A 72,089-nucleotide genomic window follows, 5' to 3' on the forward strand; every position below is an offset into this window, starting at 1 on the left:
GAAGGAAACACTTCACGGCATTCTCTTCAGAACTGCTACAAATTCGTCGGGCAACAGACCGCGCCGCTCGAATTGTCAACGCAGCTGGCACTGCTAAGAGTATCCTACGACTTCCACATCGCTGGCAACGGGTTATACACAATGCTAGTGACTACTTTGAAGGTCAGTAAAACTTTGAGATTCGTATCTATTTTGTACGAGCTGTAAATAAATAGTTGACACTATTAAAGTTCCAACCCTCGTATTTTTATGTTTACAGGTTCGCCTAACCAAGATGAGTTATAGTGTAATACTTTGGTTCTGAGAATCATATCAAGTCTGAGTTTAATAAGTCATTTTTTTTACTCTAATGTCTCGAGACAGCACATTAAAATGACAGAGAATACGTTCCCAACGAAATGAACCTGGCTGAGAAATTGCTCGAGCACAATGGTCAGACCGTTACCTACAATAATGAAACACAAAGCTCTCTAGAAGCTCAGTTTTATCAAGAATGCCCCACTAACACTGTGGAAAGGTAGCTCGTTTACGTGGCAGAACGCCTAAGAAACGCTACAAACCATTCAAGTCTGTGCAGCTCCCAAATGCAACGTAAATGAGAACAGGATCCACCAAAAAATACAATTAAACAGGCAAAAGAAGTTACGTAGCAAATCCTGAGCCGCTCAGAAAGTGGATAGCGTTAATGTGAAATTCGACACTTGCTCCAAGCTCAGTAAAAGGGAGCCAGACCGCGCCAAACGCCACAATGCAAAGATCGGCCCAATCGGCATCAGCCAGTGTGCACCCCAACTGGCACCAGAATCAGAAGTCTCTCTCCCTCCGCGGTAGGATCACATGTGTCCAAAGCACAACTCAGCACCACAGGCAACGTGAGCACCAAAATTTTGGATTATTTACGTGGACGCCGGTGCACCTTACAGAAATTTACCATTCTTGGCTTACTGAAGGCACTTTAACATGGAGGACGTTAGTATTGGCTGCTAGCCATGTTCCACTCATTGCTCGACCCCTTTAAGCCGAGGCACATGGTGGGTGAGGCCTAATTGACTAAACGAAAACTGTGAAGGGAAAGGTGTCCTAATAGAGCTGCTGCGGCCAATTCTTATATCTGCATACAGAGAGGTGAAATCGTAACACTCAATGATACACTGGGGAGTTCCAGTGGCTTAGCGAGAGACTGCCTTCAAAGAAGAAAACAACATTTGCCGACGAAGCGCGGAGCGGGGGCTTTAGCACCAAACTTCCGCAAACTGCAGTGCTCTGGGGAACCCCGTTTCTTCTTAGGAGCCTCTGTATCTGACCTCTTGTGATCAGGCAAGACCACAGGACGAACAACTGGGCCTACTCATTTCTAACAAGAAAATGCGAAGCCGTCTACCTGAGTTAATAAGTCATGTGTTCTCCTCAAAAAGAGCAAAGAAATAAGCAGAAAAATAATCAAATATCGCACAGTGATATGTCGTGTCTATTGTACGTTTCCGCGGCTTGAATGAAGCAAGACATAAGCTGAGGGAAATGTCGGGGTATAATTTGTTGTCAAGATACTGCGAAAATGCCGCTTTTCTAAAAAACAGATAGCTTATAAAACGTTTGAACTTCATACCATTCTAATTTGTGGGTTCCATATGAGATGTGTATTGGTGTACGTTGAAAGGCACGTCCGCGGGAAAAGCGTAATTTACGTACGGAATATTTGAAACGTAATAAATAAATAAAGTACGAGGGTGAATCAAATGAAAACCTTAAATATTTTCTTAAATATTATTTATTGTGCAGAATGGGTAAAAAGCTGTTTCAATTTTCAAATAATCTCCCCCGCGCTCCATGCAAGTCCTCCAGCGCTTACAAAGTGCATAAATTTCTTCAGAGAAAAATTCTTCTCGTAGTCCGCGCAACCACTCATGCACCGCGTGGCGTACCTCTTCATCAGAACGGAACTTCTTTCGCCCCATTGCGTCTTCGAGTGGCCCAAACATATGGAAATCACTTGGGGCAAGGTCTGGTGAGTATGATGGATGAGGAAGACACTCAAAATGAAGATCTGTGACTGTTGCAACTGTTTCGTCCCCAGTAACAATTCTTGTAAGGAAGCCATCACCTTTTCGTTCAAAGCGCCGAAGAAGTTCTTCACAAGCATCAACACGTCGTTCTCTCATTTCAGGAGTCTGCTGCCGTGGCACCTATCTTGCAGACACTTTGTGAAACTGGAGCACATCATGCACAATGTGGTGTGCTGACCCATGACTAATCTGTAAACATGCTGCAGTGTCATTCTATGGTACTCGGCGGTTTTCCTTTCACTATGGCTTCAACTGCTGCAATGTTCTGTGGAGTCACACTGACCTGGACGAGGAGCATCTTCCACTGAAATCACACCATTTGCGAACTTCCTCCTCCACTCGTAGACTTGCTGCTGTGACAGACATGCATCACCGTACTGAACCTTCATTCGTCGATGAATTTCAATAGGTTTCACACCTTCACTACGCAAAAACCGAATAACAGAACGCTGTTCGACCCTGGAGCAAGTCGCAAGTGGAGCGGCCATCTTAATAATGGTACTGCGACGGTATGTGTGCTATGCTGACACCTACAGGCCATTCTGCACGCTGTTTGTAGCACGGTTACCAACTTACAGGATAACGACGTGAAATTTCGATTTTTTTATTACAAACTCACCCTCATATTAAGGTCAAAATGGTCCGAGGAGAGAGAAAGGATACACAGTGAAAAGATGAAAGAATACTGCAGGAAAAAGAAAGAACAACAAAGAAGGAAGCATTGAAATTGGTACGTGGTCCTTAGATGACCCAAATGAAGAAAGAAGAAGAAGAAGAAGTACTATGAATGGTTGTATCGAACACAGCCGCAGAAACAGATACAGAATTACGTCTCTCAGTTTTTTGTGAAGGGCACCTTTTTGTTTTAGAAGCGAGCCAAGACGGACGCTTTTCTGCGATTACGACAGATTTATACGGCACACCGTCATTGTCATTTATATTTTGTAGAGGTGCAATCGTACTTAGTCGCACTCGCATACTGTTGCATGCAGCAACTGATTTAATATAAGCCTCATTATAAATTTATTATTTATGCGTGATAACTTAATATAGTGACAGTTCTTAATATTTGTTTCATTTTGTGTTAAAACTCATGATCAGCTATACTGTCTTGTCATGGCGAAAGGTTCCGTGCTCATTAAATGCACACCAAATTGTTCAACACGAACCATTTGTTCGGTGAGTAAATGTTTTCGAAGTCCGCTAAAATAAGTTTTCATTTGAAGAGACATCCACGGTCCAGTAAAGAATCCGAATAGACCTAACACAGAAAGCCATTGTCACGCGCCTAACGAAAGTAATGAACTTACAGACATTATTTATTTAGGAAATTACTTAATTGTTTTAATAAGTTGGCTCACTCCCTAGCATTTATCCTTGAACGATCCCGTCAGAATTAATAATAAAAGAAATTTTAAATACGGTACGGGATCCCTCGAGTACAGGATTGACAGAGAACATCGAGGAAGTTCCTAGAAGGGCGGCTCTTTTTGTACTAACACGTATCAGCATTATCAACCTTTCTTATAGTTTTGTTTCAACAGAAATGTCTCTTACATTTTAATTACATTACCTTCAGGGAATCAGTTAAGTTTCCTTTAGTTGGGTCTCTTCTCCAGAAGTAGTGTACCAAAGATGGTTTTGAATGTCTGAACGAATAGGAAGTAGCCACATTTGTGTTCGAGTGTTTGCAATGCTCGGGCCCTGACGAAATCTATTCGCCGTTAGCCCCGTCCACGCTGCATGAGAAATAGTTTTGCGGACAGTCTCCTCTGGGGACATGTGGCGCGTGATTAATGGAAAGTAATTCGGCCATCAGGTGGACGAGGAAGCAGAATTGCGGCGCTCTTTTCGTCGGTCGCGCCAGCTGTCACCGCGAAGACGAATGTCCCAGGAGAGCCAGGGTGGACTTAATGAGCTGGCCGAGGTGGTGACAGCGCCTGTAATGCACGCAGCTGCCGGCTCCGCTACTCGCGAAGACACCGCGGGGCCGGCCGGCTAACTGTACAGTACGGGGTGGCGGTCGTCCGTGCCCAAAGGACACGCACGTGCGCCACCTAACGATGCAGCGCCTCCATTCGCTCGAGTATTCTATAGGCCACAAATAAGTAAGTGGTGGAATACTCGCGCTGGCTTTCAGGTCTGCGCAGTGCAGGACATGCTGTTATTAACGGCACAGTTTTCTATGCGCTGAGAAGGACGGAATTTGTCATCACTGAGCATTTGGGCTCGGATTGCAAAGGCTGAACGGTCCGGTCGGGGCATTAATACTGTTCTGCGTGCCATCTTCCACTGAAATAAACATTGAAAATGTACTGGAACAGGTCACAAGACAGTGTATCTCACAGACTAACTCTTGACTGGTGTCTCTTGAGGGAAAGAGCCCAAAAACTTGTTGTGTGCTTTGTGAATAAGTACGTACTGTTCTCTTTCTTTTTGTTCACATCAGTGAGTGTTTCTGGTCGACATGTTACACTACTAGCCATTAAAAGTGCTACACCACGAAGAGGAAGTGCTACAGACGCGAAATTTAACCGACAAGAAGAGGATGCTGTGATATGCAAATGATTAGCTTTTCAGAGAATTCACACAAGGTTGGCGCCGGTGGCGAAACCTACAACGTGCAGACATGAGGAAAGTTTCCAACCGATTTCTCATACACAAACAGCAGTTGACCGGCGTTACTTCGTGTAAGGAGGAGAAATGCGTAGCATCACGTTTCCGACTTCGATAAAGGTCGGACTGTAGCCTATCGCAATCGCGGTTTATCGTATTGCGACATTGCTGCTCGCGTTGGTCGAGACCCAATGACTATTAGCAGAATATGGAATCCGTGGGTTCAGGAGGGTAATACGGAACGCCGTGCTGGATCTCAACGGCCTCGTATCACTAGCAGTCGAGATGACAGGCATCTTATCCGCATGGCTGTAACGGATCGTGCAGACAAGTCTCGATCCCTGAGTCAACAGATGCGGACGTTTGCAAGACAACAACCATCTGCAAGAACAGTTCGACGACGTTTGCAGCATCATGGACTATCAGCTCGGAGACCATGGCTGCGGTTACCCTTGACGCTGCATCACAGGCAGGAGCGCCTGCGATGGTGTACTCAACGTCGAACCTGGGTGCACGAATGGCTAAACGTCATTTTTTCAGATAAATCCAGGTTCTGTTTATAGCATCATCATGGTCACATCCGTGTTTGGCGACATCGCGGTGAACGCACATTGGAAGCGTGTATTCGTCATCGCCATACTGGCGTATCACCCGGCGTGATGGTATGGGGTGCCATTGGTTACACGTCTCGGTCACCTCTTGTTCGCATTGACGGCACTTTGAACAGTGGACGTTACATTTCAGATGTGTTACGACCCGTGGCTCTACCCTTCATTCGATCCCTGCGAAACCCTACATTTCAGCAGGATAATGCACGACCGCATGTTGCAGGTCCTGTACGGTGCTTTCTGGATACAGAAAATCTTCGATTGCTGCCCTGGCCAGCACATTCTCCAGATCTCTCACCGACTGAAAACGTCTGGTCAATGGTGGCCGAGCAGCTGGCTCATCAGAATACGCCAGTCGCTACTCCTCTTGATGAAGTGTGGCATCATGTTGAAGCTGCATGGGCAGCTGTACCTGTACACGCCATCCAAGCTCTGTTTGACTCAATGCCCAGGCGTATCAAGGCCGTTATTACGGCCAGAGGTGGTTGTTTTGGGTACTGATTTCTCAGGATCTATGTACCCAAATTGCGTGAAAATGTAATCACATTTCAGTTCTAGTATAATACATTTGTCCAACGAATACCAGTTTATCGTCTGTATTTCTTCTTGGTGTAGCAATTTTAATGGCCAGTAGCGTATTTTACATTGTAAAAGCACAGTCTGTGATGCGAGGCCGTGTCCTGGCCATTCGCCTGATTGTAGCTACAGTAGGGCCTGCGCGGCTCTAGGAGTGGAAGGGTGGCCGGCACAGCACATCGTCCACTTTTCGCCCCAGAGAAAGTTCCCCGGTACTCATTTGACAGCAGGCTGAGTGGACCTGGAGCCATCCTGGAGGGACTGGAACGAGGACAGAGGCCCACCTCCATACAGGATTGAACCCCAGACCTCCACGGCTGGACTACAGTGCTCTACGCCCTAGGTCACCACGGCCACTATTCTATTCAAATGCGTGACAGTGCAAAACTTTCTACGTAATGCCTACGCGTTATGAATACTGAAGAACACGTGACTGCGTGTTAATGAAATGTAAATACAGTAACTGCGACCAATCGCTTATTACATACGGGTCTACTTCCATAAACTAGTTTTCGGGCCTTTTAGGCAAATATTCAGGTGAGGCACGTCGAGGTTAATTTCCCTAGCGTGATGCTGGCTACTGAATCTGCGACATGGCGTTAGAGAGCACTTCAGTGAAACGCTGTGACTAACAGTCAAGTCTCGAAAAATAAATTTCTTAACTTACTGCGGTACTGTTGTTAATATGCAGTTGCCAGCTTAAGTGTTCACAGATTCTTCATCATAGAATGGATCACTATTCACTATAAATACTGTCATAAAACATCGGCCAACTTCTTGAATGTGCTGCTCACCTGATGTGTACTATAAATATTTTTGATGAGATCTATATATTTTTCGCCTGGAGACTATTTTTTGGTTTTTCTGTACCTACGATAATCGTTGAGTGGGGAAATACATTGATCTAGACTGGTCTTCACATAAATGTTGCAAAACAGCCTTACGATTGTTACATGTTCAAAAAATTTCAGCTGTTTATAAATGTGAACATGAAAAAAAATACTCGAGAAAACTTTTGTCTCTATTCATACATTAGAGTATCCTTGGGCTATTGGTCTGTGGTAAACACAGATTCTGTTTATTGCAATTTTTATGGTTATAGGTATTACATTAGTGAATAACGTTACGTGTTAAAGTATTCTAACATCGTTAGCGCGTAATTTTCTTTTTTTCGTTAAGTGGATATCTCCTTCGTGGATATTGTGGCACTTAATTACGTCCTTGTCCTCCATTGACACCGATGCGCTGAACAACGTACCTGAGTGTAGGAATGGCAAAACGTCATTTTTTCGGATGAGTCGAGGCTCTGTTTACAGCATCATGATGGTCGCATCCGTGTTTGGCGACACCGCGGAGAACGCACATTGGAAGCGTGTATTCGTCATCGCCATACTGGCGTATCACCCGGCGTGATGGTATGGGGTGCCATTGGTTACACGTCTCGGTCACCTCTTGTTCGCATTGACGGCACTTTGAACAGTGGACGTTACATTTCAGATGTGTTACGACCCGTGGCTCTACCCTTCATTCGATCCCTGCGAAACCCTACATTTCAGCAGGATAATTCACGACCACATGTTGCAGGTCCTGTGCGGGCCTTTTTGGATACAGAAAATGTTCGACTGCTTCCCTGGCCAGCACATTCTCCAGATCTCTCACCAATTGAAAACGGTCGCAGGTTCGAATCCTGCCTCGGGCATGGATTTGTGTGATGTCCTTAGGTTAGTTAGGTTTAAGTAGTTCTAAGTTCTAGGGGACTGATGACCACAGATGTTAAGTCCTATAGTGCTCCGAGCCATTTGAACCAATTGAAAACGTCTGGTCAATGTTGGACGAGCAACTCGCTCGTCACAATACGACAGTCACTACTCTTGATGACCTGTGGTATCGAGTTGAAGCTGCATGGGCAGCTGTGCCTGTACACGCCATCCAAGCTCTGTTTGACTCAATGCCCAAGCATATCAAGGCCGTTATTATGGCCAGAGGTGGTTATTCTGGGTGTTGATTTCTCAGGATCTATGCACCCAGATTGCGTGAAAATGTAATCACATATCAGTTCTAGTATAATAGATTTGTCCAATGAATACCCGTTGATCATCTGCATTTCTTCTTGGTGTAGCAATTTTAATGGCCAGTAGTGTATGTAACAAATATGACTAATACATTACGAAAACCAACTTCGAAAATTCCGTGAACCTGTTTTCTGACAGGAATTAGCTACTATTCTATAGTTTCGTATTTATTTCTCCTGCAAAGTCTGTGAAGAAAATATTGGCTTTTCAGTAGCTCGCAGAGATGAACTAGTGTATAGGCCGCTTCACTGCGAATGGAACAATAAGAAATCTTAACATGTGATGTAATATGAAACACCTGAAATGATCCCATTTCCAAAATTACATGAAAAACAACTCTTGCAGTTTTGCGGTACTCTTCTAGAATCACAAATGGCTAATGTAGCGTATTTTCAAATTCCAAGAAAAAGAAATCATTCACTAACAAGTTAGATGAGTAATACTATAAAGAAAGATGTACTCTTCTTTTGTTAATCTTTAATACAGTTCTCGTCGTCTTGCTATGTGATAATCTCGGGACTAAGGTTTTTTGCTAACACAGTGAAGACACTTTTTCACGATATCACTTCACATATTTTATTTCACAATTTAACTCTGTCACAACACTAAAAGTACTCCATTCTGCTTTTTAGCACTACAGAGCGCTTTTTACTCACGCTTTTTTGAGACATCCTTTAAGCGCGCTGAAACAAAGACTAATGCACATACTGACTGCTAATTTCTGATTGATAATTAATTTGGCACGTATTCAATTCCATATATTAAAACATGAACTTGCAGTATGTTTCTAGAAGCTGTACTGTTCAGATTATAGAGACAAGGTTTATGCAGAATTATTAGTTTTAAGTAAACTTATTTTTTTCACTCTTGCAAAATTCAAAAGAAATTAGTGGTAAATGTTGTTTTAAAAAGTTGCAGAATAGAAATTTTAGAATTCTAAAATATACACCGTGTAAAGGACAGTATAAATTTAGCTTCTACGAAATACTGAATTATTTACAAAAAGTTAAGTGTATTTTTAGTACATAAAAATATTTTTCGGTTAGTCAACAATAAATTTGCATGAAATATTACGTAAATTACATTTGGAAAAACATTCAAACGACAAGGCATTTCATATATAACTCATGTAAATTACAATCTGTTTTATGACTTTTGTGACCAAAAACTTTTACTTTGAAAGATGCAAATAATGCTTCAATATCTTGAGAAATAATTGGGAAAACATAGAATTTTCGTAAATTTTTTATTTATAATGTAAGAGTCTAACAGATATTAATCCTATACTCTACAACTGCAATAAGAATTAACATTGCTGAAGAAAGATATAAGATCGCAATTTTCGGTAAACTGACGATGGCAGTGCCAGCTGTCTCACATAGTAATCTCATAATGCTGATTTGTTATACACACTACGCAATTTAACGATATTCATATGCTGCAAATAGAGATGACGATTACTATTGGTCATATGCAAGAGAGTGAAGAGGAAGGGAGAAGTTTTTCCAGAAGGACGCGTTCCCACTAATGCACTGGTGGTACATTTGTAATTAAATTTCCAAGTAGGTAGAGACGGAGCGATTATTCGATCTGCGTTTTAATCCGAAGAGTAAATTTACTTGCGTTAGTTTCACTTGAGAAAGCGTATGAATCACTGAGACAGTCGCGAGCATCAGCGTAATTTGTGGGACATGTTCCGAATCGCATCTGGGGATATGGATTCTACTCTGTCGGTGGTCTTAGGGGTTGGAGGAAATTTCGCCAAATCTGAGCTCTGAGTGCACGGTTGGCATTGGCGCATTATTCAGAGGGTTACCTATGACACTACTCGACCTTTCTGTCATTAGTTCTCAAATCTGTGATACGAGATGGTACTGCCAGGCAGCACCACCGAAAAAGAGAGAGGAAGAAGTGACTGAACTAACGAGAATGATCGATGGCGACAACCAAGTCAATCATTCTCCAACTGCAAAACGATGGGGTAAAATAATTCAAATGTTCACATATTTTGAGAGCTTCTCCTAACTTGTAAGAGTGGATGAAGTCTCTCATCTACATTTACATCTACATAAACACATAATCCGCAAGTCATCGTGTGGTGAGTGGCGGAGGGTATCCTGTGCCACTGGTAGTCACCTGTTTTCCTGTTGCATTAGCAATTAGAGCGAGGGGAAAACAATCGTCTATATGCCTCAGTACAAACGCTAACCCGTCTAATCTTATCTTCGTGGCTCTTACGCGAAATGAACGTTGGCGGCAATAGAGCCGTTCCGCAGTTAGCCTCAGATACCGGTTCTCTGAATTTTCTCAATAGTGCATCTCTCTAAAAGTACGTCGCCTTCAGTCCAGTGATACCCATTTTAGTGTCTGAAGCATCTCCGTAATACTTGCGTGTTGTTAGAATATACGGTGAGTGAACGGTGTGGCATTATATTATTTAATAAGTTCTTTGTAAAACAACTATTGTATAACAGGAGTGAATCTAATGATTATGTCTAACTAGAAGTCTGTAAATATATGTGTATACGAATTAGCCTATTTTAAATTGGTCTAAACTTGTAAATACTTTGACATGTCTTATAGCCTTGAATAAAGCTAGTACTGCTACTACTACTACTACAATTACTACTACTACTACCAGTAACAAATCTATCAGCCAGCCTCTGAATTACTTCGATGTCCTTCTTTAATCTGACCAGGTGTGGATTCCAAACACTTGAAAATTACTCAACAGTGGGTCGCACTAGTGTTGTATATGCTGTCTCTTTTACACATGAACCATACTTCCCCGAAATTCTCCCAATTAACTGAAGTCGATCTCTCATCTTTCCTATTACAAGCCTTATAAGCTCATTCCATTTCATATCACTTTGCAACGTTACACCTACATATTTAATCGATGTGACTGCGTCAAGCAACACACTATTTAAATGATGTACTCGAACATTATAGGTTTGTTTTTCCTACTCATATGCATTAACTTACATTTTTCTACGTTTAGAGCTAGCTGACATTCATCGCACCAACTAGAAATTTTGTCTACGTTGTCTTGTACAAAATGGTTCAAATGTCTCTGAGCACTATGCGACTTAACATCTGAGGGCATCAGTCCGCTAGACTTAGAACTGCTTAAACCTAACTAACATAAGGACATCACACACATCCATGCCCGAGGCAGGGTTCGAACCTGCGACCGTAGCAGTAGCGCGGTTCCGGATGAAGCGCCTAGAACCGCTCGGCAACAGCGGCCGGCAGTTATCTTGTATCCTTCTGCAGTCACTCAACGACGACACCTTCCCATACACCATGGCTTCATCAGTAAACGGCCACAGACTAGTGCTTACCCCGTCCGCCAAATCATTTATGTATACAGAAAATAACAGCCATCCTATCATACCTCCCTTGGGTACTCCTGACAATACCTTTGTACCTGATGAACACGCGCCGTCGAGAACAACCCATACTGGGTTTTGTTAATTAAGATGTCTTCGAGACGCTCACATATCTGTCAATCTGTTCCGAATGCCTGTACCTTCGTTTACAGTCGTCACTGTGGCACCGTGTGAAACGCTTTACGGAAATCTAGGAATATGGAATCCGCCTGTTGCCCTTCATCGGTAGTTCGCTGGAAATCTACTCTCGTAGAGGTAACAAACACTCCCGGTTGGGCCATGATCCGTAATGCTATCAGCATATTCCACTTTCGTACACGAAGTTTTTCTTTTTAGAGCGGGCACGCATGGTTTTGCTACAAGAGCTTTGCAGTATTGATGTTTGAGTGGCAATTGCGACTTGAAAGTCACGTGTACGGAGCATGAATCTCACGGGTATATTATTTGGTTCAGGTTGGTTATTAATACTTACAGAGTGACTATTCAGTAATAAAGCAGTCTAGAAAATTTGTTGTAGTACGCCGATTAACAGTTTCTTGGTCGACTATTGGATAATTACGTCGTACAGTCTTGGAGCGTATGCCTGGGGTAGAAATACCTTTTCGCGACTTCGGAAAAATTAGGTTTACACTGAATGGGATGCTGATGTCCGAAGTGAACACTGTATGTTGTGGTACATGATGGCCCAATGTAATGACATTTCACAACAACTCATCTCCAGGACAAACACAGCAGTAACAACAGTAGTCCAACACAACTGCATATAGGCTTCCCTAGCCGAACGATAGTGTTTGAACCCGTGATAATGACGGTCCTATGAAAGAAGACATATGATTTAGTTCGTCAGTATTGGATATGGCTTTCCTTGGACTGGCGAAGATTGCTCTACAACAGCCTGTCATGTTCAGATGAGCGAAGACGTATCCTATGAGAAATTTGGAGAAGAAAAATTGAAATCATTGCTGCACAAACAAAATAATGCATGGAACGAGATGAGCGTTAGTATTTTGGAGGAGATTTCCATTGCAATCCGTAGCACGAGGTAGCCAATCTTCAATCGTTTGACCACTAACACAGCCTAGAACAATTTTTCACTTTCCTATTGATTACCTTCCTGATAACAATGTGCACTTTCCGGTGGCTAAAGGTGTCCACAAACGATTGGAAGACTCCACTGAACTTCCATGGACCTTTAAGCCTAGTAGTAGACAGTGTAGTTTCTAGGATAAACTGGTATCCACAGAAAACTCTTTGCCAAGTCAACATCCAACCACTAAACTGTGCTTAGACTGTTTCTTTGTTTATCGATGCCAACAAGGCTTTAAAATGAAGTAAAAGGCACACGTTTCAATAATTTTTTTGTATGGTACATAACGTCGTAGAAATATAGTCCAATGTCAAATTGGTTGTAACAATAAAGCGAATTCTGTTTCATTGCCAGTCAGTGCAAAGCTATAACAAATACAATAACAAACGCATCCCCGTCTAGCTCAAGGCAGTTATTTCAAAGTTGTTGCTAAACACAACACATTCTGAATCTCCTCAAGCTTTCCTTTCATATGCCTCCGTCCCATTTCAGTTTAAAGCCCTTCAGTCATTTCTCTACATCTTCTTCTTCTACTTCTCTTCATCTTCTTGTCCCTACAACTACAGTCGTTCTTTCCTCTTTTGTCTTGCTCTTCCTCATTTTTTTTCTCCTGTTGCTAAAAGTCATCCTCCTCCCATTCAGTGGTGGCTGTTGATCGTGTGCTGATGTGCTACAGCATGCTGTAAATATCACACTAAAATTACGCCATTTCTGTTCTAATTCGACCCAGAAACTGCACAAAAATTTCACTAGTTCTCTTCGAATGCGTGCTGGTATGCAAAACTTCGTAATAATTAGAAACCAGTGTCGAGTGCACAATGAATTTCTTTGTCATTCATTGTAACGCGCGCACACACACACACACACACACACACACAAACTACATCTCATTCATCTTTCATCATTTAAAAAGTAAAAGTTTTATAAGAAAAGTTCTTCATTCTACAGATAGTTAGGTGGTAAATTTGGTCATAATGTGGGGTAGTGGGAGGGGGGAGGGTACTAGGTAATGTCTAATTGCACGCAGGAGTAATGCTCTAAGAGAGGTTAGGAACTACTGCTGCATATGTCACTATGGATGTTGGCAGCAGGTAGTGATAATGTGACAGGCCACTGACTGCACTCGCAGAGCTACTGCTACCAGTGGAGACGTCCCTCATACGCAATTCCGCGGCGCGCAGCACTCTGGCGGGCGCACGAGGGGATCCCCGCAGGGCTAATCCGCCGGCTGCCGGGAAGAAAGAGTGTCGCAATGAGTGAGGTCGGGGGTCGGCGTCCGCGCCGCTGCCTCCTGCCCTGGTCTCCCTCCACAAAAGCAGACACCGGGCAGCACCGGCCGCAAATTGCGCAGCAGACTCCCTCATCCCCTCCAGAGCGGACGCTGGAGGACAGAAAGGCAGCGTCCTCCACACTGCCTACCACTGCTGCCGGTCCAACACAGCACTGCGCTGCCCATTTGTTTTGCTTCTTCTTCAGCTGCTCGCGTTCTGAAGATTAGATGTGTAGATCATAGAACTAATGAAGAGGTACTGAGTCGAGTTGTGGAAGAACGAGATTTATGACAGCCTGAGTAAATGAGTTTCATTGATATGACACATTGCGAAGTCTTGCGGAGCGGGGGGCGGGGGGGGGGGGGGGCAGGGGGGGAGACCAAGGCTCCTCGAATACATTAAGCATGAAGCATGTTCAAATGGTGGAATGGTGGATGTAGTTTGCTGTAATTATGCTCGGATTAAGCGAGTTGCATAGGCTAGATTATCATGGAGAGCTGATCAAACCATTCTTTGGACCAAAGACCACAACAGCGAGACAGGTTAAAATATGCAATTATTATTCATAAGAAAGGTGATAGATAGACTTAAACAGTTATCGTCCAGTTTTCTTACATCTTTTCCAGAAATATTAAAAAAAGTAGTGTACTCAAGAGTAGTCGCATACTTAAGTGTAAAAAATTTACTTAGCATAACACAGTACGGACTCCACAAGGGTTGCTCGACTAAAAATGCTATTTATACTCATCAAATAGTACAAAATTTAAATGATAATATATCACCAGTTGGTATTTTTCTGGTCTTTCTAAAGCGTTCAATTGTGTAGATCACGTAACTCTCTTATAAAAACTCAAATTTGAACTGATGGATTTACATACAGATGGTTTGAATCATATTGCAAACACAATGCAAAAGGTTGTGCTGACTAATTCAGACAATGTCGGAAAGGTAGAAAATTTTAGACACTGGGGAAAAAAAAATCACAAAGGGAAGGCCACAGGGTTCAATTCTGAGTCCACTCCTATTATTTGGATATGTGAATGGCCTCGATTTAACATTCAACTAGCAAAACTGGCACTTCCTGCAGAAGAGACTAGAGTTGTAATAAATTCCATTAGAAACAAAGAAACAGGAGAATTCCGAAATGACATTTTCCAAAGAATAATTAGGTGGTCCTCTGAAAACTGACATCCCCAAATTTTGAAAAAATACACTACATTCAGTCCTGTACAAAAATTAATCTTACCAACAACAGATGCACCATATAAACAGGAGTCAGTAAGGGGGTAGAAAGCTTCGAATATTGGGTGTACATATTGATGGGCTGGAAGAAACACTTTATTGTTCTTCACAAACAATTAAGTTCAGATACTTTTGCTCTTCATATAAATGCTAATTTTGGAAACGAACGGATCATCATCTTGACATAGGCTGGATAGTTCCATTCAATAATGTCTTATGGAATAATTTTCTGAGGTAACTCATCACTTGGAAACACAGTATTGATTGCACAAAGGCGAGCAGTAAGGATAATACGTGGCGTTCACCTACATACGTGTGTACGTACCTCTTCAAGGATTTGGGCATTTGAACTGTGCCATCACAATTTGAGAAGAGAGCACTCATGTCCATACCTGCAGCTGTAGAGTGAAACATGACCTTTATTATCCATTATTAAAGCCGTCAGTGGCTCAGAAAAGAGTTCAATTTGTAGCAACAAAAAGTTTTAAACTTATTACCGAAAACGTAATATGTCTGATAGTTAGCTTAAGTGTAGCTGCATGGCTAGGACTAAAAATAATTGTGCATATATTAGCGTTAACTCTAATCCTGTATACACACCCTGTAATCTGACTCGTTCCACATCATTTCAGTAAAAGAATCTTTCAAATGACCAATAGGACTTAAACTAGCTAACTTACAACACCACAAGTAATGCATTCTTTTTTCTGTTTATACTGAATTTCCTAGCAGAATTGTGTTGCTTTAGAACTCTTCTTGAATCTTCCGTCTAACTTCGTTTTGGTTTCGTTGTCCAGTGACAGCAGAAGAAGCAGGGGAGCGTTCCAAGATAGCGTCTAACATCGAGGTGTGTGTGAAACAGACAAACGCACTGAGTTTCTCACTGGTGAACAAGTTGTGCCAGTCGATATCTATCGATGCTTCCTAAAGGTTTATGGAGACCATAAAATAGACAAGAGTAATGTAAGGTGATGAGTACTGCCTGAAAGTAGTGGTGAAAAGGCTGCATGGACGACCCTGCTCAACTGACATCCCTCGTAATGAACAGTATTTCGATCAGCTCATCTGTGCTGATCGGCGGTTTTGTGACCAACGAACTGTGTGCTCATCAGAATGTCATTCGTTGTATCTTGGACAGGATGTGTGTCAGATGAATTCTGCAGATACTTATATGGGGCAAAAAAATCAATGTGTGTAAATTTGTCAAAGGTATTTTACACTACTGCTCTAAAGAATCGCTGTTCCAATTACTACCAACACATTGGAACTTAAATTAATTTTCTAGTATTGTCCCTAGACGTTCGTTAAGGGAACGCCTCCATGTTAATTTTAGTAAATAGAAGGAACGTTTTTTCTAAAACCATTAAACATATTGCTCTGAAGCTTGGACTACATGTGCAGTGAATATTTTTCTACAAAGTTATAATGCCATCTTAAGAAATATTTATTGGTTTTTGTTTTTCAATTTTTTAAACAGATGCTTATTTTTTCTCTAAAATATTGCACTTTTTTGCACTCTTTAATTATTTAATATTTTTTTACAATTTGTTATATAAATTAAGTAAAAGAAGTAAACAATATTGTGTATAAATTTAATTGATATACTGTTAGCAGTTTTTGAGAAAATGTTCCTCAAAGATGAAAATTTTAAAGTTACGAGAAATGGCTTCCAAAGTTTTTTAATACATTCCTGCCCCATATGATGGATTATCAGTATCCTCTTCTTTTTCCAGTGTTAGTTTCCTTTTCACTGCTCTTTTCTTCCCTTCTGCTGCATATTGCACGCTTTTATCTCTTCTTCCTGCACCTCTTAAGGCGCATTGTGGGAATAATGTTGTGTCCTGGTTGGAAACCTAAACGTTTCAGCACATCACGTTTGATAATGTTTCCTTCATTGTATGTTGCCACTGCATCATACACTCCAAAATCAATGTTTTTAACTGTACAAACACTCTTTTGGGAATCCTAATCCAAATTAAATTATTTACACTTTCATTTGGATTTTGTTTTTCCCATGTAAACACTTTTCCAATAAACTTGGCTGTGATAAATCTCTGAATATAGGCTTAATTACGTCAATTACAGCATTTGGCAAACTGTTTTATGGGCATATTCCTTTCCTGATTGGTACTTACACCATGAGTCATCACCTGTGCATGTTGTGGGTGCTCATTTGTTGATGAAGTATGAAAAAATAATGCCCATACTGCTCTCCTAGTATGCTCAATGCTTCTTTTATTTTGCCTAACTGCACACCCATAACACCTCTGGAATCTATCAATTGCTTCATCTGTCAATCTTCCTCTTCCTCCAAGGGTCATACCATCACTAAACTTCTGGGATCCTAATGTTATCTTTAGTTTGCGCAAGCGAGCCCCCATGCGCCATAACACCTCTGGAATCTATCAATTGCTTCATCTGTCAATCTTCCTCTTCCTCCAAGGGTCATACCATCACTAAACTTCTGGGATCCTAATGTTATCTTTAGTTTGCGCAAGCGAGCCCCCATGCGCTTCTGCACTCCTGTTTTTTAATGTGAATTTCGTTGACATAAGGTTTCAGTTCCTCTAGAGCTTTATATCCCCTAGATAGTTAGTGTATCGTACATTATACCACTCCTGTGATCTGTAAAAAATTGCTGTCACTCCCTCTACTTCCATCACTCCACTCGTACCGTGAAAATTTGCTTCACAACTTTCACGATCCTCGTCCTTGGTATTGCTCTTACATTTACAATGTTTTGAGAGAATAGCAACATCAATTATTTTGCAACTGTCTCCACTGGTACCAGTAACAACTCCATTTAGAGATCTATGACCTCTACGTTTCCATGATCCATCTAAAGCAACAGTTAAATCTATACAATTCCCATTACCTGTCACAGCTTCTACAACTGCTTTCTTCACTGCTGCTTGAGTAATATCTTCAGCAGAAGAACCCACGAATTCATTATTAAATCCAAACTTGGTTGGAGGTTTTGGCAAGTTCATAATTCCACATAACATTGCCCCTGCAGCACTGCCTTTGCCAATGCAATGCAAGCCATACATTAGCCTAACATTTATATCATACACCTTCTTTCTACTATTACCACTACGAGGAATACTGTTAGAATTAGAAAACGAAACTTATGCAGCACATTTGTTACACTTCAATAACATTTTACATGCCAAACCAATGTGTGAAGTTATTTTCAATTCCAGTCCTCTTTCTTTGCGAACTTGGCATAATACGTTATATTTCAAAATATGAGAGAGCAAGGAAATGTTAGTTATTTCATTCACATCATTAATGTCACTTTCATAGCTTTTAAATTTTTCTTTGATGTCATAAAGTTTCTTGCTGGAAGAAGTTCTATCACATTCATTTGGAGTAGTCGATGAAGCAGTCTGATCAGCATCTCCTTTCGAAACAACAAAAGATTTCTTCTTCCATTCATTGTGCCTTTTCTTAAACACTCGACTGCTGAAACGGGGCATATTGGTACCCACAAACCAAATACGTAAAACAGGTAAGAGCAAAATTCGTCAAATACGCAAAATTGAACAGCTAAACAACACAAAGCAAACTCCACAAGTCAACACACATGGTATAGCGTTTATGTTTACCTATATGAACAGTCACTTGTCACAGAGATAAAGCCATACAACGTTGCAATTCAAAACACTGTCTAATTCCGCAAAGATTGGCTTGCAGCCAGCGAGTGGCGCCATCATAGGTGACAAACCAAGTCGCTACGATCGTTTACGCGGCGCGTCAACTTTGCAGCGATAAGAAACACACTTAGAATTCACTTAGAACGGTGAAACTTGATTTGCTTAATTCAGAAAACTCCGAATATTTTTATAATGAAGAAAAAAAACCGTTAATTTTGTCATTTTCATCGTTCCGGCTCCCCTTAACATTCAATTATGTCGACTTTTGAAATGTATATAAAACCAATTTCGCAAATTTTCAATCTTAAGACATTCTGCGAAATTAAAACTACGCGCTAGACCAGGAATCTTGTCCTTTGTGGGGAACACTCTTACCTACTGAGCTATCCAGGCGCTACTCACAACGCCCCCAGAGCTTTTCTGCTGCCAGTGCCTTTTTCCTATGTTCAGTACTTCACGGGAACTCTCAAGCCTGCTTTTTTTCGTCTGAGAACCTGCCAGAAGTTCCAAAACAGTGCACAAACCGCTGAAGAGAAAAATGTTGATTCCAGAGATTCTCATCTTCAAAGACGATTTCTTCAGTTGGAAGAAGTGGTTAAGAGGATGGACTCTAGTTGAGGAGCATTAAACTTCATACCTCTATTTGATGATGAAGGTTTATCTGTTTAATGGTTCAAATGGCTCTGAGCACTATGGGACTCAACTGCTGAGGTCATTAGTCCCCTAGAACTTAGAACTAGTTAAACCTAACTAACCTAAGGACATCACAAACATCCATGCCCGAGGCAGGATTCGAACCTGCGACCGTAGCGGTCTTGCGGTTCCAGACTGCAGCGCCTTTAACCGCACGGCCACTACGGCCGGCTTTATCTGTTTAGTCTTTGTCCTAAATCCCTGGGTGGTTATTTTGAAAATGACATGGTCGATTTTCACCGAAATCATTCTCTTATCTTGTGACCCGATAGGACAGTTCACAGTACTGAATAAAAAAAACAACTGTTTTGCAAGCTAGGTGTTTCCTTAACTCATAATCAGCAACACTTTGGAAACCGGGAAAACATGGTTCAGATTTACTTCTCGAGATGAAATAAAAGTCGTCTCATTTGGCACCGGAGTATACCCATTTTCAGTTTCAGTTTGGCGCCAAGCATGAAGTTCTCCATCCATGCCTTATCCAAAATAATAAATCATCGCAAAATATAAGTTTGATACTTTTAAATAAAGATTTAAACAGTCTCCTCGCACTTATTACTGTTCAGAATTCAATAAATACAGCAAACATCTTGCGCAAACCAACATCGCAGATAATTCTTGATACTCTACACAGCGTTTCCGTCCTTGTGGTGCGCCTGTGAAGTGAGTTATTTCAAGCAGCTTTAATCGCCGCTCATCTTGTATCATACTGTGCTTGCTTTCGATGCTTTCTTCTGAGGTTGCAGTTTTGTGAAGTACTCAGCTTGGATCATCTTAAAGAGCAACACGGCCACTGAATTCAGCTGCTCATTTCGAAACTGCTGTAAATGAAGAATCGGAATTTTCACAAACTTTCATCAGTTTTGCACTGAAAGTTATCTAATACACAGATGAACCAAAACATTATTGCCACCGGTTTGGCAGATATTAGTCCTCCTTTGAGAAGCAACACGGCAGTCGCTCTGTGTGGCATGGATTCCACAAGTCCTCGGTAGGTTTCAGAAGGTACGTGGTACCGAATGTCTACGCTCAAGTCACGCAATTCCCGAAAATGATTTGCGGGACTGAGCCTACACGATAGCGTCCCAGATTTGTCGCATCTGGATGAAACCGGGCGAATTTGATGGCCTTCGCATCAAAGTGAATTCACTGTCGCGCTCGTCGAGTCACTGTAGCACGATTCTGTCCTTGACAGAGACAGCTCTTCTGCTGGGAGATGCCATCGCCGTCGGGTAAGAAATCAAGTGTAAGAGGATTCAGGTGGTCCACCATAATGACCGCGTGTCTTCAGCTGTGATGGTGCCTTCAGTTATCACCACAGGTCCCGTGAATGCCCAGCTGAGTGTGCCCTGTAGCTCAATATTCCCTCCACCGGCCTGCATCCTTGTTGGCGCCGTGCATGTTTCAAGTAGCCGTTTACCCAGATGACGGCGTATCCGGGCACGTCCATCCACTAGATGTAACAAGAAAAATATATCATCCGACTAAGGAACACTTTTCCTTTGATCCATATTCCAATCTCGATGATCCCGTGCCCATTGCAATGGTAACTGTGACGAAGACGCGTCAGCGTGGGAGCACTTGCTTGTGACAGTAGCACGCGAGCCAACGATAAGCTTCGTCGTATCGATATGCTCGTTCCAAGGCGCCGTGCCGTAACAATCTGCCCTTCGTTAAGGTCACTTACGTCAGTGACTTTCCCCATTGATCGCTAGAGTGAGTCCCCATCCGTCTCTGTTGCGACTGTATACAGAGTGGATACTATCAAACTTGCAATAGTTGAAAGGCCTCCATGAAAAATGACGGCTCGTAGGACTATGACACTTCGTGGAAACTTTTATAAGAGCACGAGGAAAGGAAACAACGAATAAACCACTGAAAGAAACACATTTTAATTTCCACGTGAGACGGTAACATTTGTTAATTGCGTACCACGTTTAAGTTCCAGGTTATTGTTCAATGTACCGTGCTAGGTACCGCCGTGGTTAGCACAGTGGACCCACATTCGAGAGGACGACGGTTCAAAAACCGTGTAACCTCCCCCTCAATTATCGACCTTAATGACAGTGAAAAATTAAACCACGTGTACCTAACGGAAATTTGGGAAAAGCAATCGTCACCGAAGGTAATCTGTCGGTAAAGAGGGAGGAAAGGGTTACATCTAAATGAAAGGAAAATGCAAATGAAACTGGTGGATATTAATTTTGAAAAGGGGTAAAGTTAATAAAGAAAGTAAATGTGCGGCCGTTACGTTAACAATTAACTAGCGGTAATTAGATATTTGAGATTTGGGGAAAATTATGGTCGCCAGTCCAATGGACAATTACTATAATAACTGAAAAACAAAGGTTATTGCACATATAATTAGCACTAAAAGCGTGGCAACTGAAGGTTGACACGTGTTGTGTGAAAACTGAATGTTTGTCTGAAGTAATAAATTTCGCTACACCCTGACTTAATTTAGCAAAAGAATTAATAAAACTGGAAAATTCAAAGTTAATTTAGTGACTCAAATTAATAGTGAACTTTGTTTCTGAAGCATATCGAAATTCAGTAAAATACAGTTAGTCTTGGGCTACCTCAACAATCATTTCAAAAGCTACTTGAAGCTACGCAATTTAGAAATAAGAGATTAACTTCGAACTTGAATTAAATGATTCTGAACAATTAACAATAGTAAAATTTAGTACGTACCAAGCTGAGCTGCAGTCAGGTAAGCTAAAATATGCTAACAAAACTCCCACTCTTAATTTGTGCTCGTGTAATCTAAATAATGTAGCCAGCTATGAATACTTTAACTGAACTTTGAAATTAAAGCAGAGAAATTTAATTATATTATTTTAATGCTGGCGTTTGAATTTCAACGACACTCGGGTTCATTTCGGAAAAGCAAGGGACCCTGCTTGGCAATGCAATTGGGACAATGAGCAACAAAGGTTCATGTTAAGTTGCTGTAATTTTGTGATGCAACAATCTTAGAAGCTGAGGTCTGCCATACAGTTCTAAAACTTTACGTGCTTCCAGTCTTCCTTGTTGGTTGATTGAAGGTTTGAAGCCGTCGATCGAGGAGGTGGCGACAGTCACTCATTGTCGCCCGTCGCTGTTGCAGAAGCTGGATGTTGGCGCGCCTTCTTCTCGACACGGTCTCCAGCCGAAACGGGCTCTTGGTGTGCGCCAGCTAACGCTTCCCGTCTGCGACACCGTGTCAGAAACTATCATAGCGAGTCGAGCGCAATTACATGCCGCCAAACCCCGAAAGCACGGCAACTCGCGGGAGCGTCACACAACACACCTGCTCCAGTGCACTACTCCAGCCAGACTCCCCTCTGCCCGCGCTCCACGCGGCAGAGTTAACACTACCAATGATCCTAAACACTTTCGTTCTCCACACGACCTATCGATGTATTCGTTCGATAGCATAGTTTTCCCTAGGCCAGACCCAGCGTATAAATACAAATAATATTCACAAAACAAACCGATTATACATCGACATAAATGCATATATATACAAATAGTAAAACAATTACAATATACAAAGGCACAGAAATGTTATATCTTCAGGTAACAAAATAAGGAAAAAAATTTGCAGTGCAATAGATGGAAATAGGAGGATATACATTTCCGGCGTTACAACCGATTCCGGCCATCCAAGTTTAGGTTTCCCGAGATTTCCCTAAATCAATCCGGCCAACGCCGGTATGGTTTCCTTGAACGGACAAAGACGATTTCCTTCCCGATCCTTGAAACAATCAGAGCTTCTGCACCATCTCTAATAACCTCTGTGTGTAATCTCCCTTCCTTTCTCAATGTGACGACCATCTGCACCCAGAACAACCTGGAGACTCGCTAGAGTTTGTCCGCAGCACTTTTCTAACAGTGGAGCACTGAACAGTCAGGTGTCGTCACACAGCTCGTGCACAGCCTGAAGATCGCAGATCGCGTACAACATTCTCACCTGTGGTAACAGTAACTTCCTCCACAATTTTTAGCGCAATTGACCTCTCCCAGGAGCAATTCACAAATCGCCAGTTAATTCGAACTTTCGAATTCTCTTCTTCCACCGCAGTGTGGAATGAGAAGCTCTCCGTATTCCTTTGACATGTCGATACCCGCGAAGAGCAGCAACACCATTGTTGTTGTCTTGATAAAACAGCTTTGGGAGTGAAGCCCTGCTCGCCTCCTCTACACTCACGTTGACTGTCAGCAACAGGGTCCCGTATTTCAACCCTACGTCGACGTACCAGTACCAGAGCCTAACGGCAAGTCATGGCACTAAAACTACTAACAAAGCACATTCTGCAGCGCACAGTCTGAACACCGTTCCGATAAAGTTGGGTACCGACACGGTAAATATTTTTCTGTCAACACTGACTCAAGTAGCGAAAGTCCAATTACAACCACCCTGTACTTCCTTTGCCACATCCCTTGCCAAGCGTCACAATGGGCCATTCACTCTCGACGTTGGCAGTTGGCTCGTCAGTGTTTTATGTGTATCATGTGAATTACATCTTGAAAAATCCAAACTACGAGGGTTATTCGGAAAGTAAGGAACGATCGGTCGAGAAATGGAAAATGCAATGAATATCTGATGAAGCTTTGCACAGAGTGTAATGGTACTTGAATTACGTGACCATTACGACACCTCACCTCAACTTCTCGATACCAGAAATATTCTGTGTTTCTGCAGAATAGTTAACATATTTCTGTGACAACATTCAGATTTGATTTTGTTAATGTAGAGGTACCTTGATACATCGATATGTTTATATTGCAACGATATTATTCTTATGTGTATTCTTCCTTTTGTCACTATGATCTTTGTCGTACTTGTAACTCTGATTTTTGGGCGCGTAAGCGGTTATTAGAGGGTCAAGTCTTGGTCGCCATGTTGAAAAGACGCAAATTGTAGTCAGTTTATGAAATGTGAACTTTAACAGTGAGGAAGATATTTTCAAGTATGTTTTATATTGTGAAGTGATGTTGCAACAAAAGTAATAAAAAAGAAGTGTAACTTAAATTCGGAGTGCTGATTACTTTTTTACATCACCATTGTTCTAACTTGTAAAAGTTTAATCTCCAAGAATGGTTTATGAAACACATCTATAAAACTTTTGAATATCGCAGAATATCACCTAGGCTTCTTTGCATCCGAGCTTGGAATCATCACTACCTAGATTTTCGACTATTGAGCCATGAGCTCACAACGAGACCAGCGTGGGAACCACGAAAAGATGAGTGCCTAGTTTATCCATTATTTTAAGAAATGACTTTATTAACTCTGCTCTAATGACACCTGCCACATAATAACTTTGTTGCTGGCCGAAAATGCAATATTTAGCAGCGTGAACAACACTACAGTCATAATTAATTTTTGACCTCTGTTGTGGTAGGGTTATTAGAAGATGCATTGTGCACTGTCTCTAATAAGCCTGTCGATCGCATCATGTCGCTCTTTGCAGTTCTGAGCTCACAGTGAGGACGAAAAGATGGCTAGAAATTAGTGTCTCCCGCTAAGTATGAGGGCCTGGTGAAAGATATCGTCTGAAGCTATGCAATCTACATAACATAACTATCATGCGGTTCGCTCTACACGACAATTCTCGGCCGCAATGTGCAGGGCCAATGAAGACGCTCTTGCGGCGTTTACGATGGGAAGTTTTTGATCACCCACAATGCAGCCCGTATTTAGCTACCCCTGAGGTTCATCTCTGCTCAAATGAACAGCTGGCTATGAAGACAATATTTTGACACAGACAACGAGCTGCAGTCAGGAGTAGAAAATTGTCAAAAAGCACTGGCGACTGTCTTCTATAACGAGGGAATTGAAAAGTTGGTACAACGCAGCGACAGAAGTGTAAGTCTGAGCGGCGACTGTGTAGACAAGTAGCTGGAAGGTGTAACTAACTGTTGCAAATAAAACAGTTTTGATTTTCACTGTGGTTTTCATTTCGCGACCTATTGTTCCTTACTTTACGAATAGCCCTCGTATACCATGTAAGAAATAAACGTATGAAGGTTATCTACCTGTTTGAATTGTAATAGCAGTTATCGAATGCAATGAAGTTATCACTTAAAAGCACAGAGCTGAAAAAGAATGTAGTCTGTGAATGTTATCCACAGGAAATGCTGAACTTTAATAAGAAATATGATCTATGGAACTATAAATATCCTGAACTATACCAAAATCGTTAATGACTTTATGTTATGTCCTGAAATTATTCTTACTGTAATCTGAAGTCAGGCTCGTCAGTTCTAAGGCAAGTTTTGCGTAACGGAATCTCAGCTCCCCTCTCTGAGCAGCTCATAGTCTCGTTCTGCGATTAACTTACCTTTTTAACAGAAAGAAGCACTATTCCCATTGCTGCTAGCGCTGGGCGCAGCTCAATGTTATCAGTGAGCTTGACTGCGAGCATGAGGAACAAGTAGAGGAAATGCAGAAGATTCTGACGTCGGTGGACAAACTGCCAACACCCAAACCTCCAGATGTGTCAGATCAGTACGAAACATGACGTGCCGATAGATTATCAACCAAAACACGGATTTAGTTCGTGATATGTGCTGCCGTCCAGTAGAACACGCGTAAACGGCAATTAAAAGTAACACCAGAACTACGAGGCACGGAAAAGCTTAGCTGTGAGAGACTGCTTTGTAGGTTTCGTGTGGGTGAGTTGGGAGAGCGTGTGGTTGTCATATCAGAGGTCCTGCATTCAAGCCCTACTAATGAAACTTCTTTTAACTGTTTACACTTGAAACTGTTGTATGGGAGAACATTTTCCTGACACGTAAAAGGACGTATTGGAGTTTGTAGCAATGTTCTTTGGCAGTCTGCTTTCACTTCGTTAGTTGAAAGTAGCAAACCTATTGAGTACAGGCGACAGAACACCACACCTATATATACAAATGTACTCTATTGGTTCGCTACTTTTAACTAACTAAGCGAAAACAGACTGCCAAAGAACATTGCTACAAACTCCCAAAATTTCTTTTACAAGTCAGGAAAATATTCTCCCATGTAACAGTTTCACGAGTAAACAGGTGAGAAACGTTTGTGAACAGTGAGATTCGAACGCGGGACCTTTGGACGACAGACATATGCTCTCCCAACTCACCCACACGAAACCTACAAAACAATGTTTCACAGATATGCTTTTCCGTGTTCCGTAGTTTTGGTGTTGCTTTTAATTACCCTTTTACGCATTTTATACTGGAAGACAGCACATATCACGAACTAAATCCGTGTTTTGTTGATACTCTATCGACACGCAATGTTTCGTACCGATCTGAGGGTCTGACATATGGAGGTTCGAGTGTAAGCAACCTTGTTTCTGTTACCACACTGGGAATCAAATTAGTAAGATTAACAGGATTACAAAACACAACTTCTTAACGTACATTGTCAAAGGCTAAAAGTTCGTAAATAAGTGACCACATGATATACAAACACAATCCGCTCGAAACTGAAGTTATTAAAAATACCTGGGAAAATTAGGAATGATGGAAATATCAAAATAACACCGAAAAGAAAGACGATGAACAGGAACGTCTGCATAGTGCTGCTTTCAGATTGAATTGCACGTCAGTCGTTTTGTACGTTTTAATACAGGTTCGTGTTGCGTGACCACTAACGAGCCACACGTCTTGACGGATAACATATCACTTTGGAGGAAGTTACTTGTTTCCAGAATGAGGTTTTCACTCTGCAGCGGAGTATACAATGATATTAAACTTTCTGACACATTAAAACCGTGTGCTGGACCGAGGTGCGAACTCGGGAACTTTGCCTTGGCGGGCAAGTGCTCTAACTTGCCCGCGAAAGGCAAACGCCCCGAGTTCGCGTTTCGGTCCGGCACACGGTTTTAATCTGACAGGAAGTTCCAAGTTACTTGTTATTCCCTCTGTCCCTCTGACCAATGATGGACTGCCGAGACCATGAGGAACCATTTTGTTATTTTAGTAAGCAAGTGTTTGTTTTGTGACAGCATATTGTGAGGGATATTTTCTGTTTATGTGGCGTGCGTCATTAGAGCTAAAGTGCACGCAGCGTATCTGCAACACAGGGTCGATGGCACCTGGATTTCTGCGCGTGGAGACGCCTGCTCATCGGCAAAGTTATTCCATGAAAACGCGTCCCACCTTGGAGATTCTCGGCGGACCACAGAAACTCTTCAGGCAACACAATCACCATGACGTTACTTGCCAAGAGAAACTCAGACAAGACGTACACAGTGAAATGACAAAGGCTAATTTGTACTGCGAGATTTGTTAACGTCATACGCTGTAACCTGGAATGTATATGACGGAGGTGAAATACACGCGGGATAAAGACGCAACACGTGAATTTATTTTTTAGTGGTTGATTTTTGAGATTTTCCAGCTGGCATGGACTTGGAATCTTGGAGAAACGAGTCTGCTGCCTCAAGGTACAGCTACAGGGTCTAGTCAAACAGTTAATACGGGTAAGTGACGGCGACCACAAACATTGCACGCAGTCCACCTCCATACGACGCCGGAACAACAGTAGGCGCGTTGCGTTCCAATGCGCAACGGCAGTTTGGTCAAGTTTCGCAGTTATTTTCTCGTTATGTTTAACAAAAGATTAAATCACACACACACACACACACACACACACACACACACACGCACAAAAATGGTGTTAACGACGATACATCATACAAATAAACACATATTCGCCGAGAAGAAGGATGGACATTACTTGAGCCGTTGCATGCCACCGTCACAAGTAATAGTGGTATTCAAAGAATCAAACTAAAGGTCATTGCATAATGCTTGTAATAACACTGAAAAACTAGTCAGAAATTCCTGTGCATGCTGAGCTGTCGGCAACACACGACAACGAAACGCGCAGAACCTCCTCCTATGGCATGAGAACGGTGTTACTATAGTTCAGAAAAAATGGACCTGCGAAATGGTCAGCGGAAGCGATGATAGGTCTCTATCTAACTTAAAAGCACAAAACGAAGTAGAGCGAGCATGGCCCCTATCTAAAGATCATCCTACTTCGGGTATTTATTTTATTTATTTATTGCTTATTTAGCCTGACCAGATTGCGGCCTTAAGGCCCTCTCTTATCTCTGACCACGTACAACACATAAAAAAGATTTAAAGTAAAAATTCACAGTTATAATAGTCATAATAACATTAACGATGATAAGAGTAATAATAGTGATAGCTGACACTAATAATAATAACAATAATAATGATAATGATCATAATAATAATAATAATAATAATAGTGACAGCATAAGGTGTTATATAAATTATTTTAGTACATTTGAGTCTATGATTAGAGTTATCAGGAGTGAAAAGAATATAGATGAATAGAAGATTGAAACGATAGTGGCAGTAGAAGATAGGAAACAATAAAATACAAATAGAGAACTCTGCTGACAAGATGGGAGGGGGTGGGGGGGGGGGGAGTTGTGGGGGTAGATAGAATCTGCGAGAATAAGCTGCTGATCTGAGTATGGGATAGATGGCTATTGTGATATAGAAGGTGGGCCATTACCTGTCTTTTGAAGCTTGGGAGGGGTTTGGTTTCTTTGATATTTTGTGGAAAATTGTTTCAGAGTCGGGTTTCTGATACAGAGAATGATTTACAGAATATGGCACTGTATGTGCAGCTACAGAGAGGATTTTACTGTGCTGAAAGCGGGTGTTTCTGCTATGCTACTTAGATAGTAGTGCAAAAGCTGACGATAAATAAGATGGAGTGCAGTGATTGAGAAGATGATACAGCAAGCATGGGGTATGATAATCTCTACACTTATTGGGACGTAGCCATGATAATTGGTTGTAGGCAGGAGTGATATGATCGAAAACGCGAATGTCACGAATGTATCGTGCACAAGTATTGATCATCACCAAAGTCGAGTATATGGAGTATAATTGACTCTACAAGCTTCTTTTTAACGTCGAAAGGAAACACTTCTTTACGTTTCTGCAGTGAGTTAAATGATGCTGACACCTTCTTACAAACGCAATTTTCTGTTCAGTGCAGTCTAGGCGATCGTCGAGAATTACTCCCGAGTTCTTTGCAGAGAAAGAAAAGGTTATTTCTGTGCCGTTTACGATTAATGGTGGAAGTATTGAGGGATAAGGAGTCTTTCATGAACGACTAAGATTGCTCATGTTTTAGCTGGGTTAAGTTTCAAACATAACTTTTGCGCCCAGTCTGACAAGGCAAGTAAATCAGCATTACATTCTGGATGGCTGTGCACAAGTCTGTTGGGTTTGTACTTAGATATAGCTGGATACCATCAGCGTATAAGTGACATTTACAGTGGGAGAGAACATTTGAAAAGTCATTAACATACACTACTGGCCATTAAAAGTGCTACACCACGAAGATGACGTGCTACAGACGCGAAATTTAACCGACAGGGGGAAGATGCTGTGATATGCAAATGATTAGCTTTTCAGAGATTCACACAAGGTTGGCGCCGGTGACGACACCTACAACGTGCTGACATGAGGAAAGTTTCCAACCGATTTCTCATACACAAACAGCAGTTGACCGGCGTTGCCTAGTGAAACGTTGTTGTGATGCCTCGTCTAAGGAGGAGAAATGCCTACCATTATGTTTGCGACTTTGATAAAGGTCGGATTGTAGCCTATCGCGACTGCGGTTTCTCGTATCGCGACACTGCTGCTCGCATTGGTCGAGATCCAATGACTGTTAGCAGAATATGGAATCGGTGGGTTCAGGATGGTAATATGAAACGCCGTGCTGGATCCCAACGGCCTCGTATCATGTATCCAGATCTCTCACCAATTGAAAACGTCCGGTCGAAGGTGGCCGACCAACTGGCTCGTCACAATACGCCAGGTCACTACTCTTGATGAACTATGGTATCGTGTTGAAGATGCTCTGTTTGACTCAATGCCCAGGAGTATCAAGGCCGTTATTACGGACAGAGGTTGTTGTTGTGGGTACTGATTTCTCAGGATCTATGCACCCAAATTGCGTGAAAATGTAATCACATGTCAGTTCTGGTATAATATATTTGTCCAACGAATACTCGTTTATCATCTGCATTTCTTCTTGGTGTAGCAATTTTAATGGCCATTAGTGTATAATGAGAATAGTAGTGGGCCCAATGCTGATCCTTGAGGGACTCCTGATACTACATTCCTTCACAGTGACCTTTTTGTTCCAATCACTAAACATTGGTGGCGTAATGTAAGGTATGAGTTCAACCATTCTACAGCACCTGAAGAGAAGTATAACTTCTCCATGTACTTGCACACATCTTATGCTAGAGTAGTATAATTAATATGCATGTAACGTAGCAAGGCCAAAAGATTGCTATCGGCCAACTCGTTACCAGGCGACAATAACTTTTCCTGCATATACAAGCAACTGATACTTAGGAGGGGTCCCATCTTTATCAGCAACCAGCTATTGAAATGTTTTGGGCTGTCCAGGTATGTATTTTTCCCAGAGCTGTATTTTACAGCCGACCGTAGTACTGTCATAAACAAATAATTTATCAGTCAAGTGTCACAGAAAAATAGTATAGATGCCGATTCTGATTTTTTTTAAAATAATAAAAAAAGAAATATTCAGCAGTAGCCGAATTTATTTCATCACAGATCCCACTGTACATTAGAAATTTTAGCAACATTACTTTCAAATTATTTGCAAATATTCGGTCTCTGTAGGAATGAATCATTTTGCAGTGCAGTTACCGCCTTGCGTGATCTGCTTATGTTACAAATGATGACGGATGCTTTATGTACTATAATTAAATACCAATAGGAAATTTGATCCCAACAGACTTTGGGAAACAGAGGAATGTAAAAAACGACTACGACGCCCAAAATAACAGCTTGTGAGGCGATGTAGGTGTGACCTGCTTTCCGTTGGCGGAGGGCAGCTTGTGAGGCGTTTTTATTCGCTCGATCGGACCACCGTTAGGTGTGACGGCGTCGACCCGAGCGCCGCACTCTTTTCGCGTGCTCCGGTGAACGTGTGGAGGAGGCGGACAGCGGTTTTTGTCGCCAACGTTGGCCGCGCCGCGAGATTGCCGTGAAGTGAAGTGGGTCGCTCGCTCCCTCGGTAGCTAGTACGGAGCGAGCTCTGCGGGCTGCCTGCTCGGCCACGTAGGGGCCGCGTGGCTAGTCTGCTCATCCAGATGAGGCTGCCATTCGTCATTGTTCAGAAAGTGAGTGTACTGTGACCGTAAAGGGCTGTGGTTATTTGTTTTTTGAGGGTTGGCGACAATGAGTGTTAGAGGGGAATCCCCTAACCAGAGCGAGCATCGCAGGGACGCGGTAGTGCGTAAACTCGTGCTGTACTGTCCACTTGCGTGAAAGATCTCGAATAAGAAATCCTGCCAGGTGCGAGCCACATGGCTTCGATCTGCTTCCTACGCTCAAAAGGAAGAACATATACCGAAATTTTTTCGAGAATCGAAACAGTTTATGCTAAATGTGCTATGAACAGAATGAGTGTGTTTAAGAGGTGTAGGCAGTTTAGTGGGGGCAGAACAAATGTTTATGACGAACAGAGGAGTGGAAAACTCTAATGTCGACTAATGAATTGGTGCAAAATATTGAGGAGACTGTTCGCGAAAACCACCGATTGAGAGTGGATGAAATTTTTCCGAAGTTTCCACAACTCTCCAGAACTCTCTTACTATGAAATTGTCATAGAAATTCTGGGATACCGCGAACTGTGCGCAAGATGGGTCCCAAAATAGCTGACACAGCAACACAAGAAAAATCGAGTCAATAGCGCATGCGAGTTTCGTCGGCGACTTTAATTGGAAGGTGAGCTCTACTGTGACTGGAGATGAAACGTGGATGGCTAATTATCCACTTGAGACAAAAAGACAGTCGTCATACTGGCGTTACACCTATTCCCCATTTGACAAAAAAATTGAAAGCCACTATTTGCGAATACACTTCTGCTGTCATATAGGTATTTTAAAGATATATCTTCTGTTTCTTATATTAACTTAATATGCATACACCAATTTCCATGATGTTTTGAACGAAGAGGTGGTTGCGTAAGAAAGACTGGTAACAGAGTTAAGGCGACTGCAGCTTGGGCTGGGGCTAACAAAATACATTCGTAGGCTTTTTTTCTTTTTCTTACTTCAGATCATAGCATTACCTTATACACTCCTGGAAATTGAAATAAGAACACCGTGAATTCATTGTCCCAGGAAGGGGAAACTTTATTGACACATTCCTGGGGTCAGATACATCACATGATCACACTGACAGAACCACAGGCACATAGACACAGGCAACAGAGCATGCACAATGTCGGCACTAGTACAGTGCATATCCACCTTTCGCAGCAATGCAGGCTGCTATTCACCCATGGAGACGACCGTAGAGATGCTGGATGTAGTCCTGTGGAACGGCTTGCCATGCCATTTCCACCTGGCGCCTCAGTTGGACCAGCGTTCGTGCTGGACGTGCAGACCGCGTGAGACGACGCTTCATCCAGTCCCAAACATGCTCAATGGGGGACAGATCCGGAGATCTTGCTGGCCAGGGTAGTTGACTTACACCTTCTAGAGCACGTTGGGTGGCACGCGATACATGCGGACGTGCATTGTCCTGTTGGAACAGCAAGTTCCCTTGCCGGTCTAGGAATGGTAGAACGATGGGTTCGATGACGGTTTGGATGTACCGTGCACTATTCAGTGTCCCCTCGACGATCACCAGTGGTGTACGGCCAGTGTAGGAGATCGCTCCCCACACCATGATGGCGGGTGGTGGCCCTGTGTGCCTCGGTCGTATGCAGTCCTGATTGTGGCGCTCACCTGCACGGCGCCAAACACGCATACGACCATCATTGGCACCAAGGCAGAAGCGACTCTCATCGCTGAAGACGGCACGTCTCCATTCGTCTCTCCATTCACGCCTGTCGCGACACCACTGGAGGCGGGCTGCACGATGTTGGGGCGTGAGCGGAAGACGGCCTAACGGTGTGCGGGACCGTAGCCCAGCTTCATGGAGACGGTTGCGAATGGTCCTCGCCGATACCCCAGGAGCAACAGTGTCCCTAATTTGCTGGGAAGTGGTGGTGCGGTCCCCTACGGCACTGCGTAGGATCCTACGGTCTTGGCGTGCATCCGTGCGTCGCTGCGGTCCGGTCCCAGGTCGACGGGCACGTGCACCTTCCGCCGACCACTGGCGACAACATCGATGTACTGTGGAGACCTCACGCCCCACGTGTTGAGCAATTCGGCGGTACGTCCACCCGGCCTCCCGCATGCCCACTATACGCCCTCGCTCAAAGTCCGTCAACTGCACATACGGTTCACGTCCACGCTGTCTCGGCATGCTACCAGTGTTAAAGACTGCGATGGAGCTCCGTATGCCACGGCAAACTGGCTGACACTGACGGCGGCGGTGCACAAATGCTGCGCAGCTAGCGCCATTCGACGGCCAACACCGCGGTTCCTGGTGTGTCCGCTGTGCCGTGCGTGTGATCATTGCTTGTACAGCCCTCTCGCAGTGTCCGGAGCAAGTATGGTGGGTCTGACACACCGGTGTCAATGTGTTCTTTTTTCCATTTCCAGGAGTGTAATTACAGTTCTGTGAGATAAAGGTGTTCTAATGCAGCTCTGTAAGGAAGAAAATAAACTTAAGATAATTTTTTAATCAAGAATGTAAATATGAACTGTGACGCACTATTTGTTTTAATTACAGTCAGTGCCTATGAACACACAACGAATTTGAGACTGTAGAATACCGTTGGCTACGAACGTAGACTGCGAGCACGAATAGATGATAAGCAACTAGAGCTACTGCCGAGTCGCCGTAAACAGCTTTGTAGTATCAACGTTGAGTGTAAACTAATCTGTTGAATGTACCACTTCTGTATTATGGCCAAACAGCCTCCAAAATTTTGTTGGTGGAGGGTGGTGCCGGCGGAGGTTCGAGTCCTCCCTCGGGCATGGGTGTGTGTGTTTGTCCTTAGGATAATTTAGGTTAAGTAGTGTGTAAGCTTAGGGACTGATGACCTTAGCAATTAGGTCCCGCAAGATTTCACACACATTTGAACATTTTTTTTATTTTTGTTGGTGGAGATCGGGTTCACCATGTATCAGACATATAACTTTTTCTACTCAAATCCCATCAGAAATAGACTGGTACAACGTTTCGCGTTATATGAATAGTTACAAGGGACTCATAACACGACAAACTATCTTTACTAACCACCGGAAAATAAAGTCTTCAGTTTATTTTTCTGAAACAGAAGTATTTTGTGGTTTTCCTCTAGAGTAAAATTCTCAATCAGTGATTTAATCGTTTTGCAAACATGACTTTAAATTGTGAGTAATTAACAGCTAGACGTTCCTTTATTACGCTACAAAAGCAAGAGATAGTACTCTATGACGGTTATTTCGAAGGCAAGCACTTGACGTTTAACATTACATACAACTGTAATGACGGGCTGCGAAAAAGTGGAGTCTTGTCCGATTCGTCGTTTTGTGTTACCGGATTTGTTTGCAGCTGTAGCAAAATGTCTGCTGTGCTGGGTCTAATGGCCGATGTTTTCCCCACATAACGCTCTTCTTCTCCCGTAGTGCAGCTGGCGTGTTGAGAAGAGATCCAACATAATGCTCGCGCTCACCGGCTGGTGAAATTACGGCCGGCGCTCTCGGAGATGGGAAGGGTTGTCGGCGGTGGGGGCGGCGCGGGGGTGGAGGTGGGGGTGGTGGCCGCCACTTGTTTCAGCCCATTGGCGTGTGGTGGCGGCGCAGATCAATACACACTGGCAACCAATCAGTGAGCGCTGCCCGCGCTCCGGCCTCGGGGCCCGCAAATTCCCCTACCGGCGACGCCTGAAATGACACGCTGGCTGTGTTGACAGCTGCTAGCCCCAAAATTCGGTTATTCGTTACGTCTCCTGTATTCACTCATTGCAGCCGATGACTGCTCTGTGTAAAAACAGTTCCCGGTCACATGCATCTTTGTATGAGCGTGTGCCCGTACGTTTGTGCCTATACAGGGTGCTCCATTGATTGTGACCGGGCCAAATATCTCACGAAATAAGCATCAAACGAAAAAAACTACAAAGAACGAAACTCGTCTAGCTTGAAGTGGGAAACCAGATGGCGCTATGGTTGGCCCGCTAGATGGCGCTGCCATAGGTCAAACAGATATCAACTGCCTTTTTTTCAAATAGGAACCCCCATTTTTATTACGTATTCGTGTAGCACGTAAAGAAATATTAATGTTTTAGTTGGACCTTTTTTTCGCTTTGTGATAGATGGCGCTGCAACAGTCACAAACATATAAGTACGTGGTATCGCGAAAAATTCCCCCAGTGCGGACGGTATTTCCTTCGTGATACATTACCCGTGTTAAAATGGACCGTTTACCAATTGCGGAAAAGGTCGATATCGTGTTGATGTATGGCTATTGTGATCAATATGCTCAACGGGAGTGTGCTATGTATGCCACTCGGTATCCTGGACGACATCATGCAAGCATCCGGACCGTTCGACGGATAGTTATTTAAGGAAACAGGAAGTGTTCACCCACATGTGAAACGTCAACCACGACCTGCAACAAATGATGATGCCCAAGTAGGTGTTTTAGCTGCTGTCGCGGCTAATCCGCACATCAGTAGCAGACAAATTGCGCGAGAATCGGGAATCTGAAAACGTCGGTATTGAGAATGCTACATCAACATGGATTGCACCCGTACCATATTTCTATGCACCAGGAATTGCATGGAGACGACTTTGAACGTCGTGTACAGTTCTGCCACTGGGCACAAGAGAAATTACGGGACAATGACAGATTTTCTGCACGCGTTCTATTTAGCGACGAAGCGTCATTCACCAACAGCGGTAACGTAAACCGGCATAATATGCACTACTGGGCAACGGAATATCCACGATGGCTGCGACAAGTGGAACATCAGCCAACTTGGCAGGTTAATGTATGGTGTGGCATTATGGGAGGAAGGATAATTGGCCCCCATTTTATCGATGGCAATCTAAATAGTGCAATGTATGCTGATGTCCTACGTAATGTTCCGATGTTACTACAAGATGTTTCACTGCATGACAGAATGGCGATGTACTTCCAACATGATGGATGTCCGGCACATAGCTCGCGTGCGCTTGAAGCGGTATTGAATAGCATATTTCATGACAGGTGGATTGGTCGTCGATGCACCTTACCATGCCCGAACGTTCACCGGATCTGAGGTTCCCGGATTTCTGTCTGAGGGGAAATTTGAAGAATATTAATTATCGTGATCCACCGACAACGCCTAACAACATGCGTCAGTGCTTTGTCAATGCATGTGCGAACATTACGGAAGGCGAACTACTCGCTGTTGCGTGGAATGTCGTTACACGTATTGCCAAATGCATTGAGGTTGACGGACATCATTTTGAGCATTTATTGCATTACTGTGGTATTTACAGATAATCACGTTGTAACAGCATGCGTACTCCGAAATGATAAGTTCACAAAGGTACATGTATCACACTGGAACAACTGAAATAAAATGTTCGAACGTACCTACGTTGAAATTAAAAAACCTACCTATTACCAACTGTTCGTCTAAAATTGTGAGCCATATGTTTGTGACTATTACAGCGCCATCTATCACAAAGAGAAAAAGGGGTCTAACTAAAACATTCATATTCCCTTACGTACTACACGAATATGTAATAAAAATTTGTGTTTCTATTTTTAAAAAAACGCAGTTGATATCCGTTTGACCTATGGCAGCGGCATCTAGCGGGCCAACTATAGCGCTATCTGGTTCCCCCCTTCAAGTCAGACAAGTTTGGTTCTTTGTAGTTTTCTCGTTTGACGCTTTTTTCGTGAGATATTTGGCCCGGTCACGATCAATGGACCACCCTGTATATCTAACTATGGATATACTAAGACAAAAACTGTACTATGATTGTCAAGTTGTACTTCACATCGATGTTTGTGACTTTTATCGTATTTTAGTACGGTCACAGGATAAAAAATGATGTATATGGCTCTGTACAAAGTTGTACAGGCTATTACTCTTATCTTAAAATGTTCTTCGGTATGTTCTTCATGTGTTTGATAAAACACACTTGTTTTATACAGGCTATCCCATTTTACTTGAGGACTACAAATAACGTTTTGACCAGAAGCAAAATAAAAAATATATTAAATTAATGATTTATTAGGCGTCCAAAAGGGCATGATCATTGGCTTTCGGGCCAAGGATGGAATCATTTCCACAATGACTTAGTTTGCAAACTTTTCGCGCACCGTCATGGTTAAAATAAGCCGTGCATGGTAAAATGCCGCAATGCAAAACCGGTAACTGTGTGCACCGGGGACCATAGATAACAAGGGTTAACGAATGCTGCGGAAATGTGAACGGGCGAATAGACGTGCAATTATTGAGCAGCTGACCACTCAGATGAACCAAGGGACTACCAATAGTTTATCCTTAATGACCCTTCAGCGAACATTGCTGTGTATAGGCTTCCACAGCATGCTTCTGGTTCATGCATCTTCGGTTACTGCTGTTCATAGGCGACGAAGGCAGGAATTCGCACGCCAGTACAGGAACTGGACGTCCATTGAGTTGTGGCAGATGGATTTTTCAGACGAATAATGTTTTATACTCTTTTGCACAGATGGCCGTTGGCGTACACGGCCATACAACAACTGTAGGAAGGGTTACGGCCGGAGGAGGGAGCGTTATGGTCTGGGGAATGTTTTCGTTGCATTCCGCGGATGATCTCGTCATTCTGTACGGCACAACGGATCAACACATGTATGCGTAATCCTTGGGGACCACGTCCACCCCTACATTTACTTTGTTGTTTTCCTTGGGGCAGTGGCACCTACCAGCAGGACAATCCAACGTCTCACACAGCTTACAGAGTACGTGTGTGGTTCGAAGACCACCAGGACGAATTTACCGTACTCCCCTGCCTACCAAACTCCTCGCATTTAAAGCCATTGGAGAATCAATGTGGCCACCTCGATCGGGATGTTCACGACACGGATGCTTAACGCCTAACGCAGATGGCCGCTACACTGGAGTCCGTACCTTCCAGAACCTCACTGACACTCTACATGCACGTCTGCGCTGCAAAAGGTGGTTATTCCGGCTTAATGTGACGGAACCGTATAGACTGCCTGTGCCCACCTGAGAGTAATTAACTGTAACAGAGTGTGTTACATCATGACTGAATATACCGTTATTAAGCTTCACGTGCCCCCACAAACGCTATAAGCAGGTAAAAGATTTATTTTCTCTGTCGAAGAAGGATGAAATTTTTGGGTCTCCGAGGCATATACATGTCACGAAGACGGCGCGCAACAAACGTCAAATTGCTATGAAGTAAACTACATTACTGGATACGCAGATGATTGACATTTTAGCTCAATCGCGCAATATAGGTAGGAGTAATGCCATCCACATTCCGTATACAGTGTGAACATGAATAAAACCGACAAACTACAGGGATGTATTGTAATGTATGTATGTAGAACTGCAAACGGACCCTAGCCAAGTCTCGACATACGTTACGTACCAAGAATAATGGAGATGTAACCCTTCTGCGCAATTTCTGTTTAAGCAACCTCACAAGGACAATTATAAATTTAAAAATTACAGGGTCGCCACCAGTCCAAAGCCTTCCTAACAATTAAGATAAGACCGAACTAGAAATTATCAGTTTAATTAAATTAAGAATTTAATTATAACAATTTAATTTTTTTCAAAGAAGCTAACAAGATGAACAGCACTGTATGTCGTACATCAATGAACTTGTTTAATTACATGTGAATTTCAGAATTTTGAGACAGTAATCCGTTCACTTCGTTTTTTTCTCCCATTTTTGTTCATCACAAGTAAGCACATTAACTTTAAAAAAATCGGGGAATAGAATATTAATTTGAAAAGTGTCAGCAATGAGAAAGATAAAGGACGTTGAATTTATCTTTTACGTAGCACATTTATTTCACGACTGAATTTGACGCACATCCTATGAATAGACATGACTGGTGCCTGAATAAAAAATTTAACTAAATAGTTCGCAAAAATGGTAGGATAGCACAATGAAAAAGGAAAAACACACAAGACGGAAGTGGAAAACAATAATTCAAACATTCCATCTACATATCCACGTCAGAAATAGTTCAGAGAGATACATATCACCATTATGCTCACACACTAACTGGGAAAGGTTTATCCGATTCGCAAGGTTTTGTAGAGTAGATATACAAAGTGGAAACTGCCCCTGCCGCTTACGAACGGCCAAACTTCAGCACGTTGTAAACTCGATTACGAGTTAACTGTTCAGAAATTAGACATTGAACCAGACACAAATGTAAGAAATTTTAATGGTGCAATACTAGAATGATTTTGCCACCACGAAATAAAATTAACTCGGCGAGGCAGACCCCCCCCCCCCCAACCGTTTCAACTTACACGTGGTCCGTTCAGAAACAAACCGTTACAAACATTTCCTCTATGCGCACGAGAAACTGATATTTTACTGAAATTATAGCACACGAAACAATTAAACTGGTAATATGAAAACCTACTGCAGTGTAGTTACCAAACACGAGGTACGAGACGAACACAAAGAGACAATACCATCTTCCACGAAAACAGAAAATAAGAACAATAAAAATCACACTCGCTCGAAAACACTATTATTCTTACGTTCACCCGAAGTTATACTGGCTAGCTTTCCCTAAACATATTCACTGCTAGAAATTCCACAACATGATGTCCGAAAGGAACAAAGCAACTTCCGCTCTTTTAATTTCAACCACGATCATCGCCGATTTTTTTAACAAAATAATTATGCCACATTCCGAAAACAAATAGCTAGATACGCTTCAGTTAAGCTGAACTGCTTACATATTCCATGAGTTTAACATAGGGAAGTTCTTATTCGACCTACTTCCTAGGAGCTACGTACTGTACTCACCATCCGCTAGCTGCAGAGCGTCCTTTCTCCACCGAGCTTCGCCTAACTACCGGTGCAACGGAAGCTACCAGAGGGTAGGATTCCGCCACCAACCTGACAGACAGACCAACCTCAGACTCAAAGGATTAAACCTCGCTGTCCAGGTACTGGTATCCTAAGTTGGTCACCCTGTCCTACCCTCCAAACGAGAGGCAAACGTCACCTGCTCCTAGCAGACGACAACCAACGTCCCCCATAAAGGAGACCCGAAACAACACGTAAAAACACTCATTCAGTCACATTTACGCACACATAAGGTAGGGTGAAAGGAAAACGTAATAAATACAGGTCATGATTTCCTATGGAACATAAAAAAATCAAACATAATATCATTTGAAACTTCCTGGCAGATTAAAACTGTGTGCCGGACCGAGACTCGAACTCGGGACCTCTGCCTTTCACGGGAAAGTGCTCTACCAACTGAGCTACCCAAGCACGACTCACGCCCCGTCCTCACAGCTTTACTTCTGCCAGTACCTCGTCTCCTACCCTCCAAACTTTACAGAAGCTCTCCTGCGAACCTAGCAGAACTAGCACTCCTGAAAGAAAGGATATTGCGGAAACATGGCTTAGCCACAGCCTAGGGGATGTTTCCAGAATGAGATTTTCACTCTGCAGCGGAGTGTGCGCTGATATGAAACTTCCTGGCAGATTGGATGGTAGAGCACTTGCACGCGAAAGGCAAAGGTCCCGAGTTCGAGTCTCGGTCCGGCACACAGTTTTAATCTGCCAGGGAGTTTCATATCAGCGCACACTCAGCTGCAGAGTGAAAATCTCATTCTGGATAATATCATTTAATAAGCTTTAGTTTGATTGCTCAGTCTTTCTGGGAGAGTTAGTAAATTAAACCGCAATCAGGAGGTGGACCGAATAATATGCACAGAATCCTGTGAGACAAGCGTCTTATGAAACGACTCCACAGAGACGTTTCAGTATTCCTGATTGGAAATGGAGGACGAAAGTTCCTATGACCACGTGTCCACTCTCCACGTCCCATGTGTTCCTAGTGTGTTGCACACTGTGTGACTTACGCAGCGAACTGTAAGCAGCGGAATAGTCCGGTATTCATGACGGGAACAATCGCAGATGGCGTTTATGTACCGCCATGTAGGAGGTCGAGGGGCAGCGCAACTACACTCCTGGAAATGGAAAAAAGAACACATTGACACCGGTGTGTCAGACCCACCATACTTGCTCCGGACACTGCGAGAGGGCTGTACAAGCAATGATCACACGCACGGCACAGCGGACACACCAGGAACCGCGGTGTTAGCCGTCGAATGGCGCTAGCTGCGCAGCATTTGTGCACCGCCGCCGTCAGTGTCAGCCAGTTTGCCGTGGCATACGGAGCTCCATCGCAGTCTTTAACACTGGTAGCATGCCGCGACAGCGTGGACGTGAACCGTATGTGCAGTTGACGGACTTTGAGCGAGGGCGTATAGTGGGCATGCGGGAGGCCGGGTGGACGTACCGCCGAATTGCTCAACACGTGGGGCGTGAGGTCTCCACAGTACATCGATGTTGTCGCCAGTGGTCGGCGGAAGGTGCACGTGCCCGTCGACCTGGGACCGGACCGCAGCGACGCACGGATGCACGCCAAGACCGTAGGATCCTACGCAGTGCCGTAGGGGACCGCACCACCACTTCCCAGCAAATTAGGGACACTGTTGCTCCTGGGGTATCGGCGAGGACCATTCGCAACCGTCTCAATGAAGCTGGGCTACGGTCCCGCACACCGTTAGGCCGTCTTCCGCTCACGCCCCAACATCGTGCAGCCCGCCTCCAGTGGTGTCGCGACAGGCGTGAATGGAAAGACGAATGGAGACGTGTCGTCTTCAGCGATGAGAGTCGCTTCTGCCTTGGTGCCAATGATGGTCGTATGCGTGTTTGGCGCCGTGCAGGTGAGCGCCACAATCAGGACTGCATACGACCGAGGCACACAGGGCCAACACCCGGCATCATGGTGTGGGGAGCGATCTCCTACACTGGCCGTACACCGCTGGTGATCGTCGAGGGGACACTGAATAGTGCACGGTACATCCAAACCGTCATCGAACCCATCGTTCCACCATTCCTAGACCGGCAAGGGAACTTGCTGTTCCAACAGGACAATGCACGTCCGCATGTAGCCCGTGCCACCCAACGTGCTCTAGAAGGTGTAAGTCAACTACCCTGGCCAGCAAGATCTCCGGATCTGTCCCCCATTGAGCATGTTTGGGATTGGATGAAGCGTCGTCTCACGCGGTCTGCACGTCCAGCACGAACGCTGGTCCAACTGAGGCGCCAGGTGGAAATGGCATGGCAAGCCGTTCCACAGGACTACATCCAGCATCTCTACGATCGTCTCCATGGGAGAATAGCAGCCTGCATTGCTGCGAAAGGTGGATATACACTGTACTAGTGCCGACATTGTGCATGCTCTGTTGCCTGTGTCTATGTGCCTGTGGTTCTGTCAGTGTGATCATGTGATGTATCTGACCCCAGGAATGTGTCAATAAAGTTTCCCCTTCCTGGGACAATGAATTCACGGTGTTCTATTTCAATTTCCAGGAGTGTGTATCAAAACAAGTACACTCATGGACACTAACCACATAACACATCATTTCAAGCCCTTTTTGGTAGTCTGAGTGATCGCGGGCCTTTCAGACAGACGAACATGCTGGGAGGCGACGGACATGCGTACACCAGATATGGAGGACCGGGTTCTACAGGATACTGAGACGAATCCAAGCACAAGCTCCAGACAAGTGGTCCTCCAACATAGTGCAAGCCAAAGTATAAACCGTATCCTGCATGACAATCGCTGCCATCCCTATCACCTGCAATCCCACGGGGACCACTTTGAACACCTATTGTGACGTGGTTGCGATGCAACTCAGTACTGCGTTCCGGGACGATTTGTTGTTGTACGCACACCGTCCATTTCCAGACACATGTTCATAGCACCATTTTTCCTCCATTTCCAATAAGGAATCCGCCCCTGCTATTTGCCGCTTTTATTAATGTTCAACCTGTGTAGGGGAAAATTATGCAGCAGGCTTAAGATTCAAAAGGCAACGGCCTTGCAGCAGTGGATACACCGGTTCCCGTCAGATCACCGAAGTTAAGCGCTAACGGGCGTGGCCGGCACTTTGGTGGGTGACCATCCGGGCTGCCATGCACTGTTGCCATTTTTCTGGGTGCAGTCAGCCTCGTGGTGCCAATTGAGGAGCTACTCGACCGAACAGTAGCGGCTCCGGTCAAAGAAAACCGTAGTAACGACCGGGAGAGCGGTTTGCTGACCACACGCCCCTCCTATTCACATCCATAGCTGAGGATGACACGACGGTCGGATGGTCCCAATGGGACACTTGTGGCCTGGAGACGGAGTGCTCATGATTCAAACATCGCATTTGAATATCGTGTATTTGTGACAATTTCGTATTATGCCTATTGTAAGAAGGCAAAACGGCTGCCAGGACATACCGAAACTCGATACCTACATGATAGTGACTCGTCGAAACTGCAATTACCTTTCCGGGATATTACTGCTCACGTTGATCAAGATCCCACAAGTTTCCTGTGAATACAGGATGTTTTGGGTTCAGGAGGACCATGCTCAACGCCAAGGAGAACCCTAAGAAAAACGAACGTCAACGGATTGGATTCGCGATGGTGATGTAGGTGTAGCACCGGGGGTGATGATATGTATGGCACTGGAGAGAATACTGTTGACCATATGAGTCTACAAAATAAGCTAGAATCATTAGAAATAAGATGTGTAGCTAATAACTGGTAGCGATTACACTTAGCAGATAGCGTACAAAGAGTGGAGTTAACACAAATTTCAAATAAATCTAAACTGTTTGTGAAACGCTTATCAGAACTTAAATACATTAAAACAGGAATTCATCAGGATATCATGTTAGGACATATACCTTTCTTGATACGCATCAAAGACTTTCGTAACAGCATTAGTTATGATCAAAAATTCTCTTTGCTGATGACAGAAATATTACAGTCATTGAGAAAACGGGAGTAATCCCTTCAAAGAAAACAAACCATTGTTGTTTATAGCTGAAATGATACATTATGTAATTATAACCAAACATTTATTTAACACCATCTAGATAAAAACCTTGCCTTTCTTCGGAACACACAGAACTAATACGACCATGACGTTACATTGATAATAGAGCATTCTGAGACGAGCAGAAGCAATAGCTATGTAGCTTACAGTTAGCTAGGCGAGAGAGGTGCTCGCGCAGCTCTTGCGCACTGATGGCGTTTTCTGGTCACAACTGAAGGCAGCTTCAGGCAGCGAGAAACTTGCACGCGCTCGTCTCTTGGCCCACGGGCCCTGTGCGCGTTTTTCGGTCACAAGCTGTGCTAACCTCTAACGGGAATATAACACAGAGTACTGGACAGTAGTATAATATTGTAATGCTCAGTGTACAAGTTTGCTGAATCTGTATGAAAGTGTGTCGATGGTCCAGTGTGACAAGTAGTATCTAGCAATATGATATGGAACTTTGTCCACATGTATTACGAAAGAACTTTTGTCTAAGCCGTTTTGTACGCATTATTTCTCAGAAAAGAAGGAGGTAATTAAAAATGGATGACCAGCGCCAGAACTACCGAACCTGGTTCAGGAGACCAAAAAAGTCACAGGACATTTTGACTGTAACATTAATATCGAATGTGACTGGTTAGCCAGTGGCGGTGACACAAATGCGGAGTTTTGCTGGCGTTGTCTGTTGTTTGGAAAGGATAGAAATGCTAACTGGACCAAAACATGGTACAAAAAAAAGGCTCTGAGCACCATGTGACTTAACATTGCAGATCATCCGTCCCCTATACTTAGAACTTCTTAAACCTAACTAACCTAAGAACATCACACACATCCATGACCGAGGCCGGCTTCGAACCTGCGACCGTAGCAGTAGCGCGGTTCCGGCCTGAAGCGCCTAGAACCGCTCGGCCACAACAACCGGTTAACATGTTACAAGAATTAGGCAACTTTACTGAAGTTCATAACCGTGCACAGACTGTCTGTTAACAGTCTACGATCATCTGTGGCTATAGCCGCTTTTGGGAAAGGTAGAATAGAAACAGTGTTTGACGACCAGCTTAAAAATGAAGTATCTCTAGGCTATAAAAAGATAAGACGGAACAGGGACATTCTTAAATGACTGTTTAATACAGTGTGTTTCCTGGGTAAACAAGAGTTGACCTTTCGATGACACGATGAAACAACAATTTCTGTTAATCAGGGAAATTATGTGTAGATGCAGAATTAAACTGCAGAGTACGATCCTCATTTGGCAGAATTTCTAGTCTAATTCAAAATAATCTAATACAAGCGTAGGTTCGACCTTTTTACAGCTTAAAGAGGGAAATGGTGGATATTCCTTTTTTAGTCGTCATGGTCTATGAAACCTCAGATTTAGCATATAAAGCACATTTTTCTACTGTCCTGTATATGAAGGAGAAATAAAGGAAAGATTCTTAGCGTTCTGTGAATATTAGTAGTGATACACATGCCCAGGCTATCACAGAACTTATCCGGCACTTCGTACCAAAATTCGGATGTAAAGAAAGATTGATTACATAGACGCTTGACGGTGCGGTGACTGTGGTGGGATATTTGACTGGGGCCCAAACATCAATGAAAGCCACGTTTTATCGTTGTTATGCCCATGTACCGAACATCATTTTGTTTCAAAGCGTCAGGCAAATACCAGAGTCTAAAATACTTTATAATTCGCTAGATGGACTTAAAGCTCTTTTTTTTCAAGATCTTCTAAACGAATTAAATTTTTGGATACATTTCTAAACGTTGTCTTCTGTTCAACGCGATGAAATTACTCATCAAAATTGGTGAACATTGTGTATGCAGAAACAGAACTAGACTTTGTAACGTGTTCAGTGCCATTCCAGAACATCACCGAAACACTGATTCATATATTTTAGTACAATGACAGGCTTATTGGTACTTTTAGAAGCTTTCAGTTTTTTTCTTGAATACATTCGACAAAATATTTGCCTTCAATAGTGTGTTGTATAACGTTCTGCAGAACCAAGCAAGTGATTTTTTTTTAATTGTGTACAGAAAACCCAATAAAGCGGCCGTTCCATAACAACGCAACATGTTGACTGCTAACAAGTTTTCCAATAAACTGTGTCTCAAGTAGGAGAGTCGTCGAAGAGGACAAATATCAATTATACTGCGCAACAGAATAATGGATCACTTTTTCGGTACCCAACAATTGTCTCCCATTGCGATTCATAAGTTTGAAATATGGGTCAAATGTGCCGACAACTTTCATCTGCAACGGTGAAAGAACACAGTGCCCTCCGACGTAAGCCTTGGGCTCTATGACGCTTCAGACAGCAATGAGTCGATACGTGCGCGGAAAAAAAAGGCAACAGCTTAGAATTTCACTTGACATGTAAAGTGGGTCTATGATGTCTCATTGTCACAGAATTTCACGAACTTTTTTCTCAACCTCACCGTGACGTGTCAGACGATGGGAAGGTCGTCACAGCCCCTCTCACCCACATTTTGCCCCTTCTTTTGATGCCTCAGCGATGAAGGTCAGAACCGCGATGCCCAGTGTGGGAAACACGCGTATTTCCTTTTGGTTACCAAGGAAAATATTTCAGACACACCACCGCTCAGTATCGACATAAAAAAAGCTCGGCGTGTGACAAAATTGGCATGAATGAAACTACCTCTTCCCTTAGGGCGTCGATTCCCACACATTTCGCGGTCAAAAATGACAGTTTGCTCCATGATGAGCTACAGGATGACATTCTTGACTATGTCCGACCTGCCGACATCCCGCAGATCGATCTACCCTACTCTAAGGACATTATGGGCTAGCAACCCCAATGATCGTGATCCCACACGTTTCGAGTGCAGTGCGACCGCAGTTTTTGCTCTGGCATACAGGGACCGTTCAAAACCATTCGACGAAATTTGAACGTGATTCGAAACAGCCAAGTGTGCTTATGGTTTTCCAGTACTCCTGTGTCACACCAATCTTTGGCGTGATCACGGAGGACTGTAAGATTGACAGATGAACGAATAAAACGTCAAGGACTCCCTCTGAGGTCCCTCAATTGGGCGATACCCTCGGTGGCACCTGCTTACATTTATTGAGTTTTAAAAATACGCCTTTATAGAGAAAACTTGCGAAGTAGTCATAGAGACCTGCAGGTAGGCAACTGGCGTCCGGTGTGTGTCAAGTGGTTGCCTACTTGGAGGCGCCATGGCCTACTTTGCAGGGTTTCTCCGTAGGTGCATTTTTAAAATTTTCAATAAATCTGGGCTAGTGCCACCGAGTTCGGGGGTCATCAGAAGTTCCTTTTGACATTTCATTCATGTGTGTATCAATGTCACAGCTCTCCATGATGACGCCACAGGTGGGTTTGAAACAGGAGCACTGAAAAAGTGTAAGCACACTTTGCTGCTTTGGATCGTCGAATGGTTTGAACGGTCCTTAGTGGTTACACACTGTACACCAGAGAAAACTGCAGATACACTGCTGTCGAAAGGGGAGAGATCACTTTCAGTGGCGTTGTAAGCCGACAACGTTCTCAGAGTAGGGTAGAATCCGTCAGGATGTCATAAGTGTCGCACATTGTCAAGAATGTCGTACTATTACTCATCGCGCAGCGAACTGTCGTTTTCGACCGCGAAATGTGTGTGAATCAACGCCCCAAGAGAAACGGTGGTTTCATCAGTACCCATCGTGTCAACCCCTGAGGTGTTATCGAGTCGACACTGAACGACTGCGTTTCTCAAAAATATTCTCCTCGGCAAACTGTAAGAAAACGGCATGATTCCAACACTGGGCGTCGCTGTTCTGATCTCCTTTACAGAGGCATCAAGAGAAGGGATAGAATGTGGGTAGGAGGGGCTGTGACGGCCTTTCCATTGTATGACACTCAAGGTGGTGTTGTGGAAAATTTGGTGGCAATGTGACATCATTAAAACGTCTTAAAACTCAAGTGAACTTCTGAGCTCTGACCTATTATTTCGCATATGTCTATCTGAAGCATCGTCGAGCCCTAGGGTGAAGTTTCAGGGCTCCACGAGTTTGTACCATAACAGAGGAAGGGTGTAGGCACCTTCGAGTCCAATTACAAACTTATGAGTCTCAATGGGAGACGATTAAAGCACTTAAAAAAAGTGAACCCTTAATTCTGTTGCACGGTGTACAAACACATCTACTGCGAACTTTTCGATAGCATTGATTCCCATTTGTTTCTAAGATCCCAAGATTATTTTACACTGACATTTTTAATTTTATTGTACATAAAAACTAAGAACAATACTCCAACCAGTTGCCCGAAAGCAGCTTCCGAAATCCCTTAGATGTATATGGAAAGTTCTTCGACGCCTTTAGATTGAAAAATGAGCTGAAATTAGTGTACAGTGCTGAATAGCTTGGGAACAAAACCACGAGTGAATTTACAAAACTACTGAGCATTAATTTAGTGGCAAACAAAAGTTTTCAGCGGTTTAATATGTTGATGTCATTATTGCGTACAATTCCTGTTAGTATGTCTTTAGTAAAACGGTCGTTTTCATCTGTGAAGAGAATCAAAAACTACACTCGATGTTCTACTGGGAAAGAGAGACTGCCCCATCTTTTAACTGAAGCTCGTCTTCTAGGAGGAGTCAGAAAGAAGGAACCTTTCTTTGAGGAGGTGGTTATCTTTTTTACATCCTTGGAGAGAAGAACGGAATTTCAGTTCCGTTAATCTTGCAGAAGTGGTCTACCAAGTATCAGCGTATACATTAAAGTAAGAAGTTAGTTATTTTCTACAAAATTCTACTTTTCAATATTTATGCTTTTAATTTAAAATTTGCCAGTTGTGAGTGTTATCGAGATAGGCTTGTCCGTTGATTTTTTTAAAAAAAAATGGTTCAAATGGCTCTGAGGACTATGGGGCTTAACTTCTGAGGTCATCAGTCCCCTAGAACTTAGAACTACTTAAACCTAACTAACCTAAGGACATCACACACATCCATGCCCGAGGCAGGGTTCGAACCTGCGACCGTAGTGGTCGCGCGGCTCCAGACTGTAGCGCCTAGAACCGCTCGGCCACTTCGGCCGGCTTGTCCGTTGATTTACTGGAGTTTATTTTAAATTACAACATTAACATGTTTAATTACGTATATGATCATAATTAATTTACAGTAATTGAATAGTTAATAATATAATAAAAATAATATTATAATATTCAGTGCTTCAGTTACTTGAATGATCACTACATACCACTGAAATTTATACTCGGTAAATACGCAGTAAAGTATCATTGAACATAAAGAAAACAAATGCTATTAATTTCATTTCGAAGTGGGAAAATGAGGCTGTTTTCCATCTGCCTCGGCGAATGCGGACAGTTACACTGTGTCGGCGATTGCTGCAGAAATACTGTTTCCACGTACGCGTACACCATAATTATTCTACCGCACAAACATTGGGGTTACACTCGTCAAGTATGAGAATCCCAGGGAGAGTGGGGCGGGGGAGAGGGGCACTGGGGGCCGAACCGCACAATAACCCTGGGTTCGGTGTGGGGAAGCCTCTCCATCGTTTCTAGGTCCCCTGTTTAATACATACATATTTGCAATGAGTTACGCAAACCAAAAATAAAATTGATGATAAGAATAACATTGATAATAATAATAGCTATGATATAATATGTGACCAAGCAATAGAAGAAAGGACCAATGCCTGGAAAAACTTCAATAGTCACAAAACATCAGAAAAATGGCAACAATTTCTAGTGATCCGAAAACAAACGGCGACTAGATGAGATAGAACAAGACTTTAAGAAGAACAACACCAGGAATTTTTATAAGACGTTTAAAGAACATATTGCAGGATACCAGCCACCCAGTCTTTGCTTCAAGAAACCGGATGGTTCACTAGAAACTAACACGAAGAATAACTGCCAAATCCTCGCAGACTATTTTAACAAACATCTCAACTGCGAAAGACCTACAGAGGATATTCACTACGAGACGTCTACACCAAATCCTGACGCTAAACCGCCAACCATCAACGAAATAGTAGAAATTATCAAGACACTGAAAAACAATAGAGCCCCAGGAGAAGATGGAATTATTGCAGAACTATGGAAACTAAATGATGAAAGATTAACAGGAAAAATTCACAAAATCATATTAAACATTTGGGAAACAGAACAGATCCCTTCTGAATGGAAATGAGCACTCATCCATCCACTCCACAAAAAAGGGGACAAAACTGAACCAAATAATTACAGGGGTATCTCACTCGTACCGGTCACATATAAAATCCTATCAAAAGTTCTCATGAATAGATTAGAATAACAAGCTGACCCACAAGTAGGAGAATACCAGGCTGGTTTTCGCAAGGGACGATCATGCATAGAGTAGATCTAGAATCTGAAAATGATTCTCCAGATGAGAAACACCCGAAACACAGTGGTTACTTTTGTAGATTTTAAAAAGGCCTACGACTCAATAGACAGAGCAGCGCTCTGCAAGACGCTGGAAGAATTCAGCATTGACAGAAAGACAAGAGCAATCATTCGGGAAACATTAACTGACACAGTCTCCAAGGTTAAATTTATGGGGGATATCTCGGAACCATTTGAAATCCAAACTGGAGTGCGACAGGGTGACGGACTTTCACCATTACTCTTTAATATCATTCTTGAAAAAATTATCAGGACATGGGAAAAAGAAGTCAAAGGAATCCAAATTGGCATTAGAAAAGATAATAGATTCAATGTGAAGTGTGTAGCTTTTGCGGATGACCTTGCAATCCTCACAAATAATAGAAAAGAAGCCACTAACGCCATAGAGAAGTTACGCGAAATTGCACAAAGAACTGGCCTGCAAATCTCATATGAGAAAACCCAGTACATAGAAAGAGTGCCACAAGACAAATTGCCTATTGTGACAACCCATGGGAAAATCGTACAAGTACCACATTTTAAGTACCTGGGAGAAATCATCCAGCCATCAGGGATCAACCTAAAGGCCAATGAGGAAAGAATAAAAAAAAACTACAGAAAGCATATAAACTCACGTGAAACTATTATAACAAAAAGTCCATATCCATTAACGCAAAATTGAGGCACAACAACACTGTCGTACTTCCGGAGGCACTGTATGCATCTGAAACAACACAAATAGGTGGGAAAACTAAAATCAAAGAAATAGAGAAACAAGAAAGGAAAATTCTCAGGAAAATTTTTGGCCCAATACAAGGGCAAGGAATCTGGAAGAAGAGACCAACATCAGAATTATATAAATACATAGACAAGATTACGGATACAATAAGGAAAAGAAGAATGCAGTTCTACGGACATATCCACAGGATGAATGAAATCAGAATTTCAAAGCGAATTCTTAAAGTCATCAACTCAGGCAGGGGAAAAACAAAATGGATAAAAGAAGTTGAAGAGGACCTCAGACAAGCACACATAACAGTAAACGATGCATAAAATAGAACTGAATTCAGGGACATCATCAAAAAACATAAATTTGACACCACAACACAGAAGAGACCAGGATGCAAATGGACAGCGGAGCGAAAGAAACAACACAGTGAACACATGAAGAAAATTTGGGCTCAGAAAAAACGTAAACAATCATAATAAAGGAATTCAAGTTCAAACGCTCTCTTAAATGGGAATAATCGAAAGTAATAATAATAATAGCTATGACAATGGAACAAGACCTAGAATGAACTTACATTTGCCAAGAAACAATAAACATGAAACTGAGCACAACATTTCCTACCAAGAAATAAAACTGTACAATAAATTGCCCAAGGAGAATTAAAAAGAATCTCTTAAGTAATATATTCTACATATCAAGTAATTCCTTAGATAATACGAAGAAGGGGTTTGGTATAAAATGTAGTACAGGTGAATAATAATAACGTTAACGGTCATGAAACACCTACATTTTAGGTAACATATTCACACTGTTTTTGTCCTATCTTTTTTTTTCCTGGAAGATGTTACTCTCAGAGTTCTGCCATGTATAATACTAACCCCTTACCTTTTTGTGAGCTCATTATGTAGGGATGCTGACTCAGCTTTTCAGGTAGGCTAATGGGAAATCGTGATGTACAAAACGGAAGACAAATATTGTCACTATCGTCCAGACGTCATCTGATAATGTAGGTTGTATTACATTACGAGTAATGTGTTAACAGTGTGTTTACCGAGCGCAATAGCTGGGACTAAGAAATGAATGAGCAGTGTAGCACTACTGTTTTACTTTATTAAAATACTTCTTTGCAAAACAGTATTGTACGCTACGAATAAACAAAATGACGTAGCACTCTTTTAAACAGACTAGCTTGTATTCGGGAGAATGGACGTTCAAACCTTCTTCCAACGATCCTAATTTACGTAGGTTTGCCGTGGTTTCCCGAAATTACTTCATCCAGGTGTCGGGATGATTCCTACTGTAAGCGAACCATTTGCCGCTTCCTGATCAAACTAGGCCTGCAGGAATGTAAATGCCTGTATATCAGAATTATGTTACTTTTGTTGTTCTTAAAATGTAATACCACGATATGCCCAATATTCTCGTAAAAATGAGCTTCAGATGAAGAAAACTACTGCTAGTGCTGTCTCTTGTTCTCATAGCCGGTAATACAGACAGCAAATGTTACGTTAATGTTCGCAGTATAGATCGGCTCATTTATTATTCCATTTTGGAATGGCTGCTTCGTTTTTAGAGTTCCGTGCCGCAGACGGTAAAAACGGAACCCTTGCTCTGTTGTCCGTCTGTCTATCTGCCTGTCTGTCTGACTATTAAAACTCCCTTTTGTGAGAAACGGGTAGACGAATCAAGTTTAAATTTATGTCACATACTGAAGTCTACGGTCCGTGGGCGGTCTAAAAGACTGAAGTTTCTAGGTCAATGCGGTCGAAAGACACGACCATTTATGTCATATTTTAATACTCGTAAATCCACTAATCCAAACCAATAGGGTAACTCGTCGATCTACATTTATTAAATTTGGCAAGCAGTTAAGTGTCAGAGTACAAGTAAAGGAAAAAACCTGAAAGTTGTTAATTTGCAGTTATATCACACGAAATTTTTGTTTTGTTTTTTCGTATCCGATATCATACTCGAAATTAAAGCAATCAGTAGGTCTGCATTCAGGCTAACTGGATCGTAATGGTAAAAGCCAAACATCAGATAAGGAATGATTATATTACATCGTATGAGCAATAAAGTCATTCCTTGCCTGCTGTTTGACTTTTACCACTGCGACCCAGTTAGCCTTAATAGAGAACTACTGATTACTAGAGTAATGGTCGCCTGCCTCCGACATGACTTTGTCACATTTATATTACTGAAATTAAAGCATTCTCGAAAATCTTGGAACTCCTGAGACCGATATCTTGCCACTATCAATGTCGATAATAGGCAAAAATGGACGAAATTCTCGATTCTCGGAATGGATCAACTGTCCGTATACATAATTAAGTTTGTACGGAACTCTCAGTGCGCGAGTCCCACCCACACCTGACTAACTTTTTCACGATCTATTTCCTGAACGCTAATGGTGGAACATACTGGTTGCAACGTGGTAAATAGTCCGCAGCCACGGGTTTCGGCTGGTAAGTTCTGGCCATGACCTTCATATTTCCGACATCCTCCGCTGTTTTAAAGCTTCCATGATACGCTTCGGGTCAGACTTCCAAGGACGGTGAAAAGCACCGATTACCATTTTCCTTTGTTTCCGCGTCAGACTTTCTCGTAGCTTCCGGTCGAAACCAAAACTTCAAAAGTAGTTATCTCTACTTTTTCAGTCCTCTGGCGGCTAACCTGATGTTGTCGGTGCTTAGGCGCTAGCATGCAACTCATTTGTGTGCTCTACGTGACACTGGCTGTCATAAACACCTGCTCTTGTGTCGTCACCCGTCACTGTGACTTGTTACCACCGACCGTGGCGATGACACAGGAGACTAAGCGTTAGCAACGTAGCTACAGGCAACATTCTGGTTATTATCAAATGCTCTGCTTATGCAGAATCTTTGTTCAAATCTTCAATTAATGTCAATAGCCTCATCGGAAATAGACGCATCTTTTTCAAATCTGTTCAGAATTGCTCTAGGGTCAGCTACGAAGCAAATAGCGTGTTGGGGTTCACGTAGGACGTACGGCATTGATTTAGTCAATCACGTTAGAATGAGATTTTCACTCTGCAGCGGAGTGTGCGCTGATATGAATCCTGGCTGATTAAAACTGTGTGCCGGACCGAGACTCGAGTCTCGGTACGGCACACAGTTTTAATCTGCCAGGATGTTTCAGTCACGTTAGACCTTGTAACACTACTACAAGCCAGTCCCTCACGTATTTTTAATTACTTGATCTCTCGAGTTTATAACCAGTTTTTGTAAATATATGTATTAATGAATTTTGTCAGCAACTAGTGCTTATGAATGTTAGTGTTTTTTTTTTAACGTCCCGTCGACAACGAGGTCATTAGAGACGGAGCACAAGCTCGGGTTAGGGAAGGATGGGGAAGGAAATCGGCCGTGCCCTTTCAGAGCAACCATCCCGGCATTTGCCTGAAACGATTTAGGGAAATCACGGAAAACCTAAATCAGGATGGCTGGAGACGGGATTGAACCGTCGTCCTCCCGAATGCGAGTCCAGTGTGCTAACCACTGCGCCACCTCGCTCGGTGTGCTTATGAAAATGTGATGTATGCTGATACGATAAGTAAGAATTACTTATGTCAAATCGTTACAGTAAACACACTGGCCATGGCAGGGAAGTTTTTGTACTTGAAGCCGATATTCGCCTTCTTAATTATCCCAAAACCTTAGGTTCAGCCAAGGAGGAGGGTTAACCGCATTCATACCCCCATAGTTCACCGCTGCGACACTTCCCCGTGACGTCACTCTGACTGTGTCGTATTACTAGAGCAAGTACGCATACAAGGACAGGAAAACGTTCGAAATTGCCTTCCTGACACTACGTTACTAATGTAAGCACTCTATTTTTTAGTATTTAGAACATTTGTTGCACGCACACGACAGAAATAACGAACAAGAAGCAATCGTAACCAGTAGTGTGCTTATGTTTTGGGCTACTTAAAATGGCGGCAGGCCCCGCCCACTCCGACTTCAAAACATCGTACAGCGTAAGTCTGTAGGGCCACGTTTCTTCTTTTTTTTACCTCCATGATATATCATTCGAGTAACAATAGCATAACTGGTGCGAGTGCGCGCAATTGTACAGATGAAGGCAGAGAAGTAGTTGCGAAGCATCTGTGGTGTGGATCAGACGTATCCGTTGGCGCGCAAATGCCAGGGTGTTTTACACCGAAAACGTTGTTGTAATATATGGCCAAGCAAAAGTATAAGTGGACGAACAAGTGCTTGGGCACAGTATAAGGTCGCAAGAAGATTTTGGAAGTGCTCAAGAAGACTGTGAGGCCCAAATTTATTCTAACTGCTCGCTAGTCAAGAAGGGCCTGTCGCCAATAATGGATCACATAATATACACTACTTCGCAGTGCAAGCAACGCATCACAGAGTAATATCCCCGCCGGCCGCGGTGGTCTCGCGGTTCTAGGCGCGCAGTCCGGGACCGCGCGACTGCTACGGTCGCAGGTTCGAATCCTGCCTCGGGCATGGATGTGTGTGATGTCCTTAGGTTAGTTAGGTTTAAGTAGTTCTAAGTTCTAGGGGACTGATGACCACCGCTGTTAAGTCCCATAGTGCTCAGAGCCAGTAATATCCCAGCATTTTGTAGCTGTGTAGCAGGCATGATAGCTTCTTTCTAACTTTTTGGAATATTATAGTGTGTTTAGTCAAAGAACAAACTTGTCGAGAGAAACTTCATTGACCCGAGTGATTACCCTTTAGCAAGGTCCTATCATTTCACGATAAATTCCGAGAAACTCACAAGCGATAGAAATAATTAAAGGAAGACAAATATAGTTCATTTTCAATTGAATGTTTACTGTAATAAATCAGTAGTAACTTGAAAGGTGGCTACACTGTGCCACTGCGCCAGAGATAGCGCCAAAGAGTACTATTAAGCCGCCTCCACAGTGTGTGGTTGTCGAGAGTTCATAGCAGTCAGTGCTACCAGAGAGCTCGTAGAGGACAGTGTGTGTTAAGAGTTCGTACTGAGATGTACTAGTGGGCACTGCTTGTCGTGAAGTCGGAGTAAGATGTTGTAGTAAAGAGTGTTGTTCCTTGTCTTATGCAGTGATTTGATGGGAGAGATAGCAGATGTTATTGTAATGAGTGCATTTCGTCAATATATGAAGGTAAAATTTATAATGTTCCTTTATTAGTTGTGTATCTGAAATAATGTGTCACTACAGGTTCAGTCAACAAAGCATCTGGCTTGTGTTCTTGGATTAGAGTGTAATTGTGATTTTTTTGCGTAATTATAGTTTTTCTAAATTTCTTTTGTCACGTCAGTATAATTGGTATCAAAATTCTTGTCTTGTTGGAAAAGAACCGTGCCAGATGTGGACGTTGAGTCACACTCCCACATACAGAACAGTTACTCTTGTGCTCATTGGTTTCGTAGATTTTTATAGTTGCTGGGGTCTTAATTAATTAACTGTGTTTACGAAAATTTTCTTACATTGTTCTTTGCAGTCAGATTGCGTAATAATACTAGTCAGGGCCAACCGATTACGAGACTTGCGTAATCGGACAGACAGTTACTAAAATTAAAAGTATTTTCAATAACAAATTTATTTAAATAAGCCCCCATGCACGTGGCGACCGCTGCTTCGGATCGTCCCTTGGATTCTTCTGATTGTGAAAATTGTAGACTGTAGTATTGTTGTAGTAATTTGTAGTATAGTAATTGTAGTCTATTTTGCATGTGTAGATTTGGTAATTGGCATTCTTCTAATGATATTTTTCAAAATTTAATTTTTATTGCCTTGTATACGCGTTTGACAATCTTGTGCAATTATTTCAATTGTTCGATTGATCGTGTTTGAGGGAGACATTGCGTGTGAATAGTATTGTTGGAGATAAGGGGTCATTGTGTGTGATTTTCGTACAGTGACGAATCTTTCGTATATTTTGTAAATGATTACGCGATCAATGAAAAAGGCAAAAATGATGAATAGTGAGAATGACGAAATTGTTCACATGGCGAACTCGCCAATAGAGGAAAACAGTATGGTGGATAATGAGGTGGAAAACAATGTGATAAGTCGGGAAAATAGTCCGGAACCATTTCAAAATTTTTCTCAATCAGAAAATTCACAGAATACGAGATCAACGATAGAAGATTCTGGAATAGTATCGAACACGGATAGCTTTATAGCCATGCAGAAGGAAGCTGGTTTTGTGGGAAATGTGAAGGGGGAAAAGAATTTTGAAACAGTTACTATGGAGCAGTTGATGAGTGCTATATTAAATTTGGGATCACAGGTACGATCTGAATTAAAAACAGTTATGGAAACACAAATAGGAACAATTAAAACAGGTTTAGAAAGAATTAACTCGAAGATGGAAACTTTGACAATACGGTTAGGCTCACAAATAGGAACAAGTAAAACTGAGATGGAAACAATGGAAACACAGTTACGCTCACGAAGAGGGACAGGTTTCAAAAATACGAAAGACGAATCAAATAAAGAAATTAGAGAAGAAGTACAACCGATTTTGAAGGCTCACAATAATAGCTTAATTTCAACAGAAATCAGACAAGAGGAACAGGACAGAGAACAGGAAGAAAAAGATCGCGTGATAGTACAGAAATTTTCAGAGTTAAATTTACAATGTGCACAAGACAAGGAAGAAATAATTGAAAGAATCGAGGAATCCGTACCAAATGACAGAATAAATAACTTAACGCAACAGTGTGAACACTTAACTACTAAAAGTGACAACACCGAAACCCGAGTCGCGACATTTACAGAAGACGTAAATAAACAGAGAGGACAATTAAGTGACACATCGGAAAGAGTTGAGAACATCTCAGATAAATTGACAAGTCTTAGTTTAGCAGAGGGGTTTGAAGAAAGCAATTTATTTCATTTACGGGATGCAGTAAGAGAGCGCGAGGCGCGCGAACTTTACAATAATCGACATTCGGACTGGGACAGACGCGGTAGGTCTTTGTCGCCACGAGGCGAAAACTTTGATTATAAACACTTTTTGACTGTCCGGAAATTTAAGATCTTCCGCAATTCTAAGAATGACATACATCCATGTTCATGGCTAGATCAATTTACGTACGCACTTCCGCCAGATGTGCCACAAGGTCACAAACTAGAAATTATGTGCAGCTATTAATGTCCTCAGGGGATTCACTACTCTAAGTGAATATGTGCCGTAGCGAGCATAGGGCCCCGAGCTGTAGTGGTGCTATTTCTCTTTTAGTTTTCTGGACCGCTGCCTACTCTTTTACTATTCTTTGCATCTGTCAAACCAGCTCTTCGACTATCAATCTATCTAGTGAGTAATTAAACAATAACCGGATTTGACTAATGTACCCAAAAGTGACTTTGGAAATTACCGATTGGACTTACTGTACCTATTGCAGCATTCATTGTAGTTTAAACGAAATTTTACCTGTTTATCTTCGTGACAATATTACTTCATATGTTGACGACATTCTTATTGCTAAACATTCTTGGAGTGAGCACAGCAAAATTTTGGATTCATTGTTACGTGTCTTTGCAAGAGTTGGCATTACAGTAAACTTGGAAAAATCCGAATTTGGTCGTTCTCAGGTGAAATTTATCGGTCACATTATTTCTACAGAAGGTATTCTTCCTGATCCAGAGAAATTAGACGCTATTCGTAATTATGCTGTTCCTAGCACAAAACGTGACGTTCGTAGTTTCCTTGGTGTCTCTAATTTTCTTAGACGCTTTGTTAAATTGGACGATTTGGCCACACCTCGTTTATGTGAACTATCTGGAAAGAAATCTAATTGGTGTTGGGATGAGGAAGCTCAATCAGAATTTGAACAGCTTCGTGATGCTTTAGTTGCTGCTCCACTTCTTTCACATCCGGATTTATCTAAAGAATTTTGTTTGGCGACGGACTCATCATACAAGGGCCTAGGTGCACATTTATTTCAAGAGATAGAAGAAAACGGCGTTGTAGTACAGAAGACTATTGCATTTGGAAGTCGTGTTCTCTCTAAATCCGAAAAGAATTATTCGATTACGGAACTTGAAGCTTAGGCTGTTGTTTGGGCTTTCACAAAATTTCGCACATTTTTGTTTGGCAGACATACTAAGGTTTACACCGATCATCGAGCTCTGGAATTTCTTATGTCGACAAAATTAACTCACGGCAGATTGTCACGATGGGCGCTGTACCTACAGGAATTTGACTTTAGTATTGTTTACATACAGGGTTCTTCTAATATTGTTGCCGATGCTTTATCACGTGCACCTATGGGTTTGAAACAAAGTGCTGAAGAGGACTGCAAAGAAAACAATTATTGTTTGATGTATATTCAAGGTGTTGCGTTTGAGAACTTTATTTCGTCTTCGCTCCAGGACATCGCTAAGGAGCAAAATAAGGATCCTATCTGGAAGGACATAAAGGAGAAGTGGAGGAGAAAGGAAAGCGTGGCGATTAGACAGCATTATCTAGTTCGCAATGACATTCTTTTTAAACGAAAATCGGTCGACAGCTTTGTTTGGTTAGTTTGTATTCCTGATGAGTGGGTCAATAAGCTGATTTGGTATACGCATTTCAGTTATGCACACTTTGGTCCCCGAAAATGCTTTCATAAATTACGAGAAAATTGTTATTTCAGTAATATGGAAAAACGTATTCGATCTGTTCTTGCCAAATGTAAATTATGTCAAATGGCTAAGCCTCCAACGATTTCTCACAGGGCACCGTTGTTTCCCGTCATTCCAGCGAAATTAAAGGATATGGCTGCAGTCGATTTGTTTGGTCCAGTGGTTCGATCTACTAATGGTTTTGCGTACATTTTCGTAGCAGTGGAGTTGACGTCAAAATATGTGTGTTTTACACCTTTACGCAAAGCAACAGCTCGTTCAGTATCTAACGCTTTTATCAAACATTTTCTTAAAGAAGTCGGTCACGTTGATAAGGTTATATCAGATAATGGATCACAGTTTCGTTCTAAAATTTGGCTTCGTACTCTACAGCGTCGTAAAATTAAACCAATTTTCATTTCACTTTTTCACCCTCAATCTAACGCTTCAGAAAGATGGATGAAGGAAATCAATAAATTGTGCCGTCTTTATTGTCATCAGAATCACAGAACTTGGGATCAGTATCTTCATATTTTTCAAAACATTCTGAATGAACTTCCTAATGACTCAACTTCTTTACCGCCTCTATTGATATTAAAAAATAAAGTACCGACAAATCGCATTTCTGAAATCGTTCCTTTTCCGCCTTCACGGAAACTGCGGCATTCTGAAGTTGTTAACCTGGCTCTACAAAATATTGCATCTGCGGCTGCGAGAAGAGAGAAATCAGCGAAACGTCCTGGTCGTTTAAAAACTTTTTCAGTTGGTCAAAAGGTATTAATTAAGTCCCACCGTTTGTCTCATAAAGGAAAAGGCTTGTGTCGCAAATTTTTTCTGCTTTATAACGGTCCATATAGGGTTCGCAAAATTATTCATGATAACACTATCGAAGTAGAAACTCTTAAATCTCGACGCTCTAAGGGAATACATCACATATCTAACGTAAAAATTTTTGTGGAATGACATACTTTTGAGGAACCAACAGCTACATGTAAACACGCAGAGAGTACAAGGATACCGCGCTGTGTTTTGGCGGCGGCACATACTCAAAGCAACAGTCAAGTCTGCGCGCCGCACAAGGCAGTCGTTGACCGCGAACAATGACTTCCTACGTCACGCGCCTACAGCTGATCGAGCGCTCAGTGCGAATGCACTGACAGACGTAAACAAATACACAGTCTAATTTCTCCGACTAAATTCTGTATAAAGCTATAAGGATTTGTTGAATTGTGTTATTATCATTCAGTATTTTGCAGGATACGGTTGTATAAAATACGTCACGCGCCCACAGCTGATCGAGCGCTCAGTGCGAATGCACTGACAGCCGTAAACAAACACACAGTTTAATTTCTCCGACTAAATTCAGTATAAAGCTATAGTGACTTGATGAATTCTGTTATTAACATTCAGTATTTTGCAGGATACGGTTCTATAAAATATTTAAGAACTTCAGGTAAACTCTGTGTGTCTCCGACGTTAAGACGACCTGCTATCGAGAAATTTTCAGGAAGAATGTAATTTCCAAGAAGAAACTAATTAACTAAAAAAGGGTAACTATTAATTGAGTTTATTTTTCAGGTAACATATTTCCACATAGGTACGTACTTTAGACGTAATTTGCTGCTCGCGATTACGTGATTCATACTTTGTGCTAATTTTATGTTCTATGAATTTACGTGTGAAGCGACGTGCTTGCGTACGTTAACTGATTTTGACAATGATTATTAATGAACTGGGTTGTGACTTGTATATATTATGCATCGCTTGGCTGCTATGCTTTTTCACTGACTGACTTTGACAATTATTGATTAATGAACTGGGTTGTGACTTGTATAGATTATGCATCGCTTGGGTGCTATGCTTTTTCAGTGATGTCATATTTTTTTATTATGTGCCTGCTGTGCTTATTTATTTGAATTATAATTGTAACCTGATTTATTGTGCTGATGAGTTTAGTTATGTAAGTTATACTTTGTGATTTATCTGCTTGTGCCTTCATGTTTGCTTATTAAGATGACATATGAATATTTATTTGCTTATGCTGATATGATGCTAATGACCTGTTTATTACGTAAGATATATGTTTACTGCTATGCGTATGGATTACATATTTACACATTTCTGTTTTGTTGCCATAACTGCTCTTTAATTTGGTGTATAGAAATGCTGATATACTGTGTATAAACATAGAGTTTAGGTTACACTGTGGTATTAATTATAGATTGTTCGGTTGGCAGAGCCTCGTTGTAGGAATTGTGCTGCATCCACTTGTTGACATTTTGTTCTCTACTGGTATATTTACTCGCTATTGCAAGTTTTGCTTACGCTCAGTGCCATATATTTTTAAGATAAGAAAATTAACTGCTATAATTCGACGAACGACATTAGTACAAGAAAGTCATAGAAGTCACATGAGCTGGAGGTTTTATGGAAGCTGTATAAATTTATGCTAATAGGAAGGAGGCTAACGACATGACAGACCAAAACTAGGTTTAGACCATTAACAGTTATTACACTGCATTTTCGTGAGCAATTGAAATAGGAAGTGACACTTGACACAAAAAATACTCCACATGTTTGCTTCTGTTTGCCATAATTCTTGAAGTGGTGTACACACTGTGAAATATTATGATCATTCACACTCCGTAATCGTACGTAATTACTGAGAGTTATTCGAACTAAGTCTGTTAGAGGTCAGGTATGCATTTCTTTTATTTAATGATGGACAAGGAACCAAAATGTATCTTATAATTTATAATGAGTAGAAAATTTGGGTCAGATGGATTACACAGAGGTTGTGTGTGGACACTGTGTCTTCGGATTGTATGGGATGCTGAATTGAAGTTGCATTAGGATTTTATCTGTACTTGTTCAAGGAGACTGACTAGAGGAAAGAGTTGTGTTGGAAGTGAGATGATATTGGCAATGAGGTTTATATTTATCGATGTATTATTATAGGTATTGAGAGTATATGAAGTTGTTTGTGGACAAGAGGTAAGGTGATATTGGTGCTGCGGTTTACATTTATCGACGTATTATTGAGGTATTATTGAGATTATGTGATGCTGATGATTATTGGAGTTTTGGTGGATAAGAGGTAAAGTAAGTGAGGAGCATATTTTTTTTGTTGGTCTTATGGAACAAAGAGGATGAAGAGAGCAGACTAAAACACTAAAGTAGAAAGAAGACAGTCTATACACACACTTTGTTAAATCACTAAGCAGTATATACTTTTTTTTTGAGAGAGGAAGTAATTGCATATCGTGGCTCACTGACAGTTGTTCAGCAACAGTACATTTGATCTGGCTTGGCAAACATTGGTCTTGACATGATGACTATGACGTTGACCTAACTATTATTGACTGTTATACATTGCTGCCACTACTACTTGATACACATGATGAACATCAGATTTTGACAGAATTACATTTACACAATTAACACTATTCAGTTTCACAGTAGTACTTAATGTGGATGAGAGATGAGTGAGTGTGTTCTGTGTGTTTTCCTTTACTAATCCTACCCACCTATCTCCTAAATATTATTTTATTTGTTTGTAGTGGCTTGCACTGACACCCATGAATATTATAGGTTTACTGGTATTTGTGTATTGTAATAGTTAATAGGACAATTATCTGATATCATTTGTATGTTTGTTATGATTTGTATGTTACTGTAAAAGCATTTGTATGTGCATTCAAACTATTGTTCATGCCTGAACTGTCTGATTAGTGAAGATAAATATTCTGAACTGTTACCTGCACTTTTCAACATGATGTGTGACATTTGGTCGTGTTTAATTTCTGCTGATGAACAGTGTGATCAGTGCTAGTGAATTTTGTGGAACTGCTTCGGCTGAGAGATGTTACTTCTTGCTGTCTGCACCTACTCAACATTACTGGGTGCAACTGATGGACTGCTTCTACTGAAATGAAGTCACTTGTTGCTGTCTGCACCTGCTCAACATTGCTGGGTGCAACTGATGAACTGTTTTTACTGAAATGATGTCACTTGTTGGTGTCTGCACCTACTCAACATTGCTGGGTGCAACTGATGGACTGTTTCTACTGAAATAATGTCACTTGTTGCTGTCTGCACCTGCTCAACATTGCTGGGAGCCACTGTTAGAACTGTTTCTACTGAAATGATGTTACTTCTTGCTGTCTGCACCTACTCAACATTGCTGGGTGCCTCTGATGGACTGCTTCTACTGAAATGATGTCACTTGTCGGTGTCTGCACCTGCTCTCAACATTGCTGGGTGCAACTGATGAACTGCTTCTACTGAACTAATGTGACTTGTTGCTGTGTGTACCTCTTGAACTTTACTGGGTGCCACAGATCGAACTGTTTCTACGGAAATAATGTCACTTGTTGCTGTGTGTACCTCTTGAACTTTACTGGGTGCCACAGATGGAACTGCTTCTACTGAAATAATGTCACTTGTTGCTGTCTGCACCTACTCAACATTGCTGGGTGCCACAGATGGAACGGCTTCTACTGAAAAGATGTCCCCTATTGCTGTGAGCACCTACTCAACATTGCTGGGTGCAACTGATGAACTGTTTCTACTGAAATGAAGTCACTTGTTGCTGTCTGCACCTACTCAACATTGCTGGGTGCCACTGATGAACTGCTTCTACTGAATTAATGTGACTTGTTGCTGGGTGTACCTGCTAAACTTTACTGGGTGCCACTGATGGACTGCTTTTACTGAAAAGATGTTACCTGTTGGTGTCCTTTTTTTGTATAAACTAATCATTGAAAACATTTTATGTGAACATTTGTATAAACTGATTTTTTTGTATATTGTGTAAACTATTATGTAAAGTCACATGTATGAAAAGAAGTTGTATTGCTTACTGTATTTCATATATTAGGTTAGTGAAAGGTCAGTGCAAAGCCAAAATTTTAACTAATTATGTGATATTTAGGTATTAATATTATCTTTTATTTTTGTCTGTATTTTTCTGGACGAATTTGGTGGTATTTTCACCACCAATGCTGGCAAAAATACCATCAAATTCTGGCCTGTGGAGGAGGGGCATATGAAAGGTGGCTACACTGTGCCACTGCGCCAGAGATAGCGCCAAAGAGTACTATTAAGCCGCCTCCACAGTGTGTGGTTGTCGAGAGTTCATAGCAGTCAGTGCTACCAGAGAGCTCGTAGAGGACAGTGTGTGTTAAGAGTTCGTACTGAGATGTACTAGTGGGCACTGCTTGTCGTGAAGTCGGAGTAAGATGTTGTAGTAAAGAGTGTTGTTCCTTGTCTTATGCAGTGATTTGATGGGAGAGATAGCAGATGTTATTGTAATGAGTGCATTTCGTCAATATATGAAGGTAAAATTTATAATGTTCCTTTATTAGTTGTGTATCTGAAATAATGTGTCACTACAGGTTCAGTCAACAAAGCATCTGGCTTGTGTTCTTGGATTAGAGTGTAATTGTGATTTTTTTGCGTAATTATAGTTTTTCTAAATTTCTTTTGTCACGTCAGTATAATTGGTATCAAAATTCTTGTCTTGTTGGAAAAGAACCGTGCCAGATGTGGACGTTGAGTCACACTCCCACATACAGAACAGTTACTCTTGTGCTCATTGGTTTCGTAGATTTTTATAGTTGCTGGGGTCTTAATTAATTAACTGTGTTTACGAAAATTTTCTTACATTGTTCTTTGCAGTCAGATTGCGTAATAATACTAGTCAGGGCCAACCGATTACGAGACTTGCGTAATCGGACAGACAGTTACTAAAATTAAAAGTATTTTCAATAACAAATTTATTTAAATAAGCCCCCATGCAAACTATAACTGCTCATACAGTGTTACACTACTACTGCAGACAATGAGTTCAAATTAAAAGTGATTTAATGTGAAATTCATATTCTATGACAAAAGCACGCTGGATATCATGTAGTCAAAGTAGTTTTGGAATTTTGTACGGTATTTCGTAAATACTATTATATGCATACTTCTATGTAACATCAGTACGAAAATATAGTTGTTGCCGTGAGTAAAAGTGTTTACTGGATTAATCTGAGATGCAGTCATCTGTAAAGTAATAAGCAAAGAATGATAAACAGCTGCCGACCGCGGTGGCCACGCGGTTGTAGGCGCTGCAGTCCGGAACCGCTCGACTGCTACGGTTGCAGGTTAGAATCCTGCCTTGTGCATGGATGTGTGTGATGTCCTTAGGTTAGTTAGGTTTAGGTAGTTCTAAGTTCTAGGGGACTGATGACCCCAGATGTTAAGTCCCATAGTGCTCAGAGCCATTTGAACCATTTGAGCCGGCCGGAGTGAACGTGCGGTTCTAGGCGCTACAGTCTGGCGCCGAGCGACCGCTACGGTCGCAGGTTCGAATCCTGCCTCGGGCATGGATGTGTGTGATGTCCTTAGATTAGTTAAGTTTAATTAGTTCTAAGTTCTAGGCGACTGATGACCTCAGAATTTAAGTCGCGTAGTGCTCAGAGCCATTTGAACCATTTCTGAACCATTTGATAAAACAGCTTTTGTCACGATTAAGCACGTTTTCAGACAGCATTATCGCGAGTTATGTAACACAGTAAAATTTCCATAAAGTATTGCTACTCGTTGATTATTATTGGTTATTACTGTGCTAACTAATATCATTGCATTCCAAATTAACATCTTTTGCGTTCATGGTATACGTGACTTTTACATATTTGGTAGCACGTGTGCATTTTGTCAAGTTGCCGCTTTATGTTTGCCACACGACATTCGCGTGATTTCAGAGTCATTACTGTCATTAACTATAATTTAACTTTCGATCGTTTGGAGATGGCGACCGTCTTATTCTGTTATCAGAATTGATTCTAACCAAATTGTGACATTCGAAATTTCGACTAACTACATGAAACTTTAATTTATTACACTTATTACATTTCGACCGTTCTGGTACGTAGTAACAAACACTCCTGCACTAGCGATCAGGGTGTAACTATCTATCTTCTATCGGTAAGCATTGATTGTCGGGTTTTATGCCTTGTTTCCACTAACAACGGAACATTAGGTACACATGTCTCAATAAAACATTACATACATCGTATACCCGCTATCACCCGCGGTTGCCAGGGGTTCACCGTTACCGCTACAACACCTGCCGCTTGAACTACGCTCCAGTTTCAGGCTGCCTTATGTCCTGTGTTATCGTTCGTTGGTGTCTTTCATTTGATTGATTCCACTTCTTATGGTTGCGTGAGTTGATATTTTGCGCTTTATCTTTTTTTGTGATACTGAACGATGGCAGAAGTATTTTCATAAATTTTTATGATTATAAATTCGACGTCGCATTCTCGGCTGGCGAACTGCCGTGGGAAGTCAGTGGACAGAAATGGTTTGCCTGGCACAGTACGTGTCCACGTGGAAAAAAGAAAACATTGGCGGTCATGCTCTTCTCTCATTTAACAATGTGATCGAAAGAATCTCTGAATGTAAATAACATTTCGGTAGCCGTAATCTGTCGATGAAAAGAGAATATATAACTGTCTAACGATATCAGTGTCGAACTCATATCTGCGTGGGGAATTTAGATGAAACTGTGTGACTTTTGAGAAGTGGGTCGGGTCTGACCACGTTCACTAATAGAGCTGCGCAGGCGACGCAGCTAAAGCAGCAAGACTGGCAGTGTCTTCCAGCAAAGAAAACTGAATTATTCTCCTACAAGCGGGCACCTCACAGCATTTTCTCTCAAATTGTCTCCTGCTTCTTAAACGAAAGGACAGAGAAAATTATGATTAAAAATAAATGATTATAGGTTTGCTAAGTGGTTCTTAGACTCCCTAGTGGCAAAGTGGGAGAAGTGTTACAATTGTTTTTATAATGCTCTTTGTAAATAGCTACAGAATAAAATTATATTTTCGTACGTTTTTACATTTTAATAAGTACTTCATTATCAATAATGTACTCGTAACGCAATTTATCTCAAGAACGCAGTCTTTATTTACTAGGCAAAAGTAATCTCATCCACAGCCTGCAGTATTATATTGCAACACTAAGATAATGATTTTTATAATGCTCTTCATCTTTTCCTCTCAGGCTGGTAGGATTATTTAAGATAATTCCCTTGCATCGATTAACATATATATTTTCGTTAGAAATAAATAGGCTGCCAAGAAAACACAATAACTCTTCAATTACAGATCTAGCGACGTCTTTCTCGTGACGAAACTAAACAAACGAAAGTTTAATTCTTGAAGCGCTTCATGGGCATTATGTACCACATTTAACTCAAATTTACTCGCGTTAGAAATTTCTGACAGAGCTCCTGCTTGGTGCAGGTGAAAATATTATTTATTCTTCAGATTTAGTTTCCATAATGTTTTCAGGTAAACTGAGTTACAAAAAGTTCTTCGCATATCAAGAATTGTGTGACGTTTTCGTAAATATTTGCTGCCGCAAATAAAACCAACGAAAAAATACTCCTACTGGAGCACAAAAAGGCGAATCTACATCTACATCTACATTTATACTCCGCAAGCCACCCAACGGTGTGTGGCGGAGGGCACTTTACATGCCACTGTCATTACCTCCCTTTCCTGTTCCAGTCGCGTGTGGTTCGCGGGAAGAACGACTGCCGGAAAGCCTCCGTGCGCGCTCGAATCTCTCTAATTTTACATCCGTGATCTCCTCGGGAGGTATAAGTAGGGGGAAGCAATATACTCGATACCTCATCCAGAAACGCACCCTCTCGAAACCTGGACAGCAAGCTACACCGCGATGCACAGCGCCTCTGTTGCAGTCTGCCACTTGAGTTTGCTAAACATCTCCGTAACGCTATCACGCTTACCAAATAACCCTGTGACGAAACGCGCCGCTCTTCTTTAGATCTTCTCTATCTCCTCTGTCAACCCGACCTGGTACGGATCCCACACTGACGAGCAATACTCAAGTACAGGTCGAACGAGTGTTTTGTAAGCCACCTCCTTTGTTGATGGACTACATTTTCTAAGGACTCTCCCAATGAATCTCAACCTGGCACCCGCCTTACCAACAATTAATTTTATATGATCATTCCACTTCAAATCGTTCCGCACGCATACTCCCAGATATTTTACAGAAGTAACTGCTACCAGTGTTTGTTCCGCTATCATATAATGATACAATAAAGGATCCTTCTTTCTATGCATTCGCAATACATTACATTTGTCTATGTTAAGGGTCAGTGGCCACTCTCTGCAACAAGTGCCTATCCACTGCAGATCTCCCTGCATTTCGCTGCAATTTTCTAATGCTCCAACTTCTCTGTATACTACAGCATCATCCGCGAAAAGTCGCATGGAACTTCCGACACTATCTACTAGGTCATTTATATATATTGTGAAAATAAATGGTCCCATAACACTCCCCTGTGGCACGCCAGAGGTTACTTTAACATCTGTAGACGTCGCTTCTTTGAGAACAACATGCTGTGTTCTGTTTGCTAAAAACTCTTCAATCCAGCCACACAGCTGGTCTGATATTCCGTAGGCTCTTATTTTGTTTATGAGGCGACAGTGCGGAACTGTATCGAACGCCTTCCGGAAGTCAAGGAAAATAGCATCTCCCTGGGAGACTGTATCTAATATTTTCTGGGTCTCATGAACAAATAAAGCGAGTTGCGTCTCACACTATCGCTGTTTGCGGAATCCATGTTCCTACAGAGTAGATTCTGGGTTTCCAGAAGTGACATGATACGCGAGCAAAAAACATATTCTAAAATTCTACAACAGATCAATGTCAGAGATATAGGGCTATAGTTTTGCGCATCTGCTCGACGACCCTTCTTGAAAACTGGAACTACCTGTTCTCTTTTCCAATCGTTTGGTGCCTTCAATTCCTCTAGAAACTTGCGGGACACCGCTGTTAGAAGGGGGGCAAGTTCTTTCGCGTATTTTGTGTAGAATCGAATTGGTATCCCGCCATGTCCAGTGGATTTTCCTCTGTTGAGTGATTTCAGTTGCTTTTCTATTCCTTGGACACTTATTTCGATGTCAGCCATTGTTTCGTTCGTGCGAGGATTTAGAGAAGGAACTGCAGTATGGTCTTCCTCTGTGAAACAGCTTTGGAAAAAGACGTTTAGTATTTCAGCTTTGCGCGTGTCATCCTCTGTTTCAATGCCATTATCATCCCATAGTGTCTGGATATGCTGTTTCGATCCACTTTCTGATTTTACGTAAGACCAGAACTTCCTAGGATTTTCTGTCAAGTCGGTACATAGAATTTTACTTTCGAATTCACTGAACGTTTCACACATAGCCCTCCTTACGCTAACTTTGACATCGTTTAGCTTCTGTTTGTCTGAGAGGTTCTGGCTGCGTTTAAATTTGCAGTGAAGCTCTCTTTGCTTTCGCAGTAGTTTCCTAACTTTGTTGTTGAACCACGGTGGGTTTTTCCCGTCCCTCACAGTTTTACTCGGCACGTACCTGTCTAAAACGCATTTTACGATTCCCTTGAACTTTTTCCATAAACACTTAACATTGTCAATGTCGGTACAGAAATTTTCCTTTTGATCTGTTAGGTAGTCTGAAAACTGCCTCCTATTACTCTTGCTAAACAGATAAGCCTTCCTGCCTTTTTTATATTCCTATTTACTTCCATATTCAGCGATGTTGCAACGGCCTTATGATCACTGATTCCCTGTTCTGCGCTTACAGAGTTGAAAAGTTCGGGTCTGTTTGTTATCAGTAGGTCCAAGAAGTTATCTCCACGAGTCGGTTCTCTGTTTAATTGCTCGAGGTAGTTTTCGGATAGTGAACTCAGTATAATGTCACTCGATGCTCTCTCCCTACCTCCCGTCCTGTTTAAAAGACTCTGACTGAAAATGAGATACCAGCTGCCTCATTCTACGTTCGTCACCACCTCTAGAACCTGTCCCTAAACTCTTGGCGTGCGAACATATTCGCGCTCTTTTTAACACGCAACTCACCTCTCACACAAGCTCGACTATTACTCGCTCAAACCCACTAGTCTATCGCTGTAAGCCGCTCATACCCGTCCACTTCGAGATACTCATTTCCACGCACTTATTCTACCCAACTCATTGTCAGTATCTCTTTGTACTTCTCTAATTGTCACTGTCTCCTGTCTCACAGGCACAGTCTCCGTTCCATCCTACTATTACTGTCTTTTCTCACTGTCACTATCTCCCTCTTGCTCTCCCTTACTTCTACTGTCTCATTCATTCCTTGTCACTGTTGCTGTCTCTTCTCACTGTCATTATCTTCTTCGTCGTCATTGCCATAGACACCATCTCTCATTAGTACTGGCTCTCACACACTTCGACTTTCTCCTTCTCCTTGTTCTTCTCCCACTGACGCTGGCTACTTCACTCTATTCATAGCTCTGTCCAGTTACTGTCAACTATGTTCCACTGCCACTGTGTCCATCTCTTTCTCTCACGTTGCCATTGCCTCCATCGCTCTTTCTGCACCACACACATTGTTTCATATGTTCCAGTATTTATAAGTTCTCCTTTTTGTCCCACTGCCATTGTCTCCCTCTCTCCAAGTATAAAAAGGTTTAATATGTTCGCATGCCAAAATTTTTTGGGGAATTTTTGAACTTGTGGAGGAAGGTAGAATGAGGTAACTGGTATTCCATTTTCCAGTAAGAGATTTTTAAATAGGAACATATTCGCATTTTTTGTGCTCCGACAGGAGCATCCCTCCGCTGGTTTCCTTCTTTCCCCTGCCACAGCACGAAATATCACTCACATGAAAAGAGCTTTGTGGGTCAGTAAAATTTGGTAGTTTACTTGTGGGGAATTCAAATAACGCAAATACGTGTCCAAAAATTATGCTTGTGATGCAGCATTACAAATGAGGTTTTGATAATAATGAAGACACTTTACAGCGTATTCTCCGTGCTACGTTACTTTATAAACAACGTTTTTATGCGCGTATTTCACGTGTACAATTAGAGTAACATTGAATATCTTTATCTCGGAAACGGATAAAAATATCAATAAAATTTTAAAGGATGCTCGAGTTTGGGATCTTAGGAATATGTTGGAAAAATTGCACTCATTTGTTGTGTGTAGCAGTCTTGGATCTCTGGCTCGGTTTTGGTACCCAGAAA

This window comes from Schistocerca piceifrons, chromosome 2 (assembly GCF_021461385.2).
Source record: "Schistocerca piceifrons isolate TAMUIC-IGC-003096 chromosome 2, iqSchPice1.1, whole genome shotgun sequence".
Classification (NCBI taxonomy): domain Eukaryota; kingdom Metazoa; phylum Arthropoda; class Insecta; order Orthoptera; family Acrididae; genus Schistocerca; species Schistocerca piceifrons.